Raw genomic sequence first — 71,791 nt, 5'->3', positions numbered from 1 at the left:
TCAAGAGTAAAAAATTTGATGATCATGCCCATAGCAATAATAATCTTCACTGAATGATAGAATACTTTTAAAATGGAAACTTGACCTCTGCTTGTTTAATGATCTAATAGAGCATGAAAATGAATCTGTGCTTTATGTTTTTTTATCACTTGATATTGTCTTACAGGTCACTGAAGCTCTGCTTTTTAAAAAAATCTTTTTTCCCTCTGCTTTTCAGATTGGATAATTTTTATCGATCTGTGTTCAAGTTCTTTGTCCCTTTCTTCTTCTGTCTCCAATCTTCTCTTTAGCTCATCCAGTGACTGTTTTTCCCATTTCATATGTTGTAGCTCTTTAGTTTCAGAATTTCCATTTGATTTATAAAATAGCATTTATTTCCCTAAAGTTCCCCATTTTGTTTAGCTATTATCAATATAATATTTTAATTTGTCTTTGAATATATACATATATATTATTATATATATTTACCACTTTAAATGTACTTTTCTGCTAATTCCAACATTTTGGTCATTTCCCCAAGCTTTGTTCTCAAAAGACCCAGGCAAATTCATTTCTGATGATTGGTTTGGATTCAATCTATCTTCTCCCAATACCTTGTTTGTTTTTGTTTGTTTCTTTGTTTTTTGTTTTGCGGTACTTGGGCTCTGTTGTGGCCTCTCCCATTGCGGAGCACGGCCTCCAGACGCACAGGCTTAGCAGCCACGGCTCACGGGCCCAGCCGCTCTGCGGCATGTGGGATCCTCCCGGACCGGGGCACGAACCCGTGTCCTCTGCATCGGCAGGCGGACTCTCAATCACTGCGCCACCAGGGAAGCCCAATACCTTGTTTTTAAAGGGGGTAAGGCTTCAATGAACAACTTCAACTTACACACAAGTGAACCTTTTGAAAACTTATAGTTTCCTGCTCATTTTCTCAAAAGAATGCAACTTGATGGATAATTTATAAGAGGCTTAGTCAAGAGAAGAATAACCATGATAATGACGATTACATCCCAGAAAGGGCTTACTCTAGTGATTATAGAATGTCTAACTCTGATATCTCCATTTATAAATATACTGCCTGCTGTTCTGCGAGCAATCAGTGGTAGTTCTATAATTTTCATATAGGATACGGTGAGAGGTGACAATCTTGTGTGCCTTCAGGCAGATGGTAGGCAGGGCCATGAAACTGTACTTACACAAGGTAATAAAAATAAACTTTCCATATCAGAGGCTGGAGGGAATTTTTAGAGTTTGTTGGGGAAGAAGTGAAGCCCTCTCACTGCTTCTCACTTTGTGCTGTCCCTGGAAACAATGTAAGCCAGAAGACAGTGGAACATCTTTAAAATATTGCAAGAAAAAAAAATACTGAACACCTATAATTCTGTACCCAATGAAACTATCTTTGGAAAATGGAGATTAAAATAAAGACACTTTCAGATATGCAAAAGCTGAAAGAATTTATCACCATCAGATCTGCACTACAAAAAATATTTAAAAGAAATTCTTTAGGCAGAAGGAAAGTAATACCAGGTGGAAATATGGATCTACTGAGGAGCAGTGGAAATAGTAACTATGTGTGAAATAGAAAAGTCTTTTTCCCTTAGTATTTAAATCTCATTAAAAGATAACTGACTGTGTAAAACAAAGGTAATAAACATTTACTGTGGAGGTTATAATATATTTAGAAATAAAATGTATGACAACAGTAGCACAAAGGACAGAAGGCAAAGAGTTGAAAGTAGTCATTTGTGAGGTTCTTATACTACATATAAAGGGTACATCATTTGAAGGTAAACTGCAATAAGTTAAATTAAATCTTAAAGCAGCTACTGAAAAAACACAGCAAAAAATATAGCTAATAAGCCAAAGGAAGGAGATAAAATGGAATCATAGAGAATACTCATTGAATACAAAAGAAGACCAAAAAAGAGGGAAAGGGGAACAACGGAACAGCCTCAAATAGAATGCAGATAGTAAGGTGGTCAATTTAGCCCCAACAACAGCAATAATCACATTAAATGCAACTGCTCTAAATATCCCAATTAAAGGCAAAAATACAGAGTTGGACTAAAAGCAAGACCCAACTATATGCTGCTTACAAGAAACCACATTAACTCTAAAGACACAAATAGGCTAAAAATAAAAGAAAGAAAATAGATATATGATGCTAATACTAATCAAAGTAAAGCCATATTAATATCAGAAAAAGAAGAGATCAGAACATGGAATAATACCAGAAATAAAAGGAGTCATTTCATAAGGGTAAAGTGTTGAATTCAAGAGGACATAACAATCCAAAATGTTTATGAACCTAGTAACAGAGCTTCAAAATACATGAAGCAAGAGCTGATATACCTGTAAGAAGAAATAGAGAAACCTACAATTATAGTTGAAGATTTCAGTATCTCTCTCTTAACAATTGATAGAACAAGTAGACAGGATAACAATAAGAGCACAGAAGACTTGAATAACACTATGAAGAAAGTTGCCCTAATTGACATTCATAGAACACTCCACTCAGCTTTAGCAGAGTAAAAATTCTTTGCAAATGTACTCATAGATTTACAAAGAGAAACCATATTCTGAGCTATTAAACAAGTCTCAATAAAAATATTTGAGTCACACAAAGTAAGTACAGTAAGTACTCTGATCACGGTAGAATCAAGAGTACAACAGAATCACAATACATCACAAGAGAAATCAATAACAGCAAGATGTCTGGGAAATCCCCAAACTTTTGGAAATTAAAAAACATAAATCTATGTAACCCAAGAGTCAGAGAAGAATTCAAAACAAATTAGAAAATATTTTAACTGATTTGCAAATGAAAGTGAAAACACAACCTATCAAAATGTACAGGATACAGCTAAAGCAGTGCTTATAAGGGAAATTTGTAGCACTAAATGCCTATTTAGAAAAGAAGCTCTCTATAGTGGGCTGAATTGTGACTTCCAGAAAGATATGTCCACATCCTAGCCCCGAGACCATGTGAATGTTACCTTATTTGGAAAAAGAGTCTTTGCAGTTATAATTAAGAATCTTGAGATGAGGAGATCGTCATTATCCAGGTAAGCCGTACATGCCATCACAAGCATCTTTATAAGAGAGTGGCAAAGAGAAACACACACAGAAGGAAAGACCATGTGAAACGGAGACAGAGATTGGAGTAATGTATTCACAAGCCAAGGAATGCCAACAGCCATCAGAAGCTGGAAGAGGCAAGGAAGGGAATCTCCCCTAGAGACCCGGAAAGAACGCAAACCTGCTGACACCTTGATTTCTGACTTCGGGCCTCCAGAACCGTGAGAGTATAAATTTCTGTGTTAAGCCTCCAAGTTTGTGGTGCTTTGTTACAGCAATCACAGGAAACTCATACAGTCTCAAATCAGTGACCTCATTTTCCATGTTAAAAAACTAGAAAAAGAAAAAAAAAAAACTAGAAAAAGTGCAAATTAAGCACACACTGTTAGCAGAATAAAAGAAATAATAAAGATGGGAACAGAAATCATTGAAGTGGAAAACATAAAATCAATACAAGAAAATCAATGAAACCAAAAGTGGAGTCTTTGAAGAGATCAATAAAATTGATAAATCTCTAGCTAGACTTCTCAAAAAAGAGAGACAGAGGGAAGATACAAGTTACTGATATCAACAATAGAAGAGGTGATGACATAACTCTAGACCCTACAGGTATTAAAAGGATAATAAGGAAATAGCTTATATGAATAATTTTATTTCAACAACTTAGATGAAATGGACAAATTCATTGAAAGACACAAACTACCAAAGCTCACTCAGGAAGAAATAGATAGTCTGAGTATCTATTTTCATAATATACATATATAATTTTCCCACAAAGGAAACTCCAGGCCAGATGGCTTCACTGGCAAAGTCTACCAGACATTCAAGCATTTGCCGAAGACATACAAATTTTTCACAAACTCTTCCAGAAAACTGAAGAGGTAGGAATATTTCTCAACTCATTCTGTATAGCCAGCCTCTGATACCAGAATTAGACAAAGCCATTACAAGAAAAGAAAATTACAGATTAACGTGCTCATGAACATAGATGCAAAAGTTCTTAAGTAACCTTTAACAAATTAAATACAACAATGTATAAAATGAGTAACAAATGATGACCAAGTAGAGTTTATCTCAGAAAGGCCAGATTGGCCTTTTTTGAATGTTAATTTTTGAATTAACATTCAAAAATCAATTAATGTGGGCTTCCCTGGTGGCGCAGTGGTTGCGAATCCGCCTGCCAATGCAGGAGACATGGGTTAGAGCCCTGGTCCGGGAAGATCCTACATGCCACGGAGCAACTAAGCCCGTGTGCCACAACAACTGAGCCTGTGCTCTAGATCCCGCGAGCCACAACTACTGAGCCCGTATGCCACAACTACTGAAGCCCACGTGCCTAGAGCCCGTGCTCTGCAACAAGAGAAGCCACCGCAGTGAGAAGCCCGTGCACCGCAACGAAGAGTAGACCCCGCTCGCCGCAACTAGAGAAAAGCCTGAGTGCAACAGCGAAGACCCAACACAGCCAAAAATAAATAATAAATAAAATAAATAAATTTTTAAAAATCAATTAATGTAATTCAACAAATTAACAGACCAAAACTGAAAAATCAAGTGGTCATATCTCAAGAGATGCAGTAAAAGCACTGGACAAAATCCAACATCCATTCCTGACATAAACTCTCCAGTAAAGAGGAATAGAAGGGAACTCCTTCAAACTGTTAAATGGCCATCTACATAAAGCCTATGGCTAACGTCATGATTAAGACAAAAGATTGAATGCTTTCATAGCCATACATGTAACATCTCACCCAGCTATTCTGCTCCTAGGTATTTACCCAAGACAAATGAAAGCATTTGTTCATAGCATAAACAAATGTTTACAGCATCTTTATTTGTAATAGCCCCAAACTGAAAATAAGCCAAGTGTTCATCCACAGGTGAATGGATAAAGCACATTTGGTATATCCATATGATTGAGTACTATTCAGCAATGATAACAACAGTAATAATAAACCAACCTATAGATGCATGTGACAACATTGATGAATCTCAAAATAATTATGCTAAGTACAAAAAGCCAGATAAAATAGAGTGCATACTGTTTGATTCCATTTATGTGTAATTCTAGAGAATGATAACTAATCTATAGGGACTGAAAGCCACTAGTCTGATTGCCTAGTAATCAGGATGGGTCCAGAGAGGAATAAGAGAGAGGGCTTACTCTAAGCGTCATGAGAAACTTTTGGGGTGTTATACATGTTTATTATCTCGATTGTGATTATGGTTTCATGGGTGTATACATGCATCAGAACATTTAATTTAATGCTGAATACATGTACAGTTTATTGGATGTCAGTTATACTTCAATAAATCTATATAAAATGAATAAAATTGTGAGAAGTTTAGGGAGGCTAGAGTGTAAAGGGGTAGGTAGGAAGGCAGGGAGAAATTAGTTTGAAGAGATAGGTGGGAATCTGTCCTGTGGGCAGGATCATGGACTAGACTAGAGAAAGCCTAATGGTAGAAACAAGAACGAAGTGATTAGGCAATAGATGATATACCGCATTGACGAAGGCAGTGAAAGGAGAGAAGAACTGGTTATGAAGAAGTGGGGCTGGATCTGGGAGACATCTAAGATGTGGAATTGATATGGCTTTATGACCAGTTGGTCTTATCAGATACTCAGATATCTGGCTAGGAAGCTGCTTTAGACTGAATTTTGCTCCCCCAAATTCATATGTAGAACCCCTAACCTTCAATGTGACTGTATCTGGAGATAGGGTATTTAGGAGGTAATTGATGTTAAGTATGTTAATGAGGTTGTACAGGTGGGCCCTAACCCAATAGGACTGTAGCCTTATGAGATGAGGAAGAAATAGAAATCTTTCTTTATCATGTGAAGACACGGTGAGGAGGAACTGTGTGCAAGCCAGAAAGCGTCTTCTCCTGAAACTGAACCCTGCAGGACCTTGATCTTGGACTTTCCAGCTTCCAGAACTGTGAGAAAATTAATTTCTGTTGTTTAAGCCACTCAGTCTATGGTATTTGTTATGGCAGCCTAAGAAGACTAACACAAGCTTTTGCGGGGTAGCTTGGTTGGGGGGGTGTGGATATGTTCATGCCGCTCACCTAGATCAAGAACACAGGTGAAGCAACTTGCAGCAGTGCTTTGAGTTCAGACTAGGATATGTTACGTTTGGTGGACATTCACATGAGGACATAAACATTGGAAACAGGTCTGAAGCTCTGGAGAGACATTAGCTGGAGGCACATATTTGGGAACCGTCAGCAATCAGTGGCAGTTGAAACCATGTAGATGGGTATACAGTTGGGGGGGAAAGTCCAGCAATGGAGCAGAAATGGCCAGAGACAGAGGATAAGAACCATTACTGAGTGGTGATTCTGAAGCCAATGAGAGAATTTTGAAAAGAGTTGATTAACAGTATCAAATGGTGCAGCACATGGGGACATGTTTCTAGGGACATGTTAAGTGTTTGGCATCAAGGACCCTACAGTCTAGCTGAAAAGAGAATACAAATGCATATGAAACAATCAGGAAATCATGCAGCTAGGGTAAATTGTCTTATTAGTGTGACAGAGAAGTGCAATAAAGATTTGTCCATTCATTCTACAAATGTGTTGAGCTCCTACTGTGTGTCTGATGTTTAGTTGCTGGATGAGGCACTTGGGCTTTTTATTTTTATTTTTTTAACATCTTTTTTGGAGTGTAATTGCTTTACAATGGTGTGTTATTTTCTGCTTTATAACAAAGTGAATCAGTTATACATATACATATGTTCCCATATCTCTTCCCTCTTGCATCTCCCTCCCTCCCACCCTCCCTATCCCACCCCTCTAGGTGGACACAAAGCACCGAGCTGATCTCCCTGTGCTATGCGGCTGCTTCCCACTAGCTATCTATTTTACGTTTGGTAGTGTATATGTGTCCATGCCACTCTCTCACTTTGTCCCAGCTTACCCTTCCCCCTCCCCATATCCTCAAGTCCATTCTCTAGTAGGTCTGTGTCTTTATTCCTGTCTTACCCCTAGGTTCTTCATGACATTTTTTTTTCTTAGATTCCTTATATATGTGTTAGCATACGGTATTTGTCTTTCTCCTTCTGACTTACTTCACTCTGTATGACAGACTCTAGGTCCATCCACCTCACTACAAATAACTCAATTTCGTTTCTTTTTATGGCTGAGTAATATTCCACTTGGGCTTTTTAAAAAGAAGGGTGTGACTGAATTACGGGGATGCAAATAATGATATTCTGGTGAAGTGGAAAAGAACAAAAGCTGAGTAATTTAGGTAATATGGGACGAGATGGAGAGGATCCAGCCTTGCCAGGAATCCAAGGAGGGGAGAATAATTGGGGAGAAAGCCTGGATGGGTGAGTTGGTGCCAGAGATGAGAAGACTGTGGGGTGCCCACCCTAGTATAGCTAGTCTCAGAAGTATTCTTGCTCCAGTATTTTCTAGGCACTAAGCACCTACAGCTGCAACAGCGAGTAGAGCCTTCTCATGTCGAGCAAGTAGGGCCACTGCTTTCTGCAGGTTTCGGATATGCAGAAAGTACAAGCTGCTTCACTGGCTACCAAATACGTGTACAATTGCCGTCACGCATGGAGGGAGAACTTTCATAACGAGATTCCAACGCAAAGCATGATTAGAAGAGGGCTTTAGGTATCACAGCACCTTCCGTGGCCCTTTCAAATAGTGTGTGTGTGAGGCTGGGTGATCCCAAGAGTCCATTATAACCTATATTGCAGTGGGTTTGGCAAGTAGATATGTGGCCGGATGGATAATACGGTGAATAGTTAGATGGACAAATTCATGGCGGACGAACCACTACGGACAGGACCAGTCGCCCGGAGAACTAATTAAAGCTTCTCCAGGACCGCCCTGAGGGTGCAGTTCTCCTGATGGCCGGGAGAGGGCGCTGCGGATAGTCTCGCTCTGCAGCTGTCAGGGACAGAGTCCTGGGCCGCGAAGGGGAAGCTAGCCGTGGTCACGTCCCGGAAACCCCAGAGCTGCAGACATCTCCCAGAGAGCTCCTGGGGTTGGTACTGCGGCTACCTGAGACTGCCCGGGCCAAGTGTTGGGGGCGGGGGAATGGTGGGGTTGGAGAGGAGAGAGGAGCAGAGGAAGAAAGCCCAGCGCTGTTGATGACTCCGCGGGAAACGCGAATGCTGAAAACCCATGGGAGCACACTGCTGGGGCTGTGGTTTGCTGAGAGAGAGAAGTTAGAAAGAGCTGCGCGTTTCGGCGGTCTAAAGCTGAATGCGGCCGCGTACGGACCCTGGGGCGAAACAGCGGTGCCGCCACAAGGATCCTTACCGAATCTGTCTTTTAGGCCTCAGGACTCAGCAGCAGCTACAAAACTTTCCTGCGAGCTGCCCGCGCCCCAGGGCGCCTGCACGGGTGCCCCTACTCCTTAGCATGGGGGCTTCCCGTATCTGTCCTGAGCATGGTGGAATCACCACTATCCACTCTCTCGCCTGTTTAGAGGCTCTTAATTTTAACAGTAATGAAGAACTGGGAAGAAACAGAAGCCGATTCGCTGTGAAGCTCAGGCTCGGATCCTGCATCTGTCTCCTGCGTCGCCCCACATCGGCCTTGCTGAGTCTCCGAACAGCTGCAGGCCCGCGTCCCCCGCTTCCCACCCACGAAATCTCGGTTTTCCCCATTTCAAAGGGTGCTGCTAGCGCTGAGTCCCCCTCCTCTCTGCTTTGTAACCCAGTCCCCAAATTCTCTCCTTACCCTAAGCCCCTTCCTGCCAGGGGGCGCCTCTGGAGTTAGTGGAGAGGGTAAGGGCTCTGACTATAACTTAGGATGAGTTGAATCTAGGCTTGAACTGTGTGACATGAAAATAGGAGGGTTTCAAGACCACAGGTATCGACTTCTGGAGGGCTTGACCTGACAGGACACGTTTCTTTGACACCAGAGAGCTGAGGGTGGGAGTCTCCTCTTTTCCTGGAGGATGCTGGCCTTCACATGCGCAATCTCGCCTCTTATTCCAACCCCAGAGTCCCGAGTGGAGTGCAGGTAGAGGGCTGCACAGGAGCCGCGCTGGGATGTCCTAGTGTCATCCCCCTCCTCGGTCCTGCTCTCAGGACCTGCCCAGAGGCCACGATTTGAGGAGAGCATCCCCCAAAGAAAGGCCACCCTCAAAGACCCTAGATGGTCAAGGTGAGACGGAGAGCAGTTAGAGGAATCTCCAAATCTCTTCTTCGCCCCGCGTCTGCGAAATCCTCCGGAAAGCTGCCGGACTGTACTCCCTGGGGCTTCGCTTCTCGAGAGGTTCTCAATTTTGGTGCCTGGGAAAAGGGCACAGAGGGGTCCTGTGAGATCCTTCAGGGAGAGGAAGACGCCCTCCAGAGGGGGCTCCGGATACTCTCTCAGTTCCTTGCATCTCGGGGTTGGAGACCAGCGACCCCCAGAGCCCAGCTGCGTTCCTGCTTTCTGCTCCCTGGGCGGGGTTGCCTCGAAGGCACCCGGAAACCCAGCCCAGCCTGGCTCTGGAGTCTGCGCCTGGCTGAGGAAGACTTGCCTTCCTCTGGCCTGGGCACGGGAGCAGCGAGGGGGCAGAGAGCTTCATGCAGAGTAAGAGGCCTGGATTCACAGTTTCTATACACCCAAGATACAGAGCCAGAAGTAATAACCCCTTCCATGTGCTAGCGAATTTTATGATTTACAAACTCATGTACATCCCTAGCACAACCTGGGAGGTACACCGGACAGGTTAGGATCATTTTTGCAGCCCAGGAAACAGGTGCTAAGAGACTTTGTTTCCTTAATTCAACATTTCTTGAGGCAATGGAGGATTCGAGGATAAATAAAGCAAGGACTAGCTCTTGGAGGAGGGGGGGGGGCTGAAAATAGCACCCTAGTTTACTCTGGCCGTAAGGGTAGTGGCTCCAGACTGTGACAGGCGTCCACAAGAGCTATACCACATGGCTGAAAAGTGGCAAAGCTGGGGCTGGAACCGGGAGTTCTGACTTACATTCAAGAGCCTTGCCCACAACCCCTGACCTTTTGAAGATCAGGAAATGGTGCATAAACACACACACACACAAACCTTCATTACGACTCTCTCTATCTCGGTTGAAGCCTGAAGTTAACATTTCTCACAAGCTACATATTATCTGAAAGATTTGTTGTTAATTTGTAAGCTCCATGTAGGTAGGAGCCTCATCTAGCTTATTTAAGGCTGAATTTTCAAACCTAGCTCGGCGCCTGGCACAGATCCCACACTTAATATTTGTTGAATGAATCACAAATTGCAATAACTCAGAGCAAGATAACACCACCAGGAAACAGGTCGCTCCCTTCCCTAGGGAGTGTGAAGGACCATAAAGGGAATTAGAAAAATGGGGGGAGGGGAGAAGATAGGCTTTGCCATCTCATCATCCCCCACCTGGTCCGCGCTATAGCCCCGAATTAGCCTTCTGTATGAGCCTTCTAAGTTCTCAAAGAAGAGGTCCAGAAGGGAAAGAAGGTCATTTCCCTCTGGCCAGGAGGGTGGTGAGCGAAGGCTGATGGCAGCTCCGCGTGTCTCGGACCTGGCCTGGGCCTGCACCTCCTGGGCTCCTAGATTCCGTGCCAAGCCGCAGCCAGCCAAGCAGAGCGTGGCCGAGATTGAGGCGGGTGTGGGAGACCGCGCCTGGGAAAACTCCTTGAGAGGCCTTAGCTGGGCCTCGCTCTGCGGCCACCCCACCGCGCCACCTCGCCCGGGAGCGAGCTGGCTGAAGGCTAAGGGAAGATGCGCGGGGCCCATAGGGTGGACTCGGGCTTCCCAAGTATCCCCTGCAATCATGGAGAAACTACCGGTTTAACTGGGGTCCGCCCCATTTAAGACGAGTCGGTGGGTGGGGATGAGGGGCTAGAGGAAAGGACACTCTGGTCCGGAAGAGGTGTTGGGCTCAGGAGAGGGACTCTCAAAGCCTTTGCTTGGACCAGCCCGGAGATACGGGTAGCCACCTTTTCCCCACAAGGCGCCTTGGTCTTCGGGCTTATTCTTGGCAGTGCAGCCCATCTAGGAAAAGTTGCGGAGCGGCGCGTGTGTGAAGGGGCAGAAGCAGAAGAGGCGCAGGGGCAGGTGCCTCAAGGTGCAGCAGTGGCCCAGACGAGGTCCAGAGGAGAGCAGGTGCTGGCGCGTGCCGTGCTGGGGGAGCATGGAGCACAATCTCGGTTGCGGAGGGGAGGGGGCGTGCAGCAGGAGCCCTTGCCCTCCACCCCCCTACTTTGAGCTCCCGCTGCTGCTCAGGGCCCCAACCCAACGCCTGCCAGCTGCCTGCGTGGCTCCGGGTCCTCGTCCCGTCCGCGAGCCTGGGCTGGGGGCGGGGAGCTGCCAGCCACGTGCCTGCTTCGGAGCTGAAAGCTTCCGAGGGACCAAGGCCGAGGAGGCATGGCTCAAGGACTGCGGAAGATTCACCCAACTCTTCCGTTCACTCAGATTCAGGGCTTTAACGCGAGGAAGAGGGGTATGCTAATAATAACAATACAGAAATCTCGAGCGCTGGCACCGAACTTGAAGTATTTCCAGAGCTTTCAAAGCACTTTCATGTGCCCGATTTTATTTGAATCTTACAAAAACCGTGTGAAGAATTACCGCTATTTCTAAATGGCACTGAGACTGGGAGAGACGTACAACGTTCTACACTGTTTCTTACGTTTACTAATAATATAAAATAATGGAGAGGGAGAGAGAGAAAGAAGACGGGAGATTGGGAGACCCATCCCGCCTTGGCATTAAGACCCCAGATGAGACGCAGGCCCAGGGCTGGGGGCCCAATTGCAAACAAGATCTGTATTCAGTTTTGTCCGCTCTCCTCAGTTTTGTCCTTTGTCCGTTCACTTGAGCCCAGTGTCGTCCTCTTCCCTCCTCGCTCCCAGGACTTAGGCATCGCATTGACCAAGGCGCAGTTGATGGGGGTCTGAGTCCTTCCTGAGAGCGCCCCCCAGAGAAGTCCCTTGGAAGGAAGGGCAATGAGCGACCTGGCGCCCGTCTTTCGAAGCACGACCGACGAGTGCACCTCGGCACTCACACACAGGTTTGCCTGCCCCAAAGCCAACAAGCGGGCCCAGAAACATGGGCCCGTGCGGTACGCAGGAGATGGGCGTGCCCTGAGCGTTCTCTCCCCTCTTAAGGGGCATAGGTGGTGAGGAAACTGAATGTAGTATGTAAGTTGGCTTTGTATTGAGGGAGCGCAGAGCACTTCTCAAGGGGAGGATTGAAATCTTGAAATAAAAAGCCAATAAACAAAACAACTTTCCCTACAACGATTGCTATTAATGGAAAAGGCGTCTAACCTGCTGAATTAAATCGTTCAAAAGAGCCTGTTCATCTTCGGGAGCTCCTCTACAAGGAGGGGAAAGAAAATGTGAAAACAAAACCCAAATCGAGAAGCCTCCTTAACCGGCCCCCGCAGTGTCTTGGAGGCCCCTGCCCGACCTGAGAGCACTCCACCCTCCCAGACCCCGGCGCGGAGAGGAGGCTAAAACAGCTAAAGAGAAAACAAAACAACAACAAAACGTTTAATATCCAAGGGGAAAAGTCGGAGTGGGTCTCCGGATCTGCACCGCACAGGGTTCGGCTCCGTAGTCCACTCTGCTTGGAGGCCCGGGCCTGGCCAGAGCGGCGCGGCGGATGCCTCCGGCGGGGCTGGGGAGCGCAGCCCACAGTTTCTCCTCTCCAGGCGCCCAAGGACCCTCAAGGCGCGGGGCGCACACTTGAAGCCTGAGAACGCGCAGACAGGAAACCCACTTCCTCCTAAGCAGTTTCTTGCTACCCGGATGAGAGGCGCCCAACTAAAGCAGAATGATCCTCATCTACTAATATCCAGAGTGGCCACAAAGCGACTGGCCATTTATGCCGGCGCTTTGAACAAAGATATTTGGTTACTGCCGGGGGAGCAAGTGCGCTTTTGCATGGCTGAGCTCCGGGTGGAGGCAAGCCTCAACCCAGCCTCCCGCCCGCTCAGCTGCTCACGCCCGGGGACTCGCCCCCTCCCGGCCAGCTCGTCCCGCCGGGGTTCAGGCTCAGTTCCACCCGGCAACAGGCGGGCGGGCACTCACGACGCTCCCTGCCCGAGCCCTCTCTGAAGCATCAGGGGGGAAAACAGCGTGACCCTGGGCTCGGGTGCTGGGGCTGTGATGTCCTCGGAAAGTCAGCTCCAGTCCCAGAACCCCGCGTGTCCGGGCGATGGGCGAGGGTCGGGGACACCAGGTTTGTTCGAGGTGGAGCAACTTCAGCGATGGCCCTTCGCGTTAATCCCCCCAGCTTCTCAGCTCGGGCGGCCAGTGGTGTCCTTGCCTTAGCAGGGGATGGGGGTGGGGAAGGGTAGCCGAGTGTGGGTTGGAGGAGGCGTGAAGCAGGGGGCCCTAGCCCTCTGGGAAGACCCTGAGCTGGGGGGAGGGCGGCGCGGGGATCTGGGACAGCCTCTCGGCGGCAGCCGATCCCCTGCTCGGCGCCTCCTCCGCCCGCTGGGATTCTCTCTCGGGTAGGGGGAAAGGGGGCGGGGAGCAGAGGTGTCCTTCTGACGGCGGCAGAAGAGGCAGACAGACTGACAGACACGCAGACCAACAGTGGAGCCCCAGGGTTCGTCCCCTGACTCCCGAGCTCCTTTGGTGGCGACTGGGGCTCGGCGCTGCGAAGCCAGATGTGGTCCGGAGGCGGTGGGAAGGCGCGGGGCTGGGAGGCCGCGGCGGGAGGGAGGACCAGCCCCGGCAGGCTCAGGTGAAAACCCACCCGCCCCTGGCCCACTCCCCGTCCCCGCCCGGGGAACCCCGACCCAACTGGAAAGTGGTTCACTTTGTAACTCCGCAAGTTGGTTGCAAAGCGGCGTTCACCTTCCTTCCTCCCCAACATCCCTCCTCCTCGGCTACTCCCCATCCCACCTCTTGCCCTCCCCTCTCTCGGTTCCCTCCTCCTTTCCCTCCCCCCCCGCCTCCCCCCCTCCTGCGCGCCACCGCACCCCACAAAAATGGGGGTAGGGGTTCCGGGGGAGGGGGAAAGAAATGCTTTGGGTCGCGTCTCTGCCTCTCTCTCTCTCTGTCTCTCTCTCTTGTCTCTCTCTCTCTCCCTCTTTGAGACCTAAAAATCCTGACAAGTGAAACTTAAAGGTGTTTACCTTGTCATCAGCATGTAAGCTAATTATCTCGGGCAAGATGTAGGCTTCTATTGTCTTGTTGCTTTAGCGCTTACGCCCCGCCTCTGGTGGCTGCCTAAAACCTGGCGCCGGGCTAAAACAAACGCGAGGCAGCCCCCGAGCCTCCACTCAAGCCAATTAAGGCGGACTCGGTCCACTCGGTTACGTGTACATCCAACAAGATCGGCGTTAAGGTAACACCAGAATATTTGGCAAAGGGAGAAAAAAAAAAGCAGCTAGGCTTCGCCTTCCCCCTCTCCCTTTTTTTTCCTCCTCTTCCTTCCTCCTCCAGCCGCCGCCGAATCATGTCGATGAGTCCAAAGCACACGACTCCGTTCTCAGTGTCTGACATCTTGAGTCCCCTGGAGGAAAGCTACAAGAAAGTGGGCATGGAGGGCGGCGGCCTCGGGGCTCCGCTGGCGGCTTACAGGCAGGGCCAGGCGGCACCGCCGGCCGCCGCCATGCAGCAGCACGCCGTGGGGCACCACGGTGCCGTCACCGCCGCCTACCACATGACGGCTGCGGGGGTGCCCCAGCTCTCGCACTCCGCCGTGGGGGGCTACTGCAACGGCAACCTGGGCAACATGAGCGAGCTGCCGCCGTACCAGGACACCATGCGGAACAGCACCTCGGGCCCCGGATGGTACGGCGCCAACCCGGACCCGCGCTTCCCCGCCAGTAAGTGAGGCCGCCCCACTGCAGGGCCGCGGGTTGAGCGCCGGAGGCGCGGGGAGAGCCGCCGGGAAGGCGCGGCGCCTGCCGGCTGCGTGCTGGGCATCATCAGGGTGGGCGGCCGGGCAGTGGCGCCAACGAGTCGGGCGCAGGATCTCGGGAGTCTTCCCTTGTTGAGCTGAGGGGTCCAAGAAGAGGCACTTGGTAGCTCTGGGGTCCTGAGGGCAGGAGCTGGTATTTGGCGTCTGCCAGATGCGGCCAAGTGGCCGCTCTGCTCCGCGCGGGAGACCTCGGAATGCGGAGGGAGGTGGCCCCCTAACTAAGAGAGCCGAGACGAGCAGGGCGCGGAGAGGCGCGGCCTGGCCGGGAGGGAGGTTACCCTGCTGGGATGATGCGCTCAGGCCCCTGGCCTGGCCCACTCTCCAGTCTAGGCTTGAGGGAGGGCTTGTGGCTCCAGAGGGGGTTCTAAATGGGCCGAACAAATGCCCTCATTGGGGCTGACCGGAGAGAGCGGCCAAGAGGCAAAGAGTCTGGGGTCTCGGGGTCTCTAGCTTTTCGAAAGCGAACACCTCCCTCTCCTAAGCTCCCAAAGCTGGAGCCTACAGCTAGACCCCAGTTCCTGGCCTGGGCCCAGTTTGCTGCCCGTGGCCCACTAACCGCACGAATCTGGTGGGCTGGGCACGAAAGGAACAGGAGGAACAGTCTTTCTCCACTCTGCTTTTTGGGTGAAGCACCGAGACTGAGGGAGGTAGCCGGGGTTGAGGCGGGGAGCTCTGCAGTAAACTCCTCGACGGCACGGCCTGGGGCAGGCGCTGGCGATCCCGCGGCTGGGCCTCTCAGGGTGGAGGCGACCTAGGTGAGGAGTGCGCCGTCGGGGCAGGGGCCGGGCCGGCCAAACGCGCAGAAGGCAGAGGTGGTTTGGCCCGGCCCGGCCCCTGCCGACGCTGTGCGTTTGTCGCTTACAGTCTCCCGCTTCATGGGCCCGGCGAGCGGCATGAACATGAGCGGCATGGGCGGCCTGGGCTCTCTGGGGGACGTGAGCAAGAACATGGCCCCACTCCCAAGCGCACCGCGCCGGAAGCGCCGGGTGCTCTTCTCCCAGGCGCAGGTGTACGAGCTGGAGCGACGCTTCAAACAACAGAAGTACCTGTCCGCGCCCGAGCGCGAGCACCTGGCCAGCATGATCCACCTGACGCCCACGCAGGTCAAGATCTGGTTCCAGAACCACCGCTACAAGATGAAGCGCCAAGCCAAGGACAAGGCGGCACAGCAGCAACTGCAGCAGGATAGCGGCGGCGGGGGCGCCGGGTGCCAGCAGCAGCAAGCGCAGCAGCAGTCACCGCGCCGCGTGGCTGTGCCGGTCCTGGTGAAAGACGGCAAACCCTGCCAGGCGGGCGCCCCTGCGCCGGGCGCCGCCAGCCTGCAAGGCCACGCGCAGCAGCAGGCGCAGCAGCAGGCGCAGGCCGCTCAGGCGGCGGCAGCAGCTATCTCAGTGGGCAGCGGCGGCCCCGGCCTCGGCGCGCACCCGGGCCACCAGCCGGGCAGCGCGGGCCAGTCTCCGGACCTGGCGCACCACGCCACCAGCCCCGCGGCGCTGCAGGGCCAGGTCTCCAGCCTGTCCCACCTGAACTCCTCGGGCTCGGACTACGGCACCATGTCCTGCTCCACCTTGCTATATGGTCGGACCTGGTGAGAGGACGCCGGGCCGGGCCTAGCCCAGCGCTCTGCCTCATCGCTTCCCCTACTGCCCGCCACACACCACCAACCACCCACTACACCGTGCGCTTCGACTTTTCTAAAGAACCTGTCCCGATAAGACCAAGGGGAAAAACACAACGACCAAACTGCTGGACGTATTTCTTTTCTTTTCTTTTCTTTTTCTAAAATTTGCAGGATTTTTTTTTAAAAAAAGAAAATAAAACAACCAAGCGATCCAGTTCTTTAAGGAGTCTTAAACAGAGAAGGACATAACAAGAACCGCTTTGGGGGTGTCTGTTGGGTGATTCCGATGGGTTTCCCACGCTCGGGTGGGGCGCAGTTTGGAGAGGGCTCTACGCTGACATGCCTCCGGACTCTAAAGATGGAAAACTTCACTCTGGGTACACTGTGCCAGCAAAGTGGACTTGCCTGTAAATACCAGGATTTCTTTGAAGGGGCGACGGGGGGGGGGGGCTGGGGAGAGGAAAAGACTCCTCGACAGATCCCGCTTGCCACTGACACAAAGGAAATGCCCCCTCCTGGCCCCCTCTGGCCACCCAGGCTCAGCTGAGACCGGCCCTGGTTAAAATTGTTTTATGTTTGATGTGAACTTGTAGCTGTAAAACGCTGTCAAAAGTTGGACTAAATGCTTAGTTTTAGTAATCTGTACATTTTGTTGTAAAAAACAAAAACAAAAAACCAGTCCCCGTCCCCAGCCCATCATATTTTTTATGGGCCTCGACAAATCTGTGTATATTATTTGCCAGTTTGGTATTTGCAGCGTCAGTCTTTTTCTGTTGTAACTTATGTAGATATCTGGCTTAAGTATAGTTCCTAAGAAGCTTCTAATAAATTATACAAATTAAAAAGATTCTTTTTCTGATTAAAAACCCCATCTTTTGTTTGGCTTTGATTTGGCTTTTTTGGGGGTAGGGGGTGTGGCTCAACATGGGCCTGATGAGATTCGAATTGTTTGGGGGCTCAAAGGATCCTGAACCAGCTAAGGAGGCCGGGCGCAGAGTCTTTGCCCCACGGGAAGAGGGAGTTTTGTTCTGCCTCTGAATTAAGTAGAACCAAACCTTGAGCAGTCCTGGGACTTGGCAATAGAGAGTAGAAAAGCTAGACTCCTTCCACCAGGAGGAAAAGGGAGAAAAGAGACCAAAGGACTAGTTTTCAAAGCCAGGCTTCTGTGTCTTAAAACCTCAGAAGTATCTACCGTGATCTTATGCAGCTGAGCCAGTGTTTTAAAGCAGCCGGCCTCGGATGTTCGTTTTCAATAACCCTGAATGAACGATTATTTTTACTAGACGGATTATGCCTGTAGATTTCAACATTAATTCTTTATTTTGAATCCTCGGCGGAGCCTCCTTGGGACTAGAATTCGGTGGGAGGCTGTTTTCGAAAGCGAGGAAGTTGTTAGGGGTTTCGTTTCCGCTCTAAAACAGTTATCCCCGCACAGGCTGGCCGACGGCTTCTTGTGGCCTCTCCGGCCTTGGGAGGTGTCCGACTGGGCTGCTGGCCTTGGGGACACCCCTGGCAGGACTTTGGGAGCTGGCCTTTCTGCTCTTTGTTCCAAGGTTTCCATCTCTGGGCTCCTGGTCTCCTAAATCTTTGTAGTAAGGAATCTTTCTCCTGTCTCCAACTCTCCACCTCTCCCCGCGCTCCCCCGCCCCCATCCCAGCAAAAACAGAAAACAAAACAAACAAACAAACAAAAAACTTTGACCTCTCTCGCTACCTTTAATTTCTTGATCTCTTTGGTACCCAGATATAGCTGTTGGGGAAGTCTTAATTGCCCCGGGGAGGCGAGGAAGAAGCAGTGGTTGTGGACAGAGAGAAATTGTCGTCCCTTGATGGGCTGTTGCCCCTTGCGTGTCACCTCTGACAAACCTACAGGAAAAGTGGCTGGGTGGGCTGTGGACAGATGCCCCTCCCAGCACTTTTCTCTAGGCCTGAAAGTGTTTGATTGTGGAGGATTGATTCATATTTGGCATGTGCTCATTTATCGCCGGGAATTTCAACTTTCTTTTTTCCCTTCTTGCCTGTCACCACCTTTTCTTCCTCTCTTTGCAGCTCATTCTGACTCCATCTCTCTCTTCCCAGACCCCCACCCTCACCCCCCAGAAATGTGTAAGGAAAATGAGGGGGGGTGCAGAGGGGGGGTGTGCTGGCACCAGCGGTCCTCTCTGTTGACTTCCTGGGAGCTCTTCTCTGTGGCGCCCTGACTGGGGACTAGGACGGACTTCCTTCCTCGGGTTTGGCTGCTGAGATACTGTTTTCAGTATCTAAAAGAGACTCGGAGATTTCGAGAGGGCAGTTGGTTAGATCTAGAGTGTGTCCTAGCTGGGGGAAGTCTCAGCAGGCCTCACGTTTTGGAAAACAAGAAAAAACCCGGGAAGTCTGAACACTTGTATTGGAATGGGCAGCAGTGGTCCTGGGACAGTGTGTGTAGGTAGTTGAGTCACCCAGCTCAGGCCCGGCTTGGCAGGGAGATGTTAATGCTAAGGTCTGAATTCTGTGGGGTGGGAGCTACCGCTCCACCTGCCCCCATGCCCGACACAAGGGGGGCTGTCCCCCCAACCCATCTCGCCCAGAGCGCCCCGGCCCCGGAGAGTAACAATTTTAGTGAGCTGTGGTACCCTCAGTCTTTGCACTGGTTGGAGTTTCTACCAAATACATTCTTCTCCCTGCCGTCTAGAGTTGGCTTAATTTTGAAGTCTGTTTACTGGTCCCGAGAAGAGGTGAATTCAGCCGGGTCTGCAGATGGAACCGAGACAAACAGGGCCTTGGCCCCTTCTCTCCATCCATCACACGGGGTCCACCAGCTCCGGTCCCTGGCCGCACATCGCTGTAGCTGCAGGAAGCGGCCCTGGAAGGCAATCTGAAGCGTCCTGGTAGGGAAAAGGGTGCGTGCTGGGTGCAGCGAAAGACCAAAGACGGAGACACACTTCATCCCCACATTCCGGTCAGCCTCTGCGATCTTTGTCTTCTCCAGCAGTGGACCTCCCCTAAGTCTCCAGCATCTCTGGCCCAGGGAGGTTCTGGTCTCCTCTGATGGAGAATGACTTCTGGTGATGTGTCTGACGCTGAAGTGCCTGGAAGAGCCAGAAGCTTCTCCACGCGCGGGGGCAGCGCAGTTCGCCCCGAGGTCCAGGAGCAGCTGAACGCCACCACCTAAGCACCCCATCCATCCCTAGGCCCCGATGGCTTCGGGAAGTGGGGGAGATTTTGCAGACAGCATCCCCCCCCCCTTCCTCCTCTTCCCCACCTCCAACCCTGCCATGTAAACACGAGGACTTTCTCGAGAGCCTTGGAGAGCGGCTCTAGTGGCTTCAGGGCCTGAAACCCCAGGCTTGGCTTGTTTGATGTTTAGCATCCCAAAGCGGCTCCCCACCCCCGCCCCAACCTGGGAACTCGGAGCTGTGGGTCGGAGAGGCAGGAAAGCTGCCCTCTCAGCTGGCCGGGCCAGGGACTGGGCCGGGCTTAGGGGAGGCGACAAGATCGGGAAAGAGATGCTCCGAGCCGGAAAGAAGGGAGCCCGGGCCGCCGCCGCCCCCAGCAGGAACAGAAGCGGGTACAGCTGGAGTCCTCAAGCCCAGGAGGTGGGTGGGGGCAGGGGATGCGTCACCAGCCAGGGCACCGGCTCTGGGACTGGGCCGGCACGGTGGGAAGTAGCTCGGGGCCCACGAGCGAAATCAGAGGCAGGCCGGAGCCGGCTCGGCGAGAAGCGCTCAGGGCACTTACTCCTGGAGTCGGAGTCGTCCCCGCGCGCTCCAGTCCAAGGGCCTCGCAGGAGGCAGCTCTTCTTCCCACGGCTTAGGGCTTGGCCTTTCTAAGGGCAAGACTGTCTCGGGAGCCTTCCAGGGGGTTTTAATCGTCCTGGGGCAGGGGTAGGCCTAGGTCTGGGCTTGAGGTCCCCGATTTTGAGACCTCAGGGAAGAATTCTCATACTTCAGAGGCCGCACACTCTCCGAGCGCGCTCGCGGGCGTTTGGGCGCCGGTGAGGGGCTTTCTCCTGGCGCGAGTGCACAAAAGGTAGCGCGAGTCTCTTCTCAGGCGACCCGGGATAAGAGGAAAGGAGAGCGGGGTTTTCTGACTTCCAACTCATTAGGGACCAGGTAAGGTCAATGCTTTCTCTATTATGGCTTTATCTTAAAAGCGGGTCAATTTAAGATAAGGGGGGGAAAAATCCAGGATCTGTGTGAACCATGCTGATAAAGACTGACCCCTTTCCTGAACTAAAAGCAAGCCAGGCAGACATTCATTTTCTTTAAACAAGAGAGCTGTGAGAAGCTGCCTTGACTTCTGATCTAATGTCCCCAGTCTCTCTAGACATCGCTTTCCCCCCCCCCCAATTATTGGTGTGTGTGTGGAGTGGGGAGCCAGGTGATCGAGGATATTGTTTGCGGAGAACTAGAAAGCCGGTTGGGAAATGTGAATCTAAGATGCTATGGCTCTTAGGCATGGTTTGCTGGCTTGTTTGTTTCAAATGCTGCTGTCTTTTAGAATGGATGGAAAGCAACAGACTTGAGTATTGGGAGGGATGAGCTGAATGTGTTCCTTGATCGGTTCCCTATTAGGAGATGCTGGGTACCACCTTCCTCTGGCCCTCCCTGCCTTCCTGACTGGTGTGCTTGTGATTGTGCAGTTGTGTTCTGTGGCTTCAGGCCACCCTCTGTGGGGCCCAATTTGGGCTTATGCCTCAACTTGGAGCACAGAAAGTTTCCTGGTGCCTCTTTGGCCAGTAACTTCAGGAAAAAGCGTCCTATCGCCCAATCACCCTCTGCGGTAAGCTTGTCCATCCAAGTGGCTGAAGGAATTGGGTGTTGTTGGGAGTAGAGGAAAGAATTTTTTATTGAAGGGGAGAGCCAAGGTCTGAATGTCACCTCCCCTCCATGTAGTTGTATTTCTAAACTTTTCTTGATGCTTCTCAAAGAAACGGAGGAGGAAGAGGCTCAGCATCTCGAGAGCACAGCTTCTGCCTCATCTGAAGCCACAGCTGAAGTGGCAGGCTGTACTTCTCTCTGATAGTGACCTAATGCCCTACTTGGAGGGCATCTAGGCACAGCCCCAGGATCCTCATTTGATAATGTTTCCCATTTTGTCTCCGCTTCCTCAACATGTATGGTGTTTGTTATTAGTTGAGTTGTAACAAAGTATCGGAAAGGGTGAGATTTAAATTGACTTTCCCGTTTTATTTCTTTTTTAGTTATTTGCAGGACACTGCAGGGCAAATTAGTCACCGTTAATGTTCTGCTTGAAATGAGAACCAACATAAAAAAAATCACAGGCAATAACAGGCTTTGTTATAGAGGGCTCTTTTTTCCAATACAATATTCACATCTGATTCTGCCCACTCTGTATGTAGGTGTAAGAGGTTGCATACAGACACCTGTCTGTGTGTGTATTATAGAAATATATGCACATATGTATCTAATATATCTATTTCATTAAGATATTCAAAAAGAAAAAATGAATATAGGATTCTCTTAGTAGGGGATCTTACAGAACCTGTTAGATGCAAGAAAGTTGAATGCAGTTACTACCTCAAGTAAGCTGTCACATGAAACTGAGTTTTCCTTAAGAAAATCAAGTAAACGAAAACCTTTAGTTTTTCCCACTTTAAATTGGAATATTAATTTATTTTCATATGAAACTCTAGAGAACTGATTATGTTTGGGGAAAATATTAAAATTTGTCCTTAAAGAAAATGAACTTGTTGCCTGAGACACACAGCTGTACATGAGACTTCTTGAAGCAATCTACAACAAAAATTGTGGTCATGTGCTGCACCTACATTACCCACTAGTAGAACTCGTTAGTATGAACACCGTTTCCAGCTAACAAAAACAAACGGAAGTGTTGCTGCCCCTTGTTTGTAGCAAGTGTCCCCCCTCTTCTGGCCTTCACAGAGTAGTGGAAATAAAAGGGCAGGTCTGAGTGTAGTCTGACAAGAAGAAAAAGACAAACTTTCCCTCTTCCTTCCCCCCATTTTGTACATTTCCCGGAATCCTGTCTTTGATTGCTACATGAAATTGTCAGTAACGCCAGGCTGTTGGTGGAGTGTTAAACATTGCATTTCTAGGGTTTCTGGTGATTGTTGACAATGTCATTTCTACAAAAGATGTTGGGGCCTGAAAAGTGTACTTGGATACCCTTTTCCAGTTGCTATGCCCTGGAGCAATTCTGTGGAAAATCACCCAGAACGGCCTGGCCTCCACCTTACCTAGCATTCTCCCTCCCAATGTTGCTCTGTGAAGGTGTCCAAAGCTCTAGGAAAACAAGGGTTTATTTGGTCTGAGTGTGACCGATTTACCTGATCTCTCAGGCACACACAAGGCTGAGTGTGGGCCTCACAGATGTAAACCTGGGAATTACCTTAATGACGCGAAGACGACTAAGAGCTGGCTCCTCTAACCTAGGAGACCAGGTCAACGGTTTAACAAATCTGGCTATGTGTATAGAGGGAACACCGCAAGTTAGGGTCCCTTCAGGTGCCCGCAGAGCACCAGGTTTCTAAACAGACTTTTTCAGACAGGCTTTTTCGGAGGAGACTCTGAAGCCTAGAGGATTAAACCTCTCTCTCCCCTCCTGGCCACTCAATGGTGCCTTGAGGTCTGCAAGGCAGTTTTCTGGGTGGAGTCTAAGGGGTTCGGTGGTTCTGGCCAGTGATGGCGTCTTCCTTCCCTTGTGAGTGTGCTTCAGATAGAATTGCAACTCTTGCACCACGGGTGTGCCCAGAGCACACATCCCTGCCTCTGGCCAGGGCAAACAGAAGTTGTAGGCAGTTCATTACTACTCGCCAACCTGCAATAGTCACCGAAATGTTGGTTACTGCTCCCTGGCAGGACTGCTGAGGCTGGCGCCAGAGTGTTGTAAATTTTGGAAGTGCTGCAGTGTATCATACCTACAACTCACGCAGTTGGTAAAACTCAGATAGCTGTCTGCATGTCACTCTGGCTTCATGTTGAAATCAAATGGGAGAGCCGATGGAAATATTTAACAAAAGCCAACTCACCCACAGCCATAATGTAGCACAGGATGGGGGTAAAGAGCAACTCACCCACAGCCATAATGTAGCACAGGATGGGGGGTAAAGAGCAAATCTTGGACAAAGATGGTGCCATACAAGGACCATCATATGCATCCGTAAGAGCTGACATTGACCTTCCGGTGTGAACTGTTTTCTAGCAACTACAATGCCACGCCAACCCAAAATTAGTTGTTGAAAATTCTCGACATGGCTAAATACTTAGATTCTGTTGGTTGGGTGTCTGTGGAAGCTGGGGGTTTGTGTGTTTGTGGTTCCGTTCACTGGTAAGACAAGAGAGGAAAAGAGAGGAGAGTGGAAAAGAGGAGAGGGGAGGGGAGAGGAACAACTGTGCCCAGTGGAAGTGTGTGAGGTTCTGTTGTTGTTTGTGACAGCTGAGTCTCCCCGGTTAGAGCTAGCTGGTCTTTAGGTCGAAGCGTTGGGGCCGGGCGGATGAGTGAGTGTATGGTGTCTGGTGTTTAGGGGTGATGCTAGTAAGGAGGGCTGGGGGGGCAGAATGGGAGGAAGCGTGTGTACCATGTCTTTTCGTTGGGCCAGTAACACAGTGGCAATGTAATTATCCAGCTTAAACATGCTCAAATGGCAAAAAGTTGCAAAATAGATGACCTCCCTGAGAAGAGAGGGAGCTGGTTACAGAGGTCTGCAGCCATCATCCTTTTTTCAATACATTTTAAACAAGAGGATCTAGCAAGTGATTCCGATTCAATACACATAATCAGTTTGCAAGTCTTATTTCCATTTGAAAACAGGGCCATTTGCAATCATAAGAGCTGGACACGCTGAAAGATCCAGAGCGCTTTCCGAGCAGATGATGGGTGACAGAATCGGCAGGCAAGCACTAAATATTTTCTTCTAGCCTCAGACCTTACGCATCAGCCTTCAGTCCCGATGTATTTTAAATCGAATATTCCCGTTGAATATATAACTTAATTGCTTAGAAAATCGAGACTCAATGATTGGAGGGGGAAAAAGCCGGCAAGAAAGGTGAGAGAAACCGTGTTAGTTCTTTTCCCAGGTGCTGGTTAACAGTTATTTAGTGAAGAGTACACGGATAAAAGATTTGATGAAAAATTCAAGCTTGTTTTTAAAGTTAGGGCTGCCAGAAGAGGTTGTCTGGGGCTAAAATTCGAGGGTTAGAGCCGCGAAGCCCTGCGCGGGTGCGGCGGGGGCCAGCGGGGCGTCTGCGGGGCGGGGGCGGTGAGCTGCCACCGAAGCCCAGGGGGCTGCTCTGCGGCCTCCAGCCTCACCGCCAGAGGCCTGAGACCCTCTCCCGGCCTCGCGGTTTCATATTGGCTGCCAGGGGTCTCAGCTAGACGTGTGGGCACTTAAAATCTCGATCTATTTTAAGGTCTCTCGTAGAAAGTTTTGGTTTCCAGGATCAAGAGAAGCTACTGTCCGCGACCTCCCCATTCCCGCCGGCGGCCTCAGCTCTCCCCACCCCCTTGGCCTCCCCTCCAACCCGGGTCCGAGGCCTCCCCCCGCCCACCTGCGGCCCCCCCATCCCCCAGCGCCCAGCCCGAGGCCTCAGTTTCTCCTCCCACCCAGCCTCGTCCCCCACCACCCCCAAACCAGCGGTGACTCTCCACCCGGTTCCTAGCTGGGGAGAGGAGCAACCTCCGCTCCGCGCTGCCTGCCCACCCGGCCCCCAGCCCCTTCTGGAAACCTCCCCAAGAAGTCTGGTGTGTGGCTGAGTAGAAATTTCCCCTGAATTTTGACCCCAGATTATATAGTGAATATATTAGTTCACCGGGTCACGACGATGATCCAAACCCTAATCTGAAGGGATTTTTTAAACGATCTTAAAACACCACCTTTCTTTGAACAAATAAAATCAAACAAAGCCAGCGAACTGCCGCTGTTTTCCCTGATGGGTGTTCCTAAGGAAAAGAGAGATTCCATCTCTGCCCAGATACCAACATCTAACGAACTTTCTAGTAGGCTGAAACTCAATCTAATAATAGCACGTGCGTAATGTCGATTCCATTTTTATTTCGAAAGGAGATAATTTATGAACCTCCTCAAGTTGGGGTGCCTCTTAGGCAGGTGTTGTGGTTTTAGACGTCCTTGCAAAGCATTTTCATCTCTGGGAAGATCTCAGGAGAACCAATAGACGGAGCGGGGGCAAGTGGGGAGATTCTGCACAGGTCCTGCTGGCTTACTCAGTTTTCTGCAAAACTCATCCTAAAAGCCCTGGTGTTCTTTTTAACAGATGTCAAATTACAGGGACCACAAAGATCTAAAGACATCCTTCACACATACACACACCAGCTGTAACCTCTCTAGTTTGTTTGTTTGTTTTCCTCTCTAGGACCCATTTTGTGGATAAGCTAGAGTGGTCCTGAGGCACAGGTCCACCTTCAGCCAAGGGGTGGGAGCAGGTCAGGCCTCCTACAACGGGGAGCCTCCACACTCCCTATTTCTGCAAAGCGGGAGGACAGAACTCCAACAACTGACAGGAGGTGAGGGTGAGGCTGGACCAGTAGGACCCAATCTGCTAGGGTGTAGGGGAGCTAGCTCGTCCACCTGAGGGCAGGGCCCCAGGCTAGGCTCGTCTGGGTGGTCAGAGGGGGTGCACAGGAATGTGTCCCGCAAAGAATCAGAGAGCCAGAGCAGGCTCCCCGGGAAGGAAGTTTCAGCCACCTAACAGCCCCATAGCGATATGGTGACTACATAACCATTTCTAGGAGTGCCGGTTGAATTGTGTTGATTCCTTCCCACCCTCGTGGACCTCCCTGGGGACCAAGCATACACAGGCTTAGGATTGCTGGCCCGCCTTCAGCAGCAATCCTAGTCTGGAGGAAGAAACTTCAACCTGCCTTACTCAGGAAGTTCTGTCCCTGACTCCCAAGGCTGATGTGGGAGACCCTCATTAGGACCCAAAGATCACCTGCAGAAGCATCATATTCTTGTATTTATAGCCCAAAGTGACTTCACTATCTACTTTTCATTTGTTTCCTCATCCTCCTCGTTTTCTAGTTTTTCATTTCAATGCCTACATTTTACTTGCTTACTTGTCCAATTCCAGCCTCATAGCTGCAGTATTACTTCGTAGGCAATTCGGTATCATTTTCCTAATGTCAGAACTAAAAGGAAAAGCAGATAAAGTGGATGCGCTAAGCCATAGAGAATGAAAGCCAGCAAGGCCCATATGCGAGGCCAGTTGGGGGGTAAGAAAACCAGAGAACCGCCAAGGTCAGCCTATCAGAGGACTAGTGAGAAAAATGAGGAAAGCAAAGAGAGGCAGCAGCGCAGAGAAATTCAATTAATGTCAGTAGATGGGAAGGAAGGAATACAGCGCCGACCTAAGGCGTACGCCTGGCCTGGGCAGGCAGAGAATGGGCTGAAGAGGAAACATGTCTGTGTGTGCTGGTCCGTCTTTGAGCTGAGGGGCGAATATAGCCACCCCTTCCTTCCCTCCTGCCAGACCTTAAGAAAAGGGACTTTATGCTAGAGCCAATTAAAGGGCTATGAAGCTGAGGGACCAGGGACTGGAGTTCGCCTCCCAAATTCCAGCCTGGCCAGCTCCGGGCTCTTTACCCCGGGGAGGAGCGAATTCCTGGGAACCTGATGGCGGCGGGGGGGAGGATGGTGGTAGAGGGCGGAACCACCCGGTGAGGAAATAGTGGTTTCTGGAAACTTCCGTGGAAACATACAAAAACCCGTTCCTTCACACAAGTGCCCCAACCCTCCTCTCTGCAGTTGGAGAAGGGACTTTAGAAAAATTGGTCTTTGCCGACCCTGACTGTTGGACAGCGCCCCCTTTCGTCCCTGTCGGCGCGGCCTCGAAGGAGGCGCCACGTGGAGGGAGTCCCAGCCGCCTGGGAAAAAGGCAGGGCGATTCCGCTGCGACTCGGAGCCGAGCCCGCCCCGCAGCCCTCACCTTCGGGTCCTGAGCCGCTTCCTCTGGTGGAAGGCGGGTCCCCAGGGGGCGACCGGTTCCCCGCGACCCTGGAGGACGCGCTGCGGACAGAACCGCGTCGGTGCTGGAGATCCCTTCGCAGAGCCGGGCGCGCTCCCCACGCCCTCCCCGGGCCCGCCCGGCTCTGCGGGGTGCCCGCAGCCTCTGAGCCGCGGCCCGGGAGGAGGCCAGGGCTTGCCCCGCCGCCGGGGTCTCTGCCCCTGGGAGGAGGGGGAGGAAATCCCCACCCCCCAACTTTCAACGACCGACCAGTCATCCCCTCCTACCCTCGCCCAGCCTGCTTGCAGCCTTCTCCCAGGGGTCTGAATCCTCGGGGCCCTTCCTTTTTGAAGGGTCTCGCGCACACTGTGATATATTTTAGCTGCAACATATTAACCCTTTTAATACCCTAGCATGACACTGTTAGTGAGGACCTCATGTGGTTGGTGACCGCGGAAGGGCACATTTGAGACTCTTCCCCGCCATTGAGGCATAGGCTCCCCTCCCCACCCGTGAGGCCGGGGAGAGGGACCCAGGCCGAGCGGCGGCCCGTCGGGGCGGTGGGCGGCCGCCCAGCCTTCCCGCCGTCGGCACCCACCGCTCGGCCCCAGCGGCCAGAGGCGTCCCGCATCTCTGTCCCCTCGGCGACTCCGCCGTCGGGGCTTTTTCCGGAAAGGATGAGGCACCGCAGAGCGAAGGCAGGCAAGCCGGCTCCAGACTCCCAGGTCCTCCCTCCTGGACCCGCGCGCTCGGCCTCCCTCCCCCGTTAATGTTCTTCATTAATTTCGGAGGCAAAGATGTCCAAGTCTGGGGGGAATTCGTTTCATCTCTCCTAAATTCAGAAACGGAGTCTTCAAAAGTCTTAATGTACGTGTTTAGTTTTTTTCTAGCATTCAGATGAATGCGAAGCCACGGATCGAATCCCGTCACTCATTTGGGGTTAGCTTCTCCCGATATTTCACACGGAAAACAAAACTGGGTCCCTCTTATTTGTACTTGTCCTTAACCTTTGCAGCAACTGCTGTAGATGCGGCTCTATCCATTCTCTAATAGATTTTTACCAGGGGCTGGTGACAGAGAACTGATTTCTTTTCTATTAGGGTTTAGCACATCTTTGTTGAAGGCCTGTAGAATGACCAGGGATTAGATTTGCATCTCTTAGACGCCCTGTGTGGTCTTTGTGCGAAGCTTGTAACTGTTAAAAATGACTTGTTAGGAAGCGTGTGGGCTCTCATCGCTCTCCTTTTGACAGAATGATTGTGAAATTCAGATTGGCCCTGTAGGATTTAGCCCGCAGATTCCACCTGAACTCTAAGCAATTAGACCCTAATCTCACTGCAATCATATTTGAGTTAGGATTTGTTGCACATTGTTTACTTCAGTTAAAAGTAGTGGAATATATATATATATATATATTTTTTTTTTTTTTTTTTTCTCCAGCTTTTAAAGTGAAATCTCCAGGCGTAAAACCTCAGGACTTCTTAGAAACGGTTTTGGTGGAGATGGGGATTTCTTTTCGGTACGGTTTCCTCCCAGTCTTCCCGCCCGCCCCTCCCCCATTTAAATAACTCTTCTTTCTTCCCCTGTGGCCACGCTCATGCCCGGAGTATCTTCTCAGGGGCTGAATTCAGGTCTCCTGGGAAGAAACGCTTGGAGATGACTCTCTGCTTCCAGGGGCGCCCAAACTCCGGCGTCCCCAAGTCCCCGACTGGGCTCCGCCGTCCCGCTGGAGCGCGGAGCTTGCCCACCCTCGCTGGCTGGCGGGCTAGTCCCCGAGTGAGCTCCGTGCAGCGGGCGCTGGTCGGGTCGGGGGTCCGGCTTCGCGCGGCTGAGCAGACGCTTCTAAGGCGCCCGGCACCCGCTCGGCCGCACGGCGACTGCGAGGCGGCGCGCGTACTGCGACCGCCGCGTGGGTCCGGAGCTGCCCCCGGGACCCACTGCGGCCCCTCGGCGCCAGGACGTGGGGGGAGGGAGGGTGGTCTCCTCCGCGCCTCTACCGGCCCGGCGGGCGTGGGGCCTCGCGGCCTGGCTGCGGCCAACGTCTAGGCCCGAAGCGCCCGGGGCGGCCTCCAGCCTCTCCTCGCCGGGCCCCGGCCCAGAGCGCGGGGCTCCGGGCATCCCCCTGCCGGGCCGTCAGGCTCTCAGCGATTCTCAGGGCATTTCACCCCGCCGCGGTTCCCAAAGGGTCACCTGCTGTTACTGACTGTCAAATCAGGTCACCTTCGTAGCTTTTCTTGATCTGTGGTGACTTTATCGCCTTCGTTTATTTATCCAATGCGACGTTGTCACTTTATTTCCTCAGAACATCTCATTTGGGAGACACATGACAATGACTCCGGGTTATCGGGATTTTTCTACTTTGATTCACAACCACTTATTTGCTCCCAGTGAGTCTGATTCGGTTCCCTGACTGCTTCACCTTTCTTAGCACTATCGAGCGAGCCAACGATGTAAACAAAAATTTTCTAGCCTGGAGGACCTCAATGCCATATATTTGCGGGGGGGAAGAGGGAGATACCACTTTTGAAACTTCCCAATAAACTTTTTAATAGCAAGTGCTCTCGTTGTCACTTGTCTCAGAAAAAAAAAAAATTAAAATGTTCTTTGTAATTGATTCCACAGCAAGGAAGGAAAGCCAGCCTACAACCTAATTCTGCCTTTGTAACTAAAACATTTTAAATGAAGAGAAAGTACTTTGCTGACACTACTTATATAAATGTGAGCAGTGCTAGCTGCTTTAAGCAAGTGGTGTTCTCTTCCAGTATTTTCTGCGGTGGAGTCTATTTTAAAGAGGCTCATCTCTTTGGATAATTCTTATAGCTCATTATTCTTAACTTTATTAAGAATTCTTAAGGGTTCAAAGGAATAAAGGAGGTTCTGTCTTGGATGGGGGGAGGTGGGAATGTGGTCTTGGGGGTGGGGAGGAAGGGGGGCAACACTGTGATAATCTCTTTGAGATCTACCAGAAGTCTTGATCTATTGATTGAGGATCGCTGCTCTAAATGAGTCCTGTGTGCAGTTTAGTGCAGTTTTTCATTTGTGAATAGGGACTGTATCAAAATCCTAGTGCAACCATGACAATTGGGTAATCACACACAAGGCATCTTTGCTAATGGAGAGATTCTGTAAATATGTTTCTAGTGAATACACAGATAACAGTCACAGTGGAAGGGTCAGGTGCCACAAATCATAGATTACTCTGCCAAGGGTTGCCCGCCATCTGAGGCTTAGGAAGGACGTTAACTGCCTTTGCACTCTCAGAATACGCTCCTCGGTTTGTGATTTCACTTACTTGACCCTACTTCTGTTATTAAAAAGCTGGCAGGCTCAATCAAGGGCAAGCAGGTTGGCTACCTACCCTTCTGGCAGCTCTCCAATATTCCCATTTAGCTGCCAGGAGACAAGGAGAGGGGTGAATCAATCCTGTAAGCCTGCAGTAGCTAGAAGGTACCAGGAAAACTTTAGTGGCAGCAGGCGGATCCACCTATCAGCCCTGTTTCTAAATTCTTCACTTCATATATGTAATACATTACTCTGGGGAATTCACTCATAGGAAGGTCAGGGAGGGGAATGATAAGAAGTGACTTAGGTAGGGGAACTCTCAAGCAGTTTCTTTGGATAGTAAGTTGTAAGTGCATTACTTGACAGCTCCAGTTTTGAAAACTGCCACAAACAGAAATACGATTTTCATTGCTAACAGGGAGCAACAATCAGGAAAAATGTCCCTTATCAGATAGGAGTAGGGAAAAATTAAGAGCTTTTAATGAAATTTGGAGGATGATCACTTCCTGTCCATAGAACAAACCTCTGGCCTTTCACATTTGCTTTAATAGAGAGATTGGTGCTAATTTGTTAAGATTTAGGTACTCAACTTTCAGGGAAATGTGGGATTGAAATATATAAAAGTAAGTTTTTCCTATCTTAAACTGAAACAAGCAGGTATTTGGCATACAAGAACATTGCAAAAGCAAAATACATCTCTCGCTAGTATTAGCATTCTTTCCTTGGAGATGTAAAATCTAGGAGTATATAACATGAAAGAATCATAAGCGTGAAACAAGACTTTCGAAGTTCCCTTTGTCAGCAGGATAGGCCCTTTTCTCATACTCTTACATTGGAAGTGGCTCTGGGATGTAGAATGAACTATCATGACTGACGATAAAGCCATCACTTTTGCCAGTGGGTACCATGAGAAGTAAACTGACTTCATTGATGAAGTCTTCTCCAGGGGATTTGTTTGTGTGAGAGGACTTATAGCACTTTTTGAACAGGAAAGAAAAGTACAATTCACTGAAGTATGAGTGTTCAGGATGGCTAGAAAAGTGTATTTTTGGAAGAATATTATATTTCTAATATGTCAGGTGGTCTCTAGATGTAAGATATTTAAAAAACTAATTTTTTTCAAAATTAGACTATCATTACATTAGCGTATTCTTAAAGAATGGAGATAGACATTACTCATCTACATTACCAAAGGGGAAAAATATTTAAAAACCAGATGACAGACCAGCCTTATAATTTAAACAATACTGAATGGTGAACAATCTTCCAAGTTCATTTAAGCAGGAATAGGGAGAGAATCTCTATAAAAGTGAATAAAAAAGATCTTATTGTACCGATATGCCTAATCCCCCATTTTATTAGCTTATAATGCAAATCATTACTTGCTCTCGCTACTAAGAGCCATTTTAATGTAATGGATTCATTTCAGACCCTCAAGAAAACCAAAGACTATGTCTTTTTATAAGTTTATGAGGAACTTTCAACTGGCCCCACCCAAGTTGAAGACGTAGGTATATTTTTTTCTTGCTTTTTAAGTTAAAAGTTGGAATTTATGCTGATGAACATTTTCCATCTTGACTAACACTTGCTGCCAGAGAAGTTCTTCTCTCAAGAAAACAGATATCAAGTGGACAAGAGGAGATTTCAAGCCTCTGTGATTTGATAGTAGTCACATTTCACATTCTTAAATTTAGAGCTGTAAACAACCATATTGTTTTTTTTCCTTTTGTATATCTGCTGTTAGTCAATACCTGGGTACTGACTGGCACATAATAGTTGTTTAGTAAGTTTGCTGAATGAATACATTTATGAAACTCACTATTCCCCTGACTGTAATCTTTTCCTGATATATGAAAATGTAAAGATAAAGGAGTATTATTAACGTGTTTCTTCTCTTTTTAAAAATGTGAACAAAATATCGTTAAGATTCTATGTGGGTTTGACTCAGAATGACAGAAGAGTGTCCCCATTCTATGTCAGTTAGCAAGAGAGGAATCTCTGACTCACATTTCTCTGCCTATTCAAATGAAAACTGTTTTAGGTATTGCTGTAATGTTTAAAACAAACAAAAAACCCCCAAAGCTTAGATGTAGCACAAAATGAACCCTAAAAATTAATGACTTGGAAAATCCACAGAGTTCATCTCTTTTTTACGTTCCAGATTTAAACTTTCTATGGCACACCCACCATTCAAGACCTTTAAAATTCTAAAGGGTAGCCATCTTCTGAAGTGGTGAGGGGACCAGGAGGTCACAAATCCTATCATTCGTTAAAGGATGGGGATAGAAAATTGCCAGCGTGGTCTCACCTACTAGAAATCGTGTTGATTGTTAATAATAATGCCGCAGAGGGCTGCTCTATGGAAGGTCGCTGATGGCCAAGGGGAATCCATGATGCAGGTGCAATGGCTACTCTTGCTGTATTCCCCACTTCTTTCTTTAGTGAGCACCCCTCACATTTGTGTAGGGACTGTAGCTTTGGGGCAAAATGGAACCTTGGAGTGATGTCATTGGGGGAGGGATAATCAAAAGATTGGAAGTAGCTTCAGAGTTGGGAGGCCCTGTGACTTTTATTGGCCCGAACAGCTACTAGAGCTTCTCTTCATTGATTTGGGGCCTGCTCAAGATGATATACATGTTAAGGGAACACTGTACTGGCAAATTCTTCTCTATTTTGAATATGGAGCCCTTCATCAATGACTGTGAGGGTATTATTTCAAGAGGAAAACGTGTGTTTATGTACCAAGGACATGCCCCGCTTCAGCTGAGCTGTCCTAGAAGACATTTGCATGTCGGCAGCATTTTCTCAGCAAGATGAGGAAAACTGGAAGGAGTTAAACCATAATAGAACCCCAAATAAGCTGACCCTTAAATCTAAATTCCATTTGTTTCAGACTAAAAATCTTTTAAAGCACTCACTTGGCACGAAGATACTGATATTACTTCCAGTTTATATCCAAACAAGCATTTACATTTTTAGTGGGTTACAGGTTATCCTTCAACTTGTGTTTCTAATGAGAAATGGAGTCACAAAAGGAACCGTTCTTTACCAACTGTTCTATGCCATGTCTGGAATAATGGTGACCCACTCTTGACCCAAGAATTCTCCTCTTGATTCCCAGTTAGATAGGAGTTGGAATTTCGTCACCACCTTCATACCAAAGTCAACTTTCTACGGTGAGAGGGTGATTATAAAATTGTGCTTAGAGCAAACAGTTGATAGAAACCAAACAGAGGTTGACACAAATATCCTGTTGTCAGTGTACATCCAGTTTAGACATTATATAGAAGAACTAGGGGATATCACCCTAAGACTTAAAGATTTTGTGATAAGAAAAAGAATATGGTGGCCTATTTCTTGATTTTTTTCATTCAGTCAGTAAACATTCACTGAGTGCTTACACCAGGCAAAGTACTAGGCATGGAGAAAGAGCGGTGCCTCTGACCTCAAAAACAATGTGTTTGGGGAAACAGTCATGTATATAGGCAGAGTTCAATGCAATGAGTGGAGTAAGGTGAGCTCTGTGCAAAATGCAGCAGTATTCCATGGGAAGAAGCATGTATATTTGGCAGGAGGAGAAAAGGTAATGCGCTGACTTCTGAAGGAAGAGCAGAGCTTGTCAGGCATTCCAGGTGGAGGAAACAGCATGTGCAAAGGTCTGGAGGCGAGGAGGAGCATACTGTGTTGAGGGAGTCATACTCAGTTTGTATTCTCGAAGCAGAAAGTGTGAAGAGAGGGTTAGGAGTAAAACTGAAGGGGTGGTACTGGCGAAATGTTTTGAAGACCCTTGAAGGCCAGACTAAGAACTGTAGATTTATCTTGTAGCACATGGAAAGCCGTAGAAGAAATTCAAACATAATCAGATGTGCATTTTAGAAAGACCATGTTGTCAGCAGACTGGGCAATGGATTGGAAGTGGGGACAAATTAGCGACAGTGAGACTATATGGTCGTTGTTTTTACCTGCCTGCTTGGTATGAGAGTGCTAAAGAGAACTACCTTTCACTAAATAGATACAAATCCTCAAACCCTGGCAAGAGTAAAGGCATAAAGATAGCTTCCAAAGAGGCATCTTTTAAAGAAAAATGGCTATTGACACTGGGTAAAGGTCGTTGGTTAATTTTGTATGGCCCTGTGTATACCTTTTAGGGTCAAGGATACGTTGCTCATTGTTTTACTTAATTGTATGATTGGCATTCACCTGAGCTGCCGTTTCTGTTACTGTGTTGGAAGACAGGTTGAGAAATTGTGCTACCAATTGTGTCTCTAGTTTAGCTTTACCTCCTAGTCTTTGTAAGACCTTGGGGGTGTCACATTACCTCTTTGGGCTTCAGTTTTCTTAGTCATAAAGTGAGGGGCACAGCATAAGTTGTTTGTAATGCCACTGTATTTATATTGTTCTATGACTTGTGACTCTGTTTGCACTTACTAACCTCTCCTAATGTTTATTTCTTACTTCATCTGAATGATTTTTCACAAATTTAAGAGGGACAGAAATGTTTGGAAGATAATTCCAGATGTGTTATTTAGGGCAAAATTCTGTTTTTTGGGGTTTTTTTTGCCGTACGCGGGCCTCTCACTGTTGTGGCCTCTCCTGTTGCGGAGCACAGGCTCAGCGACCATGGCTCACGGGCCCAGCCACTCCGCGGCATGTGGGATCCTCCTGGACCGGGGCACGAACCCATGTCCCCTGCATCGGCAGGCGGACTCTCAACCACCGCGCCACCAGGGAAGCCGCAAAATTCTGTTTTTATTGCACTACTTTTAACACAATTAGCCTTCCTCCTGGAAGTAGCAGGATATTGGTAGCCGTTTTGAAACTGTGGCCTTTCTGCTCAAATGAGTCACTTTTTATCCTCATATGAACAAAAAGATGACTGTTTAATCACTTTCAAAGTCTACTAGGTTAAGTTGATAATTTAGCTCTGATTTTTAGGTTGTGGATTTTCCTTTCCAAAATGATTTGTTTCTCGGGTCAGATAATTGTATATTCATTCTCAGAAAGCTAACATACGGATAAAATCGTGGCCCTGAAAATTATAGAAAATGTACTGCTTCTAATAATACTTTCCTTATTTTAAATTCCTCATTTCCTTGGAAACTTTCTGTTATTTAATGCTCTTTCTTTTCACTTAAGGGCCTGTTTACATTAGTAATACATCTTCCAGAGCTCTGGGAGTTCATAGGGTTTGTACCTACAAAACAGCACAGCACTGTTTCTGTGCTTCAGAGACGTGCAGGGGTCCCAGGGCAAATCAAAATGTTTTTAAATGTATGACATGTGTGAAGTTGATGAAAATTCATGACTTCTCTCTGTCAGGGCTGCTTGAGCTTAAGTCATCAGAGAAAGGTGAGTGTAAAGAATTTTATTTAATACTTTTAATTCTGGAATCGTTCCCATTCCTTGTGATTCCACGTTTTAGTTCTGTTCTATTTAGTAGACTGATTACGAAAATAAAAAAAAAATTAAAAATTAGCAGCATGCTCTAAATTGGTTTTCAGAATTTCCTGCTTAAACCATCACTCAGATGTATAACTTTTAAAGAGGAATTGAAATGTGGTTTGAGAATGTAATCACGTACTATAGAACATGCAAAATACATGTGAAAGACCACACGAGTGCTGTTAATTTAACTGATTATACTTTATGCTTTAGAAATATTTTCAAATTTATCTTTTAAAATTGAAAAGAAAATATTGCAAGAAAATTTTAAGAGATTAAAAAAATCCAAAATGCTTTTGATATTGAGATCAGCTGTTTTTAAGTAAAAATCCATTCAAAGCAAAATAAAAGGCATTGTGTAGTGTGTGCTGGCTAAAACTGAGAACACAAGAGCATTGCAGTTAATTAGAACCAATCAACAGGATGCTTTGCAACATTTCTCACATCAGTGCACCATCTGATCTTCATAATACAAATTTCCCACAGCCTTGATGCAAAAAGGACTAGAAATAAATATTTGAGTCATTAAAATATATGATGTATTTCAATTGCTTTTTTCAATAGTTATTTTTAGGTCATTGTTATGAAAATAAGATTTTGAAAATCCCCACATGTTTTTCTATATGTGTTTTAGGGGGATAATCTTAGTTACATTTTTTTGGTTTTAATTTTATACGTGTTTGAACATGAGAAAAAAATATCAAATTTTGAAAATAAAACTTAAAGCATGAATTTGAGTTTTTATATGATTTATGTATGATTACTGTACTTTTGAAAGATAACCGGGCTTTTCCTGGACTGTTGAGCCATTATATTTTGAGTGATTAATTACAAATAATGAAGTACTACATCATTAACAGGATACTGAACTAAGTTAATTGCATTAACATTTATATCATATATGTCTTAAAAGAATACACAATACTTAACACTATTATATTTCTACAGTTTATTTAATGCTTGGTTCTACTCAGAAGTTTTACTTTAGTTTCCTTTATTATACATCAGGAATTGTTCTACGAGGACAAAAATATGGCTTTTGCCATATTTTCATGAAGTTCATAGTTTGTTCATTATAAACAGCATTTGTTTTACTTTTCTTTGCCCCCTGCATCCTATATTTTATTTTATTTTATAATTTTAGTGTGTGTGTGTGTGTGTGTGTGACAGATGCTTTGTTGTCTTCTCACATTAAAGGTAGAGCTCCCTCTGGGCCACTGAGGTGCTTCAAAACAGATTCATAAGACGGCTTGTTAAAAATGTTTAACTTGAATCAGAAATATATACATCTCGACAATAACTTATAAGTTTTTCTCCCTTATAAAAGTTAATTTGTGAATGTCTAGCAGGTGCCTTTTTTAGAGGCAAAAATAGCTCTGAAACTGGTGCTATTAATAAGAGAATTGTCTTCCAAACGAGTAGATGATCCGGTCTCCTATATTTATAAAGTACAACTCGCTGACGGCAGTAATTTACTCTTCAGACTGCAGTCACCTCTTGCAGAAAGGAGACGTGCTTTAGAAGAAAACAAATACAGCCTGCTTTTGACCATTTTTGGGTTTTGTTTGTTTGTTTTGTTTTAATCTCTATGTTTTCTCCTATCGCGTCACACAAGATGTTTTTTTCTCTCTCCGCTCCCAAAAGGAGGTTTCTGCTGAATATTTTCTTTGTTGAGCACTCATTGTATATTTCTGTAGAAAGAAAAAAATCATAGTTTCAAAGAACTATCTTCTCTTCAGAACCAAACTTTTTTCTTTGTACTCTTCTTGTCACAGATTTGATCTACTTCATTGCAGGAGGGTGTCTCTTAGCTGGGTTCTCTCTAGTAAATTTACTCTTTCTATTGCTTTACGGAGACAAATAGCTTTGATGGCAAATACTTTAGAACGCTCATCTTACAAGTACAGAAAAGACTATGTTAGGATGTAAACTTTTTTTCTGACTATAGAGCCTGTTAAATGCATAGTAATATTTGTAACATTTAAAGAGTCTGATCCATTTGCCTGTCAGGATTGGAGCAGTTGCTACAAATGTTCACTGCTCCATGAAAAGCAGTTTCAATAAATAACAGCCTGAAATGGGCTGTGTTGCAGTTAGTTTGGTTTATAGGAATTAGAGTAATAATGCTCTAAAATTCATATTAAAATAACTCTGTGTATCTCTAACATCACTATTTTTTAAAGCAAACAATTTAAATAGAAAAGTCATTTGATAAAAATAATTGGTTCGCGTAAAATGGGACTCACATTCTTCTGCCAGATAATGATTCAGCAGCTACTCTAACTTCACTGGTACTTCATTAGATGCAATTCTCATTCATCTTGAAGTCTTAAGAAAAAAGCCACGTTCTTTATTTTTAAAAATTATTTTTAAAGAAGTAAACAAATGCAGGAGAATAGAATAAAATCTCTTTACTTGCTGTTATTCAATTCTTTAAACATTTTCCTAGGGGACAGGAATGTCATATGTTTAGTTTCAGGACAAAGACACCTTTTTAAACGAAGAGCTTAAAGAAAATCTATAAAGAAGTTCATTTAATAGAAAGTAGGCTAACTAAGCTTTTGGTTATAAAAATTATCTACGTTACAGATTAGAAAATAACTAACATCTAATGAACTTTAGAACTAATATAAAGTTAATCTTTAATAGAGAACATTCTTAAAAAAAATAAAAGCAATTACAAGCAACTTCTGGAGTTCATTTTGGGTAACATGTCCAGGGGGCACATTTACTGTTTTTCTATGGTTTTCTATGGTAGAGCTGATTTAATTTGGGAGTTAAGAAAACCTATGTAACTTCAGAATGTTTTCAGGTAGTCGTTTTATGCTGGACTGGTTTTATGAAGGACTAGTTTTATGCAATTAACAAAAACAAAAACCTTAGAGTCATATAACATTAATTAACTCATTTATCAATTATGGATTATTATTACTGCTATTATTATTTTGCTTGAAAAATAACCAAGCTATACAAGCCAGGAATTTCACGTTCCTAGCAATGGTTTAAAGTTCTTTTGATAGGTTAGCAGTTAATGAAAAGCCCCTTACATATGCTTCATTAATATTCCTATTTATATTTTGAGACTCAAATGAATTTAAAAATTTAAGATCATTAAATGATTTTAGCTGCATGTTGTGTTAAGGCAAAAAAAATCTATTGTAAACTGATTGAGTTCATTTAAGAGAATGTTTGCACTTATGTTGCTTTTTAATGGAAAGTTGCTAAATGTAAAAACATTTGTTAAAATGTTTTATTTGTTAATGAAAACAATTCCATAGATATGAATAAATCTTCCCTTTCTTGACTTTCTATCAATTTTTAATTTATTTTAAAATAAAATTATTTATCTTCAAAGGAATGAGTAAATATATTTAGAGTTCAAATTCACTTTAATGAAAGAGAGTTTAAAATCTCCAACAGGATAGTGAACTGTTTACTTGGCTTCAGTTTGTCTGTCATGTACATGATTTGACAGAACTAACTAGTGAAAACTAACTAACCAAAACCAGAGATCAACTGAGAGGATAGTCAAGAAGGAAAAAGGAAGACTTGCAGGAAATGATATTTTCCCATCAGTGGATAGGCATGCATACATTAAAGGCATAAAAGGCAGCAGGGGGAGAAACAAAAGCTGTATACCGAGGATTCTGCAAGTCTGAATTAACCAAATGGAAAAAAAAATGAAATCATTCTGCTTAAACTTGTTCACTAATAAAAGGAGAATCGCTTTTGTTAAATATGCTTGGTGTGATTATCAAGCAAAATTTTTTTCTCCCAGACATCTATGAATAAAACATGTGTTTGAGCATTAGGTAAACAAACAATAAATGGATGAGTTCAGTTGCAACATAATAACATTTTATTTAGAAAACATATATAATCATATTTGTATTGGCAATCCAAATTTAATGACTTCTTTCAGTAAAATTAAAGTGCCTCACAAATAGCATCTTATGCATAAGGATTGCTTATTCTTTGCCCATTTTTCTCTATTTTTCCAAAGAAACAGATTTTTAAGGTCTCTGCTGAACCATACATAAACTAGATGAAGCACGATTTCTCAGAAAAAAAATTTCCTTTGGATCATCTTAATTTTAGGTTACAGATGTTGTAAAAATAAATTTTAAAATACATTTCTAGGGCTGAGAGAGAAAATGTTCTCAAGTCTAGTGTGGTTTGGGCTGATTTGAACAAGGCTCTGTGTATAGCTGAACCACAGTCTTTAGCTTATTAGCCATTTCATTAACACAACATCTTCTGTAAACTATGAATGAGAAGAAACCATTTACAATAAGGAAAGCAAACAACAGAATGAATTTCCTGTGTTGGTGTTTTATAAGACTGTTAAACAGAAAATGGAGGGAAGAACTCTCTTTAGACGATATCACTTAATTAAGTAAAGCATCCTAATCAGAGTCCCCTCCAATTGTAATGACTGTAGGGTGTCAAGTACATTTCTCTCTATATTAGAGTATCTAACTGCAATGATTTATTGATATTTATTTTAGAAGTACAACACAAAAGCAATAAAACAGGAAAAGCAGGGAGAAGGGAACATGCTATTGCTTACTGCAGGTACAATCAGAGCACTTCAACAAAATTCCTGATTTTCTTGTGGAAGGTTTTCCTTTCGAAAATAAGAGCACATTTTTAGATGAGAATATTCCTTTCCCGCATTTGACTCTTTCAAATATTCGCTGTGACGTTTCTTTGTCCATTGGGTGAATCATTGATTAACTTTCTTCACTGCAAGAATCACCACAAATGAGTGGATGAGCACCTGCTGTTTTCTGCAGTGACATTACTGGATTGCATTTTACATTGATTTTAGTCTTAAAATACAGCTTCTCTGTATGGGAGAGAGATTTGAGACAGGAGAGTCAACACACTGTATAGTCAGACAGACATTGGCTGCCCTCCAAGCTGCACACAGCATAAACCTGTTTATCTGCCACATTTCACAAATCTCAAAAACATAGGAATAATCAGGCAAGCAACTGGATAAGTGATTCACACTAGGGAATCTAACCAATATTCTGATGAGAGGGCTCTATGATGCTAAGACTTTGGGGCAAATAGACTTGTATTATAGAAACTGCACATAATAAACGTGATTAGTGGTTCAAAGGAGAAAACACTGTATACCAAAACGAATTTGGAGAGGTATTCCCATCTCTGTGGACCTTGGTTGGATATTTATGTGGAAGTTATCTGGCTAACTGAGCTCAAAAATATACTTTTACCCATATCATTTCAAAAACTGGGGCAATGTGCATTTGGACTTAATATTAGTTGACAAGATAATCCATTTCTAGATTCCTGGGTCTAAATATTGGAGGCCAGTGCCTTAAAACCACAAAATACAACAACATATATTTAAAATTACCAAACATGCTTAGAACCTATTTACTTTGTGGAAGCAAACATTTCTTAAACAGTTACACTCATTTTTGTAATTGAGGATTAATTGCTTGGTAATAAGTGAATTAGGCAAATAAAGGTACGATTATTCATACATTTACTGCTTTCTTTATTTTTCTCTTAATTTCTGTTATTTCTTCCTCAATTGCTGATCTTTTAACCTCTCTTTTCCTTATCTCAACGGTTATTGTGCTTTAGCATTCAGTCGTAAAATGGAAGTTCTCGAAAGTTTGGGGGCTAACCTCAAAAGTATGCTTTGATTCTGAAGATCTCTTAAGATTGTTTATGAATTTCAGGCTTGGATTACTTCCATAAACAAGACCCGGTTATAATTACAGCAAGATGAATTGTCTATTTGCTTGGTATGTTTGTCTATTAGCTTCTAGTATAGACCTACCATCTTAGTACCAAGAGAATGTAGGTTTCTCTACATTTGCAAACACAAAATAGTATTCCAGAGAGAAGAGGAATCATATAAGGCATTAAAATTAATGTTGTACACCCCACAACTTTTTTTTTTTCTGTGTTGCAGAGACAAAGGCATTGCTAAAACTTTTGACACTGGAAAACTTGGTTAGATTAGTAACCAAAGATATCATCATTTTAGCAACAGGAAATCTCGGAAAAGGTAGGTGACTCTGAAATTGATGTTCCAAATGAAATTTTGCTACTTTCAAACTTCTTGATTAAAGCCTTGCCTCAAGGGAACCTGTACTTGGGTCTACTGCCAATTGTATTGCCAATTTTTTTTTTCTTGCTTTGACATTTTCTCTTTTTCTTGCTTCTTGTCTCAAGTTTTCCTTCTTCAGGATCAGACACAGTAACTGCGTGGCTCTGCTGATCAGGATTCGAAAACCTAAAATCAGAATCTACCACTTAGTTTAAGTCTGCCCTGAGCAATCTATTCTTTAGCAACAGGACACTTGGGTAATATGGGAGCATCTTTTCTTCTTCACTTCTCCCTGATCTTGTAAAATGTGATAAAATTTTTTTCATAATTTTTAAAGTCTACTTCATGGGATATCTTGCTGCAAATACAGTATAAAAACTAAAATGCATTCCTTGAAAGATGTGTGCAGGTAAGTGTCAAGTGTAAGTTTGGGGGTGGTCAAGAGTGATATTAAAATGATCGATAACCTCATCAACAGTCTGAAGGCTCAACACACTGATTTTTGTAATCACAGGAAACTTTGTTAACCTCTCTGCATGAGGTGGGTTTTGAGTGTATGTCCATAAAGTTGCAGTAGGGTTTGTGATCCACGAGATCAATCATAGCTCTTCCCTCAGCCATAACGAACTCTTCTGGAGGATCTTTAAAGGGGTGGTTATTCACTATAACCAAAATGTCAAAAATAATCACTAAACCCCATATAATCTATACACCATAGAAACCTAAGAAATAATAGATTGGCTGTGAGTGAACTTTTTAATTATAAAAGCAATACAAACAGGATATAAAGTTAAAAAAAACTTCTTTTCTTTTCCCCAGCCCCCTCAATCCCATATATATATATATATATATATATATATATATATATATATATATACATTTTTTTTGGCCAAGGTGGCATCTTGTGGGATCTTAATTCCGCGACCAGGGATTGAACCCGGCCCCAGGAGTGAAAGCGCTGATTCCTAACCACTGGACCACTAGGGAACTCCACTCATATATTTTATTTTATTTTATTTTTTAAATTATTATTATTATTTTTTTGTGGTACGCGGGCCTCTCACTGCTGTGGCCCCTCCCTTTGCGGAGCACAGGCTCCGGACGCGCAGGCTCAGCTGCCATGGCTCACGGGCCCAGCCGCTCCACGGCATGTGGGACTTCCCGGACTGGGGCACGAACCCGTGTTCCCTGCATGGGCAGGCGGACTCTCAACCACTGCGCCACCAGGGAAGCCCTATCTGCTTAGATTCTTATCCAGGTGTGTGGTTAACCTTTTTTTCCCAACTTGGGCCAGGCTTCTAAGGAAGTGCTGTTCTCAGTCACTCGCGGCTGGTCTTCATCAGGTAGGAGTCCTCCAGACTTCCTCTCCATTTTACTATTCAGCTTCTCTGCGTTCAAAAAACCCAGAACATTTACATGACATGTCCCAGTCACCGGATTTGAAGAGATATCCTCATCCTTGAAACTTCTACTCCTTATTCAATATTTTCATTTGGCCTGGTATCTTATGAGTCCCATTTTTAACCTTAAATAGAAACTTGGAAGTGCCTCTTAATTTCCACCCTAGATTTCAGCCTTTTAAGTTGAGGGTTACTTTAATCTTCTCAAGGTTATAGTCACACAAGGAAGTTTAGTTTGTATTCAGCATTAACATGCTAGGTGCTATGTAGGGGCTGTGGATGCAAAGATGAATGAAACAGAGTTCATGCCTTCCAGAAGCTCATAAAATAGTGAAGAGACAGCACAAACTAAAGTACAGGCTACTCTTTGATAAGTGTTAAGACTGAGGTATTTAATAAAAGTTCTATGAAGTCCCACTTCTGGAAATGTATCCTACAGATATATCTGTATATGTACAAAAGGACACGTAGACCAATTGTTCACTGCAGTGTTGTTTGTGATGTTAAGGAACATTTTGAGTGTCTGTCGACAAGGACACTTTACGTGGTTTTAATAAACGCTCTCTATGTATTGATAGGAAGTGATCTCCAGGATATATTTCTCTATGAAAGAGGCAAGCTGCAGAACATGTATAGCATATGTTGCCTTTTGTATATGAAATATAGGAAAATGAGATAGGAAACATAGGGAAATTAATGTTTGCTTGTATATGCATGAAAACATTGTAAGACCCCAAGAGAAACGAATGCAAGTGCTCACCTCTAGGGGGCATCAGGGATTAGTGGGGTGGCTGGGAAAAGGGGGTGAAGCACAGCTTCTCAATGCATGCCTTTTTATGTCATTTTAGTTTTTGAACAATGTGAATGTATTGTCTATTCAAAAATTATATTAAGTAAATTTACACTGTAAGATAAAACTCCCCCTTCTCAAAGCTCTGTATTCTCTGAGGTATTTGGGAGTGCTTAGCTGCATTGATTTGGGATAAAGATCATTACATGGGATTGGACAAGGAGACTGAACAAGAGAAAGAAGCCTTTTTAGAGACCACGGAGTTTTTCATACCATATTCTTAGACCCGCTATCTTACTGAAATTATTTTCAGCAGAGCTAGGAGGAAGGATCTCTGCAAAGTTCTCAGAGATGAAATTTCTTATAAACAGGACATATGTAAGACATGGAGTAGATTTCATTCTTTAAACATCCTGTAGACCAGGCGGTTCAGAGTGGCCACCTCAGGTCTCCCGTGATGGCTTTGTAGGAAAGGCATGATTTGCCCATATCTTGAGTTGACCTGCTTAAGTCATGAAATTGAGCAATGTGGAAATGTTCTTCTTTAACTTTTAAATAAAGGTCTTATGCAGAAATGCTACTTTTCTTTGACAAGGATGTGTTCCCTAAATTTCCCAGAACACCACATGAAGGTGATTTGGGGAAAAAATAATAGGATAGAATTAGATCTTGAGAATTCTTTGGTCACTTCCATGAACTGAGATTATGAGGTTATGAAAAAGGGAGGTAGAGAATAAATAGCTTGTGAGAAAAAAAAGTTGATGATAATTTCATAATAATAAAAGATAGTGTTAGGAGATTGTTGAAGAGTGATATAAGCATCACACAAACCACACAGGGACAGAAAAGACTGCTGGTGGGTGAGGGGATTTCACTTCCTTGTACGTTTCTGCACCGAATCTCCTCACTATTACTTCTACTACTACTACAGCTGCTACTGCTGCTGTGCTCCTACATTTTCGGCTCATTTTAGCCATTTTTGTCCATAAGACTACACCCAAGTGATAAGCCCTGGTTACCCAGGGAGCTAGTGGCAAGGCTGGAAACATGGAGGCACGTGAGCATGAAGGTAGGTGACTCAGCAACTTCCATTCACCAGTTTATTTAATCGCTCCCCCGCCCCCTGCCCCGACCCATATCATTTAGTCTCTCAGCTGGTCTCAAATCAGTCCTGTGGTAAAGGATCTGAATAATCCTGGTGACTTGGGAACAAGGCTTCCAGATATGATAAGGTGACCATAATAACGTATTCAGCCTAAACCTAGTATCAGGTACTTTTTCAAAGTACTCGTGACTCACCATTTTTATGCATTCCCACACAAATGGGAACACGTGAAGCAGCTATTGCCAGCAATCAGGGCTACTTGGCATCAGTAAGAGGGACTCAGGTGAGAAACAACTTTGATTATAGGTATTTAGCCCAAATGTACATCAGTTGTAACTCCGTAAATGTATTTCTTTTAGCAGCTAATTGAAATACTTTATCAGTGAAAGTCTTGACACGACAGTTATACAAACACACATGTAAGAACATGGGGAAATTAAATAAGACTTACAATATACATTTTAACAAAACGATGCTTAATTTGTACTCCCTTTGTAATTTTCACTAAATATTGTGGTGAGTGTTTCTTACTTGAAATCCTAAGTATATGGGCATTTATTACACACAATATGAAAGTACTTCAGGAGGTTTGTGATTAACGCCACGGTATTCAGGCACAGTTTGCAGAGACTTCCAATCAAAGACAACGGGCCCAAGAGGATGATGAAACACACAAAATAGATGTATATATACAACCAAGGACTTAATTCAGATGTCTCGTATCAGATCAGCTCTAGCTCTTGGCGTATCAGGAATGTCTCCAAAGAAGCATTCTCTGCACCTGGCCCAAGGCTGCCCTAGGGATCAGCGCCTGGGTAGGGTGGCTAGATAAATACGAGATGCCCAGTTACATTTAATTTCAGGTAAACAATGAATAATTTTTAGTATAAATATGTCCCAAACATTGCACGCAACATACTTAGGCAGACATATGCTGTAGTTCTGATGTGCTTACTCTCTGAGGCAAGATGCCCCACAGGTTTGAAACCCCCAAATCCAGAACTTCAGTCTAGCACCATAGTCTTGGTTCTCTTATTGTGTACTGCCCTCACCCTCTATTGCCTAACCTTGCATCTTCCTTATAGAACATTTTGTTCATACTGCATATTTTCAAAGAATTTTTTAAACATTAGTGATTGGAGAGAGACATCGTTGCCTTCCCACCAACTGTAATACAGAGAGAACACTAAAACCTACTTTCTTTTCTCTCTCTCTCTCTGCCAATTTTGATTTTTCAAAGGCAAGTCCTTAAGGTTTAGTGCTAGATTTAAAAGGGTGGGCAGATATGGAATAAGATAGGAGGGTGCCTTTCAGACTAAGTTTGTACACCTGGGTTGGTTTCCAGGGGTTGTGGTAAAGGTAGCTACTCAAAGGCTTAATTTTAAAATTTCTAGGTCAAGCCAAATTCCACCACTATTAAAATCCAGCAACTAAGGAGATGAACAGCAGTGTGGTAGAATAAAGAACAACGGATGTAGAGCTGTCAGATTTGAGATTGAGGCCTGGCTCTGTACCTGAGCCAGCTGTGAGATCCTAGGCAAGTCCTTCAGCCTCCATGAACCTCAGTTTCCTTCTCGATAAAAATGAGGATAGTGGAGAGATGAAGTGACCATAATCATTGTTCCCAAGCCACCAGGATTTTTCAGATCCTTTACCACAGGACTGATCTGAGACCAACTGAGAGATTAAATGATATGGGTCGGGGCCGGGGGCGGGGGAGCAATTAAATAAACCGATGAATGGAAGGAGAGATGGTGAACTATGGAGAGAGATACTGTGTATAGCAATGATTTGTAAACTTCAAGTCCAGTCTAGATGTTTGTAGCGATGATGATGAAGATGACGGCCAAGACATAAAGAGACATTACAGGAAGTCATTTATTAAAGAGATATTTTAATTCAGACCCTAAAAATGTTAATACCTACTCGGTTCACAGGATTTATATGCACAAGAGTATTGTTCTTATATGGTTTGGGAAAGAAAAAAAAAAACAAACCCAACTCCATGTGCTTTTAGAAGAAAGCTTACTAAAATCTTTTGTGTCTAAAAATGGGATTTTAAAAAATTGAAGTATAGTTGATTTAAAATATGTTAGTTTCAGATGTATAGCATAGCGATTCAGTATTTTAAAATTATACTCCATTAAAAGTTATTACAAGATAATAGGTGTAATCCCCTGTGCTATACAATATATCCTTGTTGCTTATCTATTTTATACATACTAGTTTGTATATCTTAATCCCATACCTCTAATTTATCCCTCCCCCTTCCCTCTCCTCTTTGGTAAACATTAGCTTGTTTTCTATATCTGTGTGTCTGTTTCTGTTTTGCATATACATTCATTTGTATTATTTTTTAGATTCCACATATATGTGATATCAAACAGTATTTGTTTTTCTCTATCTAACTTATTTCACTAAGCATAATATTCTCTAGGTCCCTCCATGTTGTTGCAAATGGCAGAATTTCATTCTTTTTATGGCAGAGTAATAGTCTATTGCAAGTACATATACCACATCTTCTTTATCCATTCATCTGTTGATGAGAATTTGGGTTGCTTCTATATCTTGGCTATTGTAAATAGTGCTGCTATGAATATTGGGGTGCATGTATCTTTTCAAATTAGAGTTTTCATTTTTTCCAGATATATACCCAGGAGTAGAATTGCTGGATCATATGGTAGCTCTTTTTTGTGTTTTGAGGAACCTCCATACTGTTCTCCATAGTGGCTGTGCCAATTTATATCCCCACCAACAGTGTAGGAGGGTTCCCTTTTCTTCACATCCTCTCTGACATTTGTTATCTGTAGATTTTTTGATGATAGCCATTCTTACAGGTGTTAGGTGATATTTTTGTTCTGATTTGCATTTCTCTAATAATTAGCAATGTTGAGCATCTTTTCATGTGCCTATTGGCCATCTGTATGTCTTCTTGAAAAATATTTCAAGAAAAATGAAAAATGTTTCAAAAAATGAAAAAACCTGAAAAATGTTTATTCAGGTCTTCTGCCCATTTAAAAAAATTTTTTTAACACTGAGTTCTATGAGCCGTTTATGTATTTTGTATATTAACCCCTTGTTAGTCATATCATTTACAAATGTTTTCTCCCATTCTGTAGGCTGTCTTTTTGTTCTGTCAATGATTCCCTTTGCTGTGCAAAAGCTTTTAGGTTTAATTAGGTCCCATTTGTTTATTTTTGCTTTTCTGTCCCTTGACTGAGGAGACACAGCCAAAAAAATATTACTACGATTTATGTCAAAGAGTGTTCCACTTATGTTCTCTTCTAGGAGCTTTATGGTTTCAGGTCTTACATTTAGGTATTTAATCCATTTTTAGTTTATTTTTGTATATGGTGACAAGTGGGGTTTTTAGAGTATAATTTATTTATGTGGCATCACATTGAAAAATGGATAATGGAAACATTTTGTTTAAAGCCTTCTATTTTGTGTCAATACTCATTCAACAACCAACCTATTTATTTTGTACAAGCCTCAGACGCATTATTATTGTTGTTGTTGCTGTTGTTATTGTTATTACTATTTAACATTACAGGTTGGAGTCTTTGATGCACAGAGGAATCTTTCATGAGGTGTTGAGTGTATCCATCTGCTGAGAGATAAAGCAGGGAGAGCAAAAGAACAGATGGGACCAGAGGTCTCCTGGTTCCCTTTTAGCACTTCCATCCTATGCTCAAGAAGGGTGACCATTTCAGGAGGACTGAGCCATCAGGGCACTGGGTACCAACTCTGATTGAAGAATATTTATCCTTGCTTAATTTTACTTCATTTTTAACTACATGACCAATATATATGTGTTACAGAAAACTAGAGAATATGGATAAGCAAAAAGGAGACAATCATCCCTAATTCTATCCTCCAGTGTACAGTAGATGTGACTGTACCTGCAAGATGCAGTGGTGCCCAACAGAGCAAAAAGCATAAAAGTGGCATCTTCCACAAGAGTTATTTAACCAAGCACATGTGAGACACAACCCAAGACCTGTGCATGTATGTGTGTGTGTGTGTGAGTGTATATGTGTGTGTGAGGGCAAACTCTAGAGAAGGCTCCATCTCACCTAACTTCTTCTTCCCTAAAACCAGTCCTAAAACTTGTTACTAAAGTGATAAAATGATGGTCGTTTCCTAGCATTTGACTAAACTACTCCTGTACTCACAAGCGTCCTCTAGTTTTCTGTGATTCTTGGATTGGGCTTAGGCCTCTCTGTCTCCCACTCCAGAATTTCTGGGCTAATGGTACTATTTATCTTGTAGGGTTGTTGGAGAATTAGACAATGTAATACCTGGAAAGGGTTTAGAACAACACTGGGCACATGGTAAGCCCTCCTCAGTATCAGCTCTAGCATGATTGCTGTCTAAATTCACCTCCCAAACAGGCCCCGTTTTCTGCTTGGTGCTCTGTGAGAGACTTAGGCTTAAATTGTGACTCACCATGTACCAGCTATATGTTCTTGGACAAATTAAGTAACTTCTTGGTAATGTGAATTAGCCCCACACATCTGGAGTACGTATTGTGCCAGACATTGTGTCAGGTGCTGCAGACCCATGGAGAACAGCTCAAACGTGGATACCGCCTGCCAAGCACTCAGTGCCTGGGGAGTGGGGACAGTAAATACTAATACGGAACTGTAAGGAAAGCACATTTGTCCACCTTGAGTTGGATCAATAGTTAATAGATGAATCCAACAAATCAGGAAAGTAGAGAATTATAAAAAATATTATCTACGTGCATTAAATGTTCTATTTCAACTTAAGCAGATTAGAGGTTGCCAGGGGACAGGAGAGGGGGATCAGGGAGTGATTACTGAAAGGGTACAGGGTTTTTCTGGGGTGATGAGAAAGTTTTGAAACGAGAGAGAGGTGGTAGTTGTACAGCATTGTGAATGCACTGTCACTGAATTGCACACTTTAAAATGGTTAATCATACATTATGTGGATTTCACCTCAATTTTAAAAAAGCACGTAAATGTACCTTATTTTTGCCAACCTTTTGAAATAGGGCTAAGGACTTTTCTTTAGGTATATGTCCAATAACTGAAGTCCCAGCTCATCTTCCTGGCATAAACTACTCCCATAACATATATATTTTGATTTCCAGTTTTAGTTTCTTTAAATTGGGACAAGAACTTAAATACCTGACAACATTGTTAACCAACTATACTCCAATATAAAATAAAAATAAAAAAAGAACTTAAATATCTGAAAATCTATCTGAGAGTCCGTTTAGATTTATGATTTTTCTCATTTCCAGCTTTTACATGCACATATAAAGTGACAGCAGTTTTTAGCATCTCACATTTGTGTCTTTCTACATTATTTTTCATAGAAAAACAACTTTCCTTCTGTACTCATATTTTATGAATTTACATAATATTTTGTTGAATAATATAACAACAAATAAAACAGATATAAGTTTGGAACAAACACATCTGGCTCTTGTTAGGCATACAATTCAATTCAACTAGTGGCAGCAGAGTTAGATGGGTGTACTAGAGAGTAGTTTACCATGTTGCATCAGTGGTGAGGCCAGGGCTATAGGCACTATGTTTTACAGGGGAAATGATGTGTATCAAGTGAGTTGGTTACGTGGAGGTCAGTTCTGAGAGCATTTACAATACATGGATGCCCGTAAGAAGGATGTTAACCTGAACTTGGGGAAGTGATTATAAGATGAGATCTAAAGGTTTGGAATGATCTAACCAGAAAGCTAGGAGATGGTGTTTCAAGCACTGCAAACACCCAGAGAGAAAAGAGAGCACCTACAGTAGAGGAAGAGCAGGAAGTATGGCTAGGCTGTGGTGTGCAGAAGGGGACGTGTTGAAAGTGAAGCTTGAAGAGGATCTTACAAGCCACATTAAGAAGTTTAGACCTTATTTTAGGGACAGTAGAAATCCATGGACAAGTCTTAAGGAGGACTGACATAACTAGACTTGCATATTGGAAAGATTCCTTGGACTGCATTCCAAAGGATAGGTTAGAGATGGTGGTGGGGCAGCAGAGGGATGGGGATAGAGGTGAGCGATGGTAGCATCTCAACTGAATGTAGTGCTATAGGGGGCAAGGGAGAGTGCTTTGGGGGTGAGGGAGAGAGGAAAGACCTGGTTCAGATGTTTCTGGCTTTGGTGGTGGTGCCGTTTACCAACATAGAGCACATGAAACTAGAGTAGTTTGGGGGGAAGATGAGTACGTCTTTGAACATATTGAATTTGAGGTTCAAAGAAGCTGTGGGATGTCCATTGAGTGGCAAGACATGTGACTCTAAAGCTGGATCAGCACAGAGTAGGTGTTAAAAAATTCAGTTTCCCTTTACCTAGTATCTGTTTCCTCACTGCTTGCCTTCAAGGCATTCCTCTGCTGTCACCTCCTTTCCTCTCAGTCTCCTACTTTTTTTTTTTTGGCTGCGCCAGGTGGCTTGTGGGATCTTAGTCCCCCAACCAGAGATTGAAGCCAGGTCCCGGCAGTGAACGTGCCATGTCCTAACTACTGGACTGCCAGGGAATTCTCTACTTTTTCTTTTCTTTTTTTTTTTTTAGCATTTTGGTGTATTTCTCTCCAATATTTCTATGCTTTAGAAAAACACAGTTGAAAACATACTGTATGTACTCTTTTCACTTGCTATTTTAATGTGAGCATTTTTCTGTTATTATTACTAACTATGATTTTTGATGACTGCTAGATATTCCCATCTTACAGATGTACCAAGCTTCACTTGGCCATTTTTCTATAGTTAGCATCTAGGTGCTCATGTGTTTACAAACAAATCTTTGTTCATATTGCTGACTGTTTCTCTACACTAGGTTTCTAGAAGTGAGATTACAACAGTGAACATTTTAAGGGGAATAGAAACTAGTTTCATATTAAGGATTGGAAGTGATACTGCTGTTTTCTCACGGGACTATCTTTTTAGTACTTGAAAAGTACTATCTTTTCAAGTCCTGTTGATATTATCACCAGAAAAAGGGGGCTTTATGAATCTCATTTATCTTTTATATTTTGTTAGTAGCATCATCTTCTTTCATCTTAAAAATATTAATCATCTATTTGTCTATAGTGTTACACACTGTTCAGAGGGGATTGTATAGATTTGATCCCTACATTCTAAAAGTTTACAGTCTAAGCGAGAAATACCCATGCAGGCAGGCATTCTTAAGATTCACCAGAATCAGACAGAAACTGTTAAAACTACATCATGGATGGACCTCCAAGTGTGTCTAGGGCAATCACATTTAAAGGATCAGGACCAAAGGACATTTATTACATAGACTTAGGGGGAAGAGATCAGTGGGGACTGGCTGGGACACCCAGCGCTCACCTGGACCACATGTGTAGCCTGCTCATTCCCTCTAAAAGTCTCTGTTGTAACCTACTTCTCTCTTCCAGTGCATAATACCAAGTGGCTGCTGTCAGAAATGTACTGTAACCACCACCTGCTTGACCTTTAACTTCCTCTCCCCTTTCTCTCTTGACCTACCTTTCCCATGTCACCTTTCTGTCTCCCAGCCTCAGGTCCCAGACTACTCCTGCCCTTTATAGCGGGGGTGACCGGTGGCACTGGTTTGAAGAGCTTACCGGTTCTCCTGTCAGCCTGGAGTTGTGTTTGGAAAGCACAGGCCCCGACCGTGGCTGTCAGCCCTCCCAGACACCATCTGCTGCCTGTCTGTCATCATCAGCTTCAGGTACTGTGCTCATGGGTCTGGGCCTCCTCTTACCACCCTCTGCTGCAGGTGTCCTATGAGTGCCGCCCTCCCTGACATGAGAGAGCCCATTCTAGATTCTAGGAACAAATCCTCCCTTGTCTGCCTCATTCCCAGCGAAGATAAAAATAACACTAGTAGCAACAAAAAACATTTAGTGAGTGCTTATTATTATTCCTTTAATTGTGTTGGTCCTTCCATGACAAGAGACATGATATGAGTTACTCCTGAAGAGATCTGGTGACACATGTGGACAAAATCCCTACCTGTCCGCTGCTTCTGTGCCAAGTCCAGGAATGGTGCTTGCCTGCTGCTTCCAGTGACTAGTCACAACGAAGGAGGTCGTCAGAAGCCAAGGTGCTGTTAGGAAGAAGATTCACTAAAAGAAAGGCACTGACTTCATTCTTGGGCAGATGCTCTTCCTGTGAAGCAACTGATCCCTTTACCTAGTTTTCTTGTTCTTCCTGAGTCTAATCTGTTTTTATTGTGTTTCAGCTACGAGTATAGTAGAAGTAAATTAGAAAGAACTTTAAAAAGCTTTCCCCCCGCCATGTTGGCTTCATGCTAATATGAACTTATGGTCTGGAAATAAGTTTTTTGATTATCTGGGTATGCAGTCATCCTTACCACTGAGTAACTAAGAGGTAATTATCACCAAATATTCATCCGCTGAGGGGGAGTTACAAGTTATGGCAGGTGTTCGGTGAATAATAGTAATGCAATTTATTTTACTGTTTACTCTCAGAATGATCAGCTAGTAAGACACAAATTATAGCAACAAGGATATATTGTACAGCGCAGGGAATTATAGCCATTATCTTGTAATAACTTTTAATAGAGTATAATCTATAAAAATACTGAATCACTATGCAGTACATCTGAAACTAATATTGTAAATGAAGTATATTTCAGTAAAAAGAAAAAAGAAATTAGACATCAAAAAACCCCACAAATTATGGATTGGTACTTAAAATTATTTGGTTTGTAAGTCCTCTGTCCATCCATATTAGATCTAAACTTTTTTCAACTTTATTTTACTAATTATGTTTCCTGTGCATGAATCACATAATCATGAATATACTGTGACGCTAACTACCATGCATGTACTCTCTCAGTGCTTGAAGTAACCCCATGAGGCTGATATTAATATTATTCCCATTTTATTGATGAGGAAACTGAGGCTCAGAAATTGAACTCCAGAACATTCTGCTCTCAGCCACTGTACTGTGATGGCATGTTTCATTTTAATATATTTTATTATTTCATGGATTCAAGTTTATCATGATCTAAAACTTATCTCCTGAACATACCAACTATTTTTAGGAAAAGTCTTACTAGGCACACCTGGTATATAAAGTAGATATTTTAAAAAATTCAACATTACAAGGAACTTTCCTAAAACTCTTTTGTGCTGCATAATTACCATATATCTCATAGATATAATATTAGATTCATGAATACAAAAGTTTCTCTTTTGTGTTAAAGTAATGATGAATTATAGACTATTTAGAAGGGTGAACAATTATGGCTGGTATGAGCCCCAAATCCTTGGGAATTTGTCTGCAATTAGAATGCTCAAGTAAACATTAGTTGGACCGTTCTAAATCTTGGATTCTGTCTTTAACTTTGCTGCAAAATTAAAACATATCATCTTGTGTCCTAATTTCTGATCAGGCATAGGGAAATATTAGGAAGTGGAGAGATGTTGAAATGCCACACCTAAAGTCCTGTTTGGTTCAGTGTTCGGAGGAGCTGAGATGGGATTATGAACCGACTACTGTGTCTTCTAATGAGAGCTCTTTCTATTCCGCATTTATCAGATGTTAATTATTCATACTGCATGACTGAGGATTTTGGAGTCAGATTCACCTGCAATATTTGGAATACCAGTGGAGGTCTACATCAATACAGAATTTATACAGCAGCTGGTGCTAGTCGAAGCTAATGATGGAATTTCAGTTTAATAAAAAGACCCCCAACTGAGCACACCATCTTGAAAAAAGTATACTTATCAAACAGCTTTCAATCAGTTCAAGAGAGACACCTTAATTGGGAAGGAGAATATTTGAGAGTAGTTTGTCATTGTGCCAATTCCAGATCAATAACTTCACGTCTGTGCTTTGGTAGACATTGCTTTTGCTTTATGTTAAGGAACCATATCTACATCCTCTCCATTTGGATAAGGGGATCTTTGTTTCATTTGACAATGTTAATTCTTTTCATTCTCTGTATCTTCATAATAAACATGAGACAAATTTAGACTTGTGATTATAATGGTCAATATTATTTTTTATTTTAAAACAAATTTTATATTTTTGTAACAGGAAAGCAGTGTGTATGAGGTTTTTATATTTTCAAAAATTGTTTCATTGAACTAAAAATTATATGAGTAAAATTAAATTATGGTGGTTTAAGTAAAGGAAGAATATGCTGAGCAATGATGATCTCGAGTCATTTAAAATTATCTTGGAGAAAACTATACAGAGTAACCTACTAACAAACAAAAAAATGGGTTTACTTTTAGAAGGAAGGATCTGGAACACTAAAGAGGAATGTGACTTGGTCATCAAGTCTTAGTTTCCTTATTTGTTAAAAGGAGATGTTCATTCAAACTGGTGACTTTCAAACTATTTGTAACGTCTGGTCTTAATGGTACCTAAGGGTCACTATGGACCAGCAGGGCAGGTGGAGAGGGCAGAGAGGGTCGTGGAACAGCAGCCCAAACGTGAAGGTGGAGGCAAAGCTGCAGGGGAGGGCTCTGCAGTTCCCTCTCTCACTTCAACCTGGACAGAGCATTTTTTTCCCTTCCTTCCTCTTTTCCTTCCTTCCTTTCTCTCTCTCTCTTTCTTTCTCTCTCTCTCTCTTCCTTCATTCCAAAATGCATATCTATTTACATAGATATAAATTAACACATAGAAATACTGAGTTTCTGTAGACAATTTCTTTTTGAAAAATAGGGTCTCACTGCTAAAATGTAGTTTGAAAATCACCAAACTAGACAATTCTAAGTCCTCTTCCTTCTATGAATTCCTTCCTTCTAGTAATTCTTTGATTACTGTTAGGATTTTAAGATCCAGAAACAAAATAGCAAGGGAGGCTGAAGATTTTTTAGGACACACAACAAATATCTATCTTGTATGAATTGTAGTTCTGCTAAGATGCAAAGCTGTGGATAAAATGGCATCTTGCAGACCCCGACAGAGATTCGGTCTATGGTGAATAGGTCTAATTTTTTCTTTTTTTTCAGAGCAACTGTGCAGGACAGAGCCAAGCTCACTTAGGCACTTAATCTACTAGGTGATGTTTGGACAGAATGACAGAGTTATGGCCTAATTTTAAAAATCAAAGTCTCTTGCATTTAGAGGATCATACACTATAAAAGTTGGGGAGATACCTTGAGATCACTTTCCTCATTTTATGTGTTCACTCAACAATTAAATCAGTAAATTTTTATGAAATGTGTCGGCTACTATGCTGGGTGTTGGGGTAATATATATTGTCCTATCTGTATAGAGATTGTTTTAGTGGAGGACACAGTCAATTAAACAAATAATCAAACATGTAAGAATATAACTACAAATTTTTAGAAGTGCTATTAAGTACAAGAATATGCTTTTCTGAGGTCATATATTAGAGAATACATGAGAACACCAGGCTGTAGGGAGAGAAAGTGGCCTCAGGTCACTAAGCTATGCTTGAGGAGCTGACACTAGTCTCAGTCATGTGTTCCCTCCATCTCACCACTTGGGCTGTGGAAGTTTAGGCCAATAGTAAGGGCTAAGTGATGGAAATCAGAAATCTCTGAGTTCCTTTTCTGGCATCTACACTACTTTGAAATGTTGGGCAACCTTGAGAGACACCTAAATATCTGCACTTAAGAATGGAAGCTTCAAATTTTTGAAAATAGTTTTTTAACAATTTTTAAAAATAACTGTTTTAAGGTATCTCTGTTTCCAATATGGTTGACAAGAGGCTGAAAATGGTCTGCAGAGGTAACAAAGTCTGCAATTAAAGAAAAGCAGTCACTTAGTAGCTACAGCAAGATTCCTGTATTATTACTAAAATTTCTAGGCTGCAACCAGGTTCAGCAGCTTCCTTGAGTCTCCTTTTGCAAACTTCCTCCCTCCTCATCTCTTTTCCTTCTACCCCCACCTGTACCACAATCCTTGTTATCAAACTAGCTTCTATCTTTGCATATTTTTAATCTATGTTCATATAATCCTGTGTAAGCATATATATGTACACAATAATATATATAAATTCCCATGAATGGGTTTTGGGGGCCATGTTTTTTGAAAAATAGATCATATTATATACCCCTTTCACTGGGAAATGCCTCAGGAAGAGGTCTCCAAGTTAACTGGTATAGTTCTACTTCTTCTACTACTTCTATAGTATCGATGGGTATTTATAGTGAATGAAAATTTGATTATTTCTTGAGCAGTAGGGCGGAGTGAACTCTGGGTACAAAGAAGATAAAACACTACAATGAAAGGAAAAGTGAGGTACAGATGCCTAAACCATTTGGTATCTTTTTGATAGAACTGATTAGTGGAGGAAGAGACATTTCTCTTCCTGAAGAAAAAAATAAAAATAGCTCTTCAGTACCTCAGCAGCAATCTTCATCATCAAATCAGTTCCAGACCACATGCGATGATTAATTCTTTCAGCCCCCTCAGAAGGTGAGAATTTCAGAAATACCATTAGTCAGAAATGAACTTAGGAAAACATTTGTAAAATCTCTTGTCATCTCAGAAGAATCTTAATACAACAAACTACTGAATTGTCAGTAAAACATACAAACTGAACCTCCCAGTCTTGTTCACTTAGGAAGGGGGATCTAACACAGAAGATGGGCTGGATAGAAAGCTCTAGAATCTAGATTGTTCAGTGTATAATTGCTATGCAATTGCTTGAGCATTATCATATCCCTTAAAACTCCTCTTATGTTAATCACATTCATCATTTTGGTTCCATTTTCATTAAAAGAGAAAACATCTTCATACCAGTACTACCTTAGAATCTGCTGACTGACCCAGCTTTCAAAGGCAGTATCTTCTAGTAAAAATATGTCTCTTGTTACAGGTACAACCAATAAAGCAAAACTAGCTAGTACAATTTAATGTCACCTTACTGCAGACTTCCACAACACCTATCACTATTTTATTAATGTCTTAATTTAATTCAAAGCATTAGAAACCAAGGTGAGTATCAGATATTGCTCCAGTATCCACTACTGTGTCTTCTGAATTATCTGGGACTGACAGTGGGTTTGGGAGGGGGAGGTATCCTTGGATTTCTAATGAGACATCTCTTTTCTGTTTGCTGATTTTTTAAAGGTCATGAAGAGCTGGTTGAGAAAGAAGAGAACATGGAATATCTAGTTTTAGATCATCCCAAACTTATCTCATCAATAAAATGTCACTTCAGGTCTGCTTATTTGTTGGACGGGAAAGAGGTGGAACTTCAAAAAGGCCTGGAGTAACTTCGTGGATTGAAGAGAGACCCTCTCAAATCAGAGATGAGGACTTTTTCACTTGTATTTTTCAAACGCAAACTTAAAAAAATAATAAATTAACTTTTCATTTCAACACCTTGAAACCTTAGAAAATTGCATTATCACTGATAAATTATTAAAATAACTTTTTTCTTTTTCAGACATAATAAAGACCATTTTCAGAGACCTGTTGTATAGCTTCAAATGGAATAAATAGATAAGTGAGCTGCTTTCTATTTTCATTCTAGTTACAGGGGAGGAATTTTTTTGGATTCCGGATGTTAGCAGTTCCCTTTAAAAATTACTCTGGAACCCACTATAAATGAAAGAAATATATATAGGATGCAAGTTCAGTGTGCTGTCCTCATTTACCCAGTGGAATTCAGAATAAGCCCCAGCTTGTGAACATATTAAAGCAGATTGAAATGGATATTAGTGGGATTTGTAAGGAGAAGCACTCCAGTCAGTCAAACATGCTATGCACGAGAACTTTGATAATGTTGTTTTACTGATAATTACCTGCCGGCTGTCACCTCAAAGTGGGATTTCATGCAGGTTCCTGTATTTAAACATTACATTTGGAGCCAAGCCTGCCAAGACACTTATACCAATCTGGCCATGTCCGTTTTATTTCACAATTATCTGTGACTTTCTTCGTGAAAAGCAATGCGGTTAACTCCCTTTTAATTGTGTTTGATCTGTGTGGGCAAGAGACCATCAATACCGTGTTTCCACTTCCCTGGCCCAGAGCGGGTTTTGCCTCTCTCCCTCGCAGGCATCGGCAAGACACCAGAATTACTGGAAAGCAGCACTTCCTGATGACCAGCATGAATATTCATCGGACCTCAGAAACTGGTCGCTGGGGCAAAGCAAAGACCTTCTACTTACAAACGAAAGGTGTTTTAAATAGGAAAGACCATCTTCCGTGGTCCTCCTGTGTGTCTAGCGTGTTCGGGTCCTCCAGCTCTGCATCAAACTTCCTTTTCTCTGTACCATGCCCCCACTTTTTTCCCCCCATACTGAACTCCTAATTAAATTTAACAGTTTCAAGAGTTTAAACTGTATACCTTTTTAATTGTGTCCTACTTTGTATTGGCTGATGCACAAGTCTGAAAATGGATATTACAGCTTTTTATGATATAATATCACCCTAATTGGTGCTTCATAGGCCGTGGCTGAATTCTTTTCAATTAAGCGTTAACATACAGTAACTGTTTCTCTCTGCAAATGCTGGAAAGCCATTCACAAGAGAGGACTGGTACTGCACAATTCCAAAGTACCTTAATGTGTCAAAAATGTTTTGTGAAGAAAGCTACACTGTAAATGCAATCACCTACATTGGTGTTCCCATTGTTAACCGGGAGTGAAAGTATTGCTAATTGTCCTGCGTTTTAGCTGGGTTTTTAAAGCATTATGTAGTAAGTACACCGGAGGGTCAATTTGTGAAGTGAAATACTTAGCATGCAAAGCGTAATACAAGATGCTGTGTAATACTTGACCTCTCAGCATAATAAATGTAGCAGTGAAACGCTGTGCATTCAGTATTCACTGAATAGAGCCTTCGCAGTGGAACAAAACCAGAAAATGTTCTCTTCATTCCTTTTTTTTTTTCACTAAGCGAAAATTATTCTTTATAATGGCCATTGCAGCAATTAGCTGGCATTTGGTAGAATAAATGTGCAGAAATAGCAATTTCTTACTTTAAATGAGATTTTGTATGGAGCCTGCAAATTACTTGAGGTATATGAATAATTGTGCCTTAGCTTTATGCTACAGAATAGGGTGTGGGTGGGTATAAAGATTTCCTATTTGCAGTTAAATGTTTAGACATTTTATTATTTTAATTTCACTCACAGTCTGCCTGGACTGACCCTGCTTTCCCATTGATCATTTCATGTGCGCCTGGAAGCAGTGTGCAGATGGCGGGAGACTCCCAATTAGTGCATCATGTTTTTTATGAATGTGACATATAAGTGCAATCAGGTCTCCTCTGGAGGCAATGGCGTTGTTGCGACTTTGAGTTTCTAAATCAATACAATTTAATAATCTGCATGGAATGAATGTTTATCAATGTTCTCTGTGGTCAAATGCAATCGGAAACGTCATTAAATTTTTATCCAAAGTTTTTCACCTTATTGAAATGCATTCTTCCAGGCATTCATGATTCATCCAATTAGCCTTAACTAGGGTATTTTTTTTTCTTCTCTCAGTGATTCAGTTAATTATGTCCATATATTCATAATTGTAAGGTGGATGAGTTGGGTAAAACTGAATTATGAAGTCTGCAGAGAGATTCTATGAGGTTTAGAATGTAGAATATAAGAAAGGAATGAGTAAAAGTCAGAGCAATGAAGTGCTTTGTTTTAATCTCCCTCAGCCCTCCCCATCCCAACTGCTTTCGCATGGGGTTTTATGTATTTATTTTTTTCGCTTATTTGTAATCCAACAACGTGAAAAAATTGATTTGCGGTAAGCTCAGAGTGAATAATAATAATAATAATAAAGCAAACACTACAGATACTAAGAACGCTTGATTAATATGTTGAAAGTTATTTTTAAAAATATTTTAAGGTACTATATAGTCTTTAAAGGCTAACTATTCAAACAGTCAAAAAAGAAATTTCCTTTCACCCACTGACCACCATACAAAGTTCTCTGACCAGAGGTAACTACTTTAGCAGGTCTCTTACATGTTCTCTTCCCACACTTTTAAGTCCTTTCTTCTCATTACCGTCCTTCACCATTTTACTGACATACTCTTAATTATACGTATTCTACATAATATCTTGTTTCAAGCATTTTATTTTTTCCTAGGCAACTTTTCTAGCTCAAGAACTTTTTTTAGGCTTTAAAATCATGTTTTAGGATTATTTTTTAGCGAAATGAAAGAACAGTCTATCCTAATTATTTTTTTACCTAAGACCTAAGCGCATGCAACTTTTTATTCAGACCATCGAGTGACACCCAAAATTCCTCTGCCAAACGCTCTAATGAAGGCAACTCATTAGCAAATGACACAGCTCATCTGTTAAATCCAGCCTGTGACACTGCGGAGTTGGAAACAGCCCCAATTCGTTACTGTTAGTCTAATCTGGGTAAATGATGTTCTCGCATAGCAAGCAGATAGCAGTCCTCTGTCACTCTACAAACAAGGCTTGTTTGCTACACTCCCCCACAACAAGCCCATGGGAGGGTGCTGGGTCATTGTATTACTGCCTTTGCCCAATGCTCATGCCTAAGAACTTTAACAAACTGCATACCCACTGCCCAGAAAGAATTGTACGTGATTTCTGTCCTATTTTAGCTCATGATTTTTTTTTTAACCTATGGAACAAATAAGAAGTCACAATTAGAGTTTTACCATTTGAAATGATTCATAGTAAACCCAAGAATGTGAGTTACAACATTTTTCTAATTATTCCTTCCTGAAATGTTCCTCCTGAGACTTTCCAAAGAAGGAGAATGCGGTAAACTAAGGGTAAGATTTCATTCCTATCTTTGTGTGGTACAGGCAAGTGTTATATAAATAACTGTGTAAGTAAAGATATTGGTATGTTAGAACAGAGAGAGAGAAATGTCAACTGCTTTTTCATATTAACTGTCATTAAAAATGCTCTGGTCATGGGGATCACCTGGATAATTTTTCTTTTTTTTTCTGCAAAAAGCTTAATTGTTTCCATTTGCTCCAAGACTTGGGCGAGGGCCCCAGGGTGGTTAAAAAGCTGCCTGGTGGCTGAGGAGCGGGGCTTCAGGGAGAAGCCCTGACACCAGAGGGCCTCCTCAAAGGCGACTAGGCTTCGCAGGCTCCTAGTCGTGCTTGAGGGTGAGCCTTTCGAAGAGATACTCGCCCAGCCCCGCCTGGGCACCAGCCAGCCTGCGGAGGTTGATCACGTGGTCGCTCATCTTCTTGATGAGTTTCACCTGCTCTTCTAGGAAGCGGCTCTCCAGGAAGTCATAGAGTTGGGGCTCTGCGTGGACAGAGCCCAGGGCATGCAGATCCAAAGGGGCGGGTTCAGGTTCTTCTCCCTGAGAATGCCGGCTTCCACAGCGTCCTGGGTTTTACCCCACTCTTCTTGAGGTGGCTTCTGCACCTCCGCAGCCCTGGTTTTGCATTTTCAAGAGACGCTTGGCGCCCTTGCGCTTCTCCTTGGCCAATTCGTGGAAACGATGGCCCACGCCCTCCAGGGCCACATCGTCGAGGTGGAAATAGATGCCCAGAGAGAGGTAGGTGTGGAAGGCCCCACAGGTGCATGTTAACCGGGTGGTTGACTTTCGCCTCCACATCGGTGGAATAATTCTGATGATCTGGGAGCTTATGGTTGATCAGTAATAAGGAGCTAAACTCAAAAAACAGTGTTGTCTGGTCCCGGTGGCCTAGGATAGCTGATGGCTGATTCCGAAGGTTGCAACTGGAAAAAAGGTTGGAGGGTGGTCAGAGTCTGGAGCAAGGGGCACACCTAGGTCTGTTTTGTCCAAACACTGTTAAAGCAAGAGCCAGATCTGGGAGACCGCTGAGCGCACTGCTGGATAATTCTTTTCATAAGCTATTTCCTGTCATTGTGATCAACTAACAAATCTTCACCGCATCCTGAGAGGTAAACAGGGGTCTTTATAGTTAATTTAAAAAAGAAAGAAAAAAAAAGGATGGCACAAATAGTGAAAATCTGTTGTATGTTGAACTGTTAGTCTCTGCATCATTGGAGGTTTTATATCATTGCCATAAAAATCTAATGACAATATTTTCACCTGGAATATTTACCAAGAAATAACCTTTCTCTTTCAAAAATTGAGTAGAATACCTATGTAGGGGATGCTTCCTGTTTTAAGTGTCTACATTAAGAAAGCAAGTTTCTTTTCCTGTTTCCCAAGGAAACTCCCAAGGAAACTCCTAGTTTCCTTGGGAAACTTCAACAAAGAGGGCCTCATTGTAGTTCACTCAAACTAGATGACTCCCCGTTTTCCATATCTGTTCTCCTACATCCCGCTTTTACTGGGGGTGGGCCTTCTCTTTGGGGATCTCCTCACTCCTGAATCTGGTTGTCCAATTCCTTTTCCTCGTTCAAGGCCTAGGTCGAATGCTGTCTCCTCCATGAAGCTTTCTCTGCTGTCCTATTGAGAAGGAATCTCTCCCTCTACTGAACTATGAAAGCAATTTGTCTTTCTACCTCTCAGTTGTTTATATACATTTCATCACCCCTGCTTGACTGTAGGCATCTTGGAAGTAGGATCCAGTCTGAACCGATTCTAGTGCCTTACGCGTTGTGAGTATTCAGTAAATATCTCGAGTGAATAACTTTTACCAAGAGGATTCTGGTCATTGATCCATCATGATGGCAAAGAGTTCCAAACGTAGAGTCCAAAACCTTTCAGGTACACACACAGAAAGTCCATTGTGCTTCTGTAGTGCCTCATTCCTTGAGAAATGACCAGATTCCAACAGTCCCCCTCCTCCTATGGCAAAAAAGTTGTGTGCAGTGTGGGTGACATCATGGGATTTCTCACTTTGTCCCCTTGTCTGGTTAAAGATAAACTCTAATCAACCCTGGCCTCTTTCCTAGATGCCTATTTGCCGTTCAGGTTATCAAGCAGAAATAGTTTATTTTAAAAAATTATAAAAGCTGACATTTTTTGAGGGTTGTATGCCAGGAGATGTACTGAGGATTTTATAAATGTCGTCTCATTTGAGCCTCACAACCAGACATGAGGGAGAAGCTATTATTACCCACACATCACTGGGAGGGAACTGCGCTGAGCGGTTAGATGTCTTTCCCAGTTATACTACGATTCTGGGAAAGAGCAGAAGCAGGACTCAGGTCTGTTTACATCCATAATCTGAGGTCTTAATCCTTCTCCTTCCTTTTTTCCAGCTTCACAGTTTTCTTCACCCCCTCTCCTCAGTGAACTTCCCATGGAACAGTTGAACTCAGGGGATATTTGTACACTTTTGTGGGAACTTACCCAGAGCAAACCTTACTCTAGGGCCTCTAGACAATGATGCTCTGTGTGTCCAGCAAAAACACCCATCTTCAACCGAAAATAATTTACTGAAAATCCCATTTCTACCTAATTCTATATGGTATGGGCGGTTTGGGGCGCAGTTAGGAAATGAAAGGAGGTCGAGTAAAGACACAAACGTTTCTCTTCACTTGTAGGGAAGGTGCTGTCACACAGCTGAGCATGGAAATGGGTTTACACCAGGGAGGTGGGCTTAGGTGAAAGAGATGATCCCCTAGCCCACCCGGGAGCTGTGGCTGTCAGCCTGGGATACACCAAGGTCCAGATACCCCAAGCCCCAGTGTTTGCAAGGCAAATCCATGCTGATACATGGAGCGATAACAGAGCTCCTGGAGAAACCTTCTGCTTGGCGTTAGGGTAGAAAGAACAGCGATGCCCTTCATCCAATACAAAATTTCCAACACAAAGGTGAGAGAAAAACCGAACATTTACTCAAAGAAAAAGGTAAAAACCCATCTGATAAACCCTGCCACAATATTTTCTTCAAGTTTTATTTATTCAGCATTTATACTAGTGGTTCGCAAATTTTAGGATGCAAAATTACCTGGGTGGGTGGGAGGTGTTGTTAAAATGAATAGGCCCAGATCCTTTCCCCTAAAATTCTGATTCTGTGGGTTTAGGGTGAGTTCCTGGGCTCTGAATTTTAGACCGCATCCAAAGAGATTCTCGTGTTCCTCATCAGAGAAGTAAATTCTAAGAAAACAAGTCTGAAATGTAGGCAAGTGCTCTGAGAGCTGACGTTCTGTGGGCTTATTTAGGATGAAGCTTATTAATAACATTCTCCAGGAATGCTGTCTTTGGAGAGCTGGTGACAGCTGACAATGCCTTCAGCTACTGCCAGAAAGTTTCCTGTTCTCCTTCAACAAGGAAAACTTGTTCTAGGAAAACTTTGAGACAGGACCGAGGGTGGGATAGGGGCAGAGGAGCTGTCCCTGTGTGGGTGAGAGGAAGCACCTGTGCCTCTGCTGGTCTTAGCTGGGCAGGCCTCCCAGGCACTCTGCAGGAGGCAGGTCAAGGGACCCCTAGGCTTCAAGGAGGGTCGTTTTCTGAGGGAGGGCTCAGCGAATCTGAAGTCCCGAACAACAGATCTTTCATTCATTCGACAGTTGTAGGGGCCTCTTATGTATCCACGCGGTAGGCCTGGGCCTTGCACATGCTTTTCTCTCTTCCGGGAAGGCCGATATCCCCCAGCTTCGCCTAGTTAATTTTCTCCTTCCAGACCTGGCCTGCCTAATGAGGCCAGTTCCCCAGGATATGCCCTCATGTTATCATTAACCTGGGAAATGGGATTCCTTGATTCATGCCTGTCTCTCTCATTTGTAAGCTCCATGAGGGCAGGGGCCATGTTATTTTATGTTTTAATATTTTTATCTCTGAGTCACTGGATTTCAGCAAAAATAATTTGCCGAAACCCAGTTTTCAGAGTGACTGCTGCATTTAGCAATGTACCAGTTTAACAGAGTGGATTATTTTTCTGTTATAAATTATACAGCAAATTGTATTAGAATGTTTTAACAGCTTTTGATGATTTCTGTGAAGTTCATTGGTTTTAATTTTGTCTTCATAAAGCATTTTAAGGAAAGTTTGATTGTTAACAGCTAAGGATCATAGAATGGTTTAGCCTTTTAGAGTATATATTAAATATTCAGGAAAGGGTATTTAGTAACCAGTAACCAAAACTTAAAGATTAGTACCCTAATTCTTTTTTTTATATATATAAATTTATTTATTTATAGCTGTGTTGGGTCTTCGTTTCTGTGCGAGGGCTTTCTCTAGTTGCGGCGAGCGGGGGCCACTCTTCATTGCAGTGCGCGGGCCTCTCACTATCGCGGCCTCTCTTGCTGCGGAGCACAGGCTCCAGACGCGCAGGCTCAGTAGTTGTGGCTCATGGGCCTAGCTGCTCCGCGGCATGCGGGATCCTCCCAGACCAGGGCTCGAACCCGTGTCCCCCTGCATTGGCAGGCAGATTCTCAACCACTGTGCCACCAGGGAAGCCCAATACCCTAATTCTGACATTCATTCCCTTAAGTATGAAATTGCTAAAGAGGGATTCAGAGTAACTAAATTAACATGAAACACAGGGATTTTAGACACTAACTGCTAGTCATATAAAATCAAGGCTGATATGCCATTTGAGGCATTGGTGAAAGAATGTAAAAATGCTTAAAGAGAAATCCAAAGTGGCGTTCAGAAAGATGGGGAAACTAAGTCAGTTGAAACAATCTCATTCCATGTATAATGCTGTACTTTAAAAATTTAATTGCCAGAAACAAAAGTTAAGTCCACCATGCCACCAAGCAATTGTAAAAAGAATATTAATTAATCATAGTTATAATTTGAAAATATTAGACAGTTACAGAAATTAGAAGTAGCCGAAGATTCCATTTTTATTTTCTAGCAGGGAGAAATTGAGGTACTTTTACATGATTGTAGTGCACCAAAAATTTTGAAATAAAAGGGCAAATGTGTTCAATGATACATAAAGGAAGTAAGGAGGCTCATGAGGGGTTGGCATGATTAAATGAATGACAAAAGTTTAAATTTGACTTACATATTACCATAAAACTAAAATTTACAAAAAAGAATTTAAAAGATTAGTTAAAAATTCTAAAAATGCTAAAAAGATAGGTAAAATAAAAAATGAAGGAAATGTAATAATTATTATAAGGAAATACAATAATAGGAAATGATGAAGCAACAACATCATATACTGAGGCCATTATACCTCTTAGAAAAATGGCAAAAATAATCCTTGAAGTGCTAAAGAGTTGACAAAACTGTAAATGACTTAAAAAAAGAAATCTGTTTCAGACTGTATATTTCTAAGAAAAATAACTAAAATTTTGGGTAACTTACTCTTTATCCGTAAGAAGAGTAAACTATCCATAGCTTTTGACAAATTACAGTTCTTCAAAATGCTGCTATAAAAAGCAAATAAAAACTGACTAAGACCATCCTATAAAAATTGTAAATTGTACAGTTAAACTTGTTTTTGATAGATAGTTACATTTGGTAAATCTGACAAATTAGTGATTCAGTAATCGACCATTTGATGCATTCATTTTGCAGGGTTGATTTTTGGCCAATTAGCCAGTTTCTTTCTTCAGAGTTTCTTTTATTTACCATCTCCAAAACCTGTTGCAGTGCCTGGTATGCAGAAGATGCTTGATAAACAGTGGATGAATAAATGAATGGATGAACTGTGCTGGGGCAGGGGAATATAAAGGCAAATAAGACCGTCAGGGTTCTCGGCTTCGTGAAGCTTACATTCTCCACTGAGTGGTAGTTCAACTCCTTTCGGTTACAATCTTTATATAACCGTAGAGCGACTTCATCTTCGTGTTGTGCTGGTTCTTGATTCATAGGAGCAGGTTTACTGTACCGTTACACTACATTTGGTATTTAAATGGAAATAGACCTTCATTCCATAGAAAGGTGGAAAACTTTTTCAAATAGGCCAGAGTGAGGCAATATTACACAGGCTTGTTTGGCAGTAAAATTTCTGATAAAATGATTGAAACTCTAAAGGTAAATTCCGTCTACGTGACATTCGCACAACACTTCATTCTGAAGTGATTGTCAAACAGATGCAAGAGAGAGAGAGAGAGGGAGAGAAAAGCAAGCAGAGAGGAAGGAAGAGCCAGCCAGTCCTCTTCCCCCCACCCCGCACCCCCCATTCATCATGGAGGAAGTGCTCACACAAATCCCATCCCAGGAAGTCACAGCTGGGCTGAAGTCTTTTTTTCTTTTCTTTTTTTCTTCTACCCCTTCAACTCGTCTCCTTGTCCATGATCAGAAACGAAGGGAAATGAGGTAAATGTAAACCCATCCCAAGCTTCACAAAGTCGACAGATGACAGGTAGGACGTGCAAACGGAGAGCCCGGCCCCTTGCGCACTGCCCGCGGTATCCTGAGCTCTTGGGGAACTGGTACAGTAAGAGCCAGAGGCTTTTCCTGTGCAGTGAGTTGGAATTAAACATGCTAATTTGAGGTCTCTTTCAAGTATTTTGTTTAACTCCATTGGCCTTTAATTCCTTTATATTGCATCATTTAATGTAATGTTATTTATATATGAAACATGTTATGCTTATTAACCAACGTGCAAAAATCCAAAGTACAGATTTTCTGTAATGGGCTAATTACAGGACTTTAAAGCCACCTACTGAGTTTTGCTGAGCTTCACAACAGGTTCACTGAACTGGATAAATTTATTCAAACGTGTGGAAATGAACCCCATTCTATGTGCAACGGTACTGGGAAAACACACAAATTATACCTCAATACCAGTTTAATGGGTCAAACAGTGAACCTGAATACTGAACTTATCTACATCTTAAACTAGTGGGGAGGCTTGTGGGAAGAAAGGGAGTTTCTCCCTGTTTGTAAACAGCAGTAATAAAACAATACGCCTGGCAATTAGGAGCCAGTTCTCCACACTCAGAAGACAGAAGGGGCTTGCCTTCCAGTGACCTTTGAAAATACACAACTTTCATAACCCAACCTGAGTGGAATGGAGTGACGAAAGCTCAGCAAACACACATCTCAAGCACAGCCCTTTAATCTTTGCTGTGGAGAACAAGAGGTGCCTTTTCTTGTGTCATGGTTTAGGAAGACTTCAGCACAGAGTGTTCAGAGTTAGACGCACAAGTGAGGTATAAATATGTGGTGGAATTAAACACTGTCTTCAAACCAGCTTTTTACCCCTGAGCTGGATCAAAACAACAGAGATATGTTGATCGTGTTAGTATTAATTCTTCATTAATCCACTCTTAAATGGATTTTTTTTTTGCATTTGAGAGTTCCAGAGGATTTTACACTCCAACTCCACAGCACCATATTTAGAACTATTATCCCATTATAAGAATACAAAGACTGGGCGGGGGCGGGGTGGGAGAAGAAAATGGAGGCTATAGACAGAGGTTTGAGAACCTTGTCAGGGACAAAGTTGAAAGAAAAGACCCTATTTGCTATGTTGCATCATTGCCAATGGAAGTACTGTTTTCCAGTAGAGAAACACACACACACATGCACATATACACGCGCACACACACATGTATGATCATTTCTATCCGTTAGATGAAGATGGACATGACTTTGATTCTTTGATAGGTTTCCGTAGTAGATCTATCAGTTTTGTCATGAAAGAGAAAAGAAGGTCATTTCCAAGCCTGAAAGAGCTCCAGTCTTGTCCTCAGGGCACCTTCTTTACAATGTACAATCCACCCCGTGACTGACAGACAGTTGGGTGTTGATAACCTAATTCATGCCTGTCTCTTCAGTGAACGCTGGTGTGCCCAGCTCTCAAAGCAATGAGCCTGGATTTTCAGAGCGCTCTCCGAAAGTGCCACGTATACCAATAAAAAGAGAGATCTGCAGGAAATGAGGTGTGACGCAGGCCAGCTTCACCAAGACTCTCGGACCAAGAAATAAGAATTTAAATATGAAATACTAAAATTTAACACATGACTGAAACAAAATAAATGGTGTACCAGTGAAAGCATTTGAGGTAATTAATCAATGCTGTGTTTGTACATATCATTAAATATATTATACTCAGTTTAGATTTGATTTCTATGCTCCTTTTATAAAGAGTTAAAAGAAAAATACATTTGAATTCACGCTGATACCGAAAACATGCTCCTAGCTTCTAGTTTTTTGGATTTCAAATCATTTCCATTAACAAACAGCTATTTGCCCTCTAATAAAATATGTCATTATGCTTTATTCACATCGCACAAAAGAATCACTGAAAAATCGCCCCAATGATGGCCAATAATTACACATTTTGCTCCTGTGCTAGCGATGAAGAAATCTGTTCATTGGAGAAAGCAGGTGCTGGGGCATCAAGCTAATAGTCAATGTGAGCCGTGGTAATTAGCCACAGCGATTGCTAAAATTAACAATTAGCTAACATGCAATTCTCTTTTTTGCAGGCTGCAGTTTACTTTGTATAATCCTTGCATGTTCTTAGTAATTATTCTGACAGCTTATTATTTTTATTTTTTCTGGTTTGAACACAGCTTTAACATTTGCATCGGGCGACCCAAATGTTCAACAGGCAGGGGCGAAACAACTGCTTGACTAGGCATTTTTCTGAGGCCACATTTGGTGGTTGATCTTAACTTTTCATGGTGGGGGAGGGGATGGTTATAGGGATAAGATCTCTGAGTCTTTCACGGCTATTGTCTTCTCCCCTCGGGCCTTCACTTGGTCATCCCGAAGCTTTTACAGGGAAAACTGCCCAGTCAGCGGCAATTTAGACTCGAGGGAACACTCCAGGGCTGAACACAGTCAGCCGGTCAAAACGTCTTCTTTTCATTCTTCTTCCCTGGAGTGTGTCTTTGGTTAATGCATTCACTGTCCTCACACAATACCCTCCACACCCCCCCTCCCCTTACTGAGGGAGAAAATGCAGCGTACTGTGTGGACTGTTCTGGTCAGGGACTCTACGCTGGGATAATATCGCTAGAGCCTTCCAGTGGAATAAGCCTGGTGAAGCCTCAGCCTATGTGTGAAAGAAAAAAGAAAAAGAAAAATTAAATGGCAAGGGAGTAATTTGTTTCCGGAAAACCTCTGGGAGGGAGAGATGTGATGAAAGCTCTTAAAGCATTTAAGTAAGATAAACTGTGGCAACAACTTTAGCAAACTGCTATTCCAGATTGTATTCATTTCCTGTGCTGGCCAACAAATCGCCACAGACATAGGGATATAAACGGTACAATTTTATTTTCATACAGTTCTGGAGGTCAGAAGTCTGAAATGGGTCTCACTGGGCTAAAATCAAGGTGTCACTAGGGCTGCGTTCCTTTCCTTACCTTTTCCAGCTTCTAGAGTCTGCCCACACTCCTTGGCTTGTGGCCCTTCAGAGCCAGCAATATTTCCTCCTCTCACTGTCCAGCCTTAGTCATGTCGCCCTTTGACCACAGCTGGGAGAGATTCTCCAATTTTAAGGACCTATGCGATGCCATTGGGCCCACCTGGAT

At 43.5% G+C, this 71,791-nt stretch overlaps 1 protein-coding gene and 1 long non-coding RNA gene across 4 annotated transcripts; both read left to right on the top strand.

Annotated features, from left to right (window-relative positions):
- The first annotated feature begins 13,073 nt into the window (after positions 1 to 13,073).
- Positions 13,074 to 17,413, top strand: NKX2-1 (NK2 homeobox 1). Of its 2 annotated transcripts, none has more exons than XM_070045057.1 (3): positions 13,074 to 13,234; positions 14,449 to 14,834; positions 15,794 to 17,413. In XM_070045057.1, the coding sequence occupies exons 2-3, from the start codon at positions 14,462 to 14,464 to the stop codon at positions 16,519 to 16,521; spliced, it is 1,101 nt and encodes a 366-aa protein (XP_069901158.1). In that variant the 5' UTR covers positions 13,074 to 13,234; positions 14,449 to 14,461; the 3' UTR covers positions 16,522 to 17,413. The 2 variants fall into 2 exon arrangements, with proteins under 2 accessions (XP_069901158.1, XP_030710301.1); XM_030854441.3 differs by lacking the exon at positions 13,074 to 13,234 and adding an exon at positions 13,568 to 13,744.
- Positions 17,414 to 19,903: 2,490 nt separating this feature from the next.
- Positions 19,904 to 61,304, top strand: LOC138842586 (uncharacterized). Of its 2 annotated transcripts, none has more exons than XR_011377294.1 (3): positions 19,904 to 20,127; positions 42,152 to 42,247; positions 58,636 to 61,304. It is a non-coding gene; the product is annotated as an uncharacterized lncRNA (long non-coding RNA). The 2 variants fall into 2 exon arrangements; XR_011377295.1 differs by lacking the exon at positions 58,636 to 61,304 and adding an exon at positions 53,103 to 53,127.
- Positions 61,305 to 71,791: the final 10,487 nt, after the last annotated feature.

Source organism: Globicephala melas, chromosome 2, assembly GCF_963455315.2.
Source record: "Globicephala melas chromosome 2, mGloMel1.2, whole genome shotgun sequence".
NCBI lineage: Eukaryota > Metazoa > Chordata > Mammalia > Artiodactyla > Delphinidae > Globicephala > Globicephala melas.
Note: the sequence above shows the minus strand (reverse complement) of the source record. Positions and strands in the feature narration are given on the sequence as shown.

What these genes read in the sequence shown, in the direction of transcription:
- NKX2-1 (XM_030854441.3), top strand. Translation starts at nt 13,668, where the DNA reads ATGTGGTCCGGAGGCGGTGGGAAGGCGCGGGGCTGGGAGGCCGCGGCG. An exon ending in ACCAGCCCCGGCAGGCTCAG is followed by an intron (nt 13,745 to 14,448) that starts GTGAAAACCCAC and finishes TTCCTCCTCCAG; the next exon opens with CCGCCGCCGAATCATGTCGA. An exon ending in GGACCCGCGCTTCCCCGCCA is followed by an intron (nt 14,835 to 15,793) that starts GTAAGTGAGGCC and finishes TGTCGCTTACAG; the next exon opens with TCTCCCGCTTCATGGGCCCG.